At 40.0% G+C, this 72,089-nt stretch overlaps 4 protein-coding genes across 5 annotated transcripts; 2 read left to right on the top strand and 2 right to left on the bottom strand.

Annotated features, from left to right (window-relative positions):
- Positions 1–16,462: 16,462 nt before the first annotated feature.
- lix1l (limb and CNS expressed 1 like) lies at positions 16,463–24,768 on the top strand. The gene is made up of 6 exons (XM_030766248.1): positions 16,463–17,015; positions 19,569–19,732; positions 20,185–20,325; positions 20,751–20,846; positions 21,804–21,881; positions 22,328–24,768. The coding sequence occupies exons 1-6, from the start codon at positions 16,679–16,681 to the stop codon at positions 22,577–22,579; spliced, it is 1,068 nt and encodes a 355-aa protein (XP_030622108.1). The 5' UTR covers positions 16,463–16,678; the 3' UTR covers positions 22,580–24,768.
- Positions 24,769–27,419: 2,651 nt separating this feature from the next.
- On the bottom strand, positions 27,420–31,907 carry mrpl9 (mitochondrial ribosomal protein L9). The gene is made up of 7 exons (XM_030765679.1): positions 31,643–31,907; positions 30,834–30,993; positions 30,318–30,442; positions 29,999–30,052; positions 29,592–29,693; positions 29,239–29,322; positions 27,420–27,734 (listed from the first exon to the last, which is right to left on the bottom strand). Exons 1-7 carry the CDS (start codon positions 31,745–31,747, stop codon positions 27,558–27,560), a joined length of 807 nt encoding a protein of 268 aa, XP_030621539.1. The 5' UTR covers positions 31,748–31,907; the 3' UTR covers positions 27,420–27,557.
- Positions 31,908–33,826: 1,919 nt separating this feature from the next.
- prcc (proline rich mitotic checkpoint control factor) lies at positions 33,827–39,696 on the bottom strand. The gene is made up of 7 exons (XM_030764875.1): positions 38,679–39,696; positions 38,501–38,548; positions 37,804–38,286; positions 37,327–37,413; positions 36,385–36,531; positions 36,156–36,221; positions 33,827–35,046 (listed from the first exon to the last, which is right to left on the bottom strand). Exons 1-7 carry the CDS (start codon positions 39,048–39,050, stop codon positions 34,960–34,962), a joined length of 1,290 nt encoding a protein of 429 aa, XP_030620735.1. The 5' UTR covers positions 39,051–39,696; the 3' UTR covers positions 33,827–34,959.
- On the top strand, positions 38,839–45,048 carry mrpl24 (mitochondrial ribosomal protein L24). 2 transcript variants are annotated; one of them, XM_030764877.1, is made up of 6 exons: positions 38,839–38,860; positions 41,576–41,762; positions 42,493–42,588; positions 42,742–42,845; positions 43,130–43,260; positions 44,364–45,048. In XM_030764877.1, exons 2-6 carry the CDS (start codon positions 41,580–41,582, stop codon positions 44,498–44,500), a joined length of 651 nt encoding a protein of 216 aa, XP_030620737.1. In that variant the 5' UTR covers positions 38,839–38,860; positions 41,576–41,579; the 3' UTR covers positions 44,501–45,048. The 2 variants fall into 2 exon arrangements, with proteins under 2 accessions (XP_030620737.1, XP_030620736.1); XM_030764876.1 differs by lacking the exon at positions 38,839–38,860 and adding an exon at positions 40,250–40,368.
- The last annotated feature ends 27,041 nt before the right edge of the window (positions 45,049–72,089 follow it).

The following is a 72,089-nucleotide window of genomic DNA, read 5'->3' as shown; positions in this document are numbered from 1 at the left end:
AGGGAGAGAAAAGGGATGAGGATGAAGAAGAGCAGGCCTAGCCACGTTCAGGTATGAGAGACCGGAGTTACCGAGGTTGGCAGAGGGAGACCATGAACGAGACTTCGTGTTGGTGCCGGGAAGGTCTTTTATGTCTCTTTTCCACTACGACGGTGCTGGTGCCCGTGCCCGTGCCGGTGCGGAGCCAGTGCTGCCTTGGTGCCTTTTGAGAACCGGCCCGCATTTCCACTGGTTTGGGAACTGAACGCTACATAGCGAAAGTTTGGGTAATTTCCGTGGGGAAAAAATAATGTCGGACAGAACGCATTGCTTGCTCTTTATAAATTTACTTTTACGCTAGGCTTCCACACAGCGAAACACCTCATGAATTTTGTCCCAGAACTTTTCGCTCTGGGGGCAAAATTCATGAAAATAGTAAGTCACCTAGCTCAAAAGTTAAAACGAGTGTTTAAATGAAGGTCTGCATGAAGCGGTTTAATTGCACCAGCCAGAGCCGAGAGAGAGAGTGTCTTTTTCTACCACTCTGGGTCCGACTACATTCATGTAACATGTAAACAACAGCCCGTATTGATGTAGACACAAATTGTTACTCATGCATCTTTTAATCATATACATATTTTCATGCTAGAAATATCCTTTAGCCTACCGCTACTTGGTCAGACGTTTTTTGTTACTCCCGCCTCTCTAAAGAACGTCACGTATCAAACGCTAAACTGATTGGTTCTCGCGTGGTTTTTATTTGCATAGCCTCTGACGTCAGCGGTTCCAACTTTTGGGACCAGCAATTCTGTGGTGCCGTGCCGGTGCCAGCTTTTCGGCTCCGGCACCAGTATTTTGTCAGTGGAAAAGCGCGGGTGCCGGTGCTCGATCGGGCACCGGCACCAGGACCGCGGCAGTGGAAAAGGGGTATTAGCGTCGCGGATCTTCCATAGCGGTGAGCCTGGGCCGATTCTTCGTGGAGGCGAGCAGGACAGAACGGACGGACTTACATTACGGCTGATACAACCGGAGCTCAACTGGAGCTGAATCTTAGTGCAGCTGAACTGAGCTGTAGGATAGCAGAGAGTCTGGCATTTTATCTGACTTGCAGACGAGGGGTGCTGCTATCCTTTTGGGGGTGTCTCTGCCTGAAAGGAGGAGACACTCCTTGGAATTTGGGAAGTATTAATTTGAGCTCGGTTGAAATAATTTTACATAACTTTTTCCCATTAAAGAATAGTAAAATTACGTCCGTGTACTCGAATCTACCGCATTTTATGCTCCCGAACAAGACCAAATATGGTTTCTTTACCATTAAAAACAGCACAGTTACACCGATGGTCATACAATTAACTGCTCATGACTTGGCTCCTGGCTATTTTTAAGTTTTACCGCGCATTTATGACTATACGAACAGTTATGACTCGATATGCGTATTTAACTGATAGTATCGTATGGTTAGTTTCATTTTTCTTTTGTTCTACATAGTTTGTACCCGAATGGAGCAATGCAGATGGGGCCTGTGACATGGTCTGAATTCCATTTTCACAGGGAAACTAACCTCCCGAGGTGATCTAGTCTCCCTCGCAATTAAACGTTATCAGCATTTGACCAAATGGTCTGGGGATTGCTGCGCTAAAACATCAAACCTGGCGTCTGTTAGGTGTTACCGCGAGTGGTTTTTGCTTTGGTATGCATTGGTCCTACACGCAGGGAGGCCTGGGCCATAAAAGAGAGAACTGGGATCAAAGGGGATAGGGATAGAGAGGCAGAGTGAGGGTGATAGAAATAGATAAAGAAGGGTGAAAAAGAGGAAGAGAGTTTACACAACTGCAACTTTAATTACTAAGGAACACTTAAGGTTAACAAATGTCCTTTTCCTTCTGAAAGCTGCACAGTGTCTGCCCGACAGTACTCATCTCCAGGAAGAACTGGCCCAGACTCACCGCTATGGGAGATCCGCGATGATTAAAGACTTTCACACTGTCTCCTACTGTCAACCTTAATAACTCCGGTTTCTCCTACCTGAACGTGGCTGGGCCTGCTCTTCTCCTTCCCCCTTTCTCTCCTTCCCTCACTACCCATTTGTGTGTACTTGACTCCACTAGAACATCATTCAGATAGCTCTTTTGGTTAAGCGTGCCTCTTTGTGAGTAATGCCTCATACTTCTGTAGTTGTTCATTCATACATACTTTAGGTAACGAGGATATTGTTATTGTCTACTGTTAGTTGTTTGTCTTCTAGAAAGTAGATGCTGTTCTATGTGTGTGTATAGCAGATGTGCCTTAATTCCAGCTGAATTGCGTTTTAGTCAACATTAGATTCATTCTGTGCCGTTTGTATTTGATCGTTGTAATAAACGTATATGTTCCTATTCTTACTCTTTGAGTACGTGATAAGTTATTTTCAAGTTACTGAATGTGGTGATCCAGGAACAGTTAGCTAGAGGTATGGAATTCGAAGAGGAACATTGTACTTGCTACTTTAATGCTGTTACTTATTATATGTACGGCTAATGAAGAGTTATTCTGAATAATTTCTAGGTTCAGTGTTCAGAGCGCTGAGCTATAAATATATTTTTTCAGAATATCTGTAATTTCACTGGGTTCAGGTTTCGAAATAAGGTTATGGTCACAGCTATATAAGTTATATTAGTATTAAGTCTAATATTCGCAGAGGACAGTTAACCAGAATTTCCATAGACCATTGGCACGACAGGTGTAATGTGTTCAGCTGTAGCTGTCTGAGAGCTTTTTTCAGTAGCCCTGACAAAAGACCATTACAGTAATCTAACCTACTAGAGATAAAGGCATGGATGAGCTTTTCTAAGTCTTGTTTAGGCATGAATCCTCTGATTCTTGCTATATTTTTAAGATGGTAATGAGCTGTTATTAAGTTAATGTGGCTTTTAAAATTTAGATCTGAGTCCATAATTACACCTAGATTTCTAGCCTGGTTTTTAGTGTGCAGAGTGAGATTCAAAGTGAACACTAACTTTCGGCCTTTCTTTATGAGCACCAAAGACAATTATGTCAGTTTTGTCTTTATTTACTTGAAGGAAATTCAAGCACATCCAATCACTGATTTGTTTAATGCACTGAAGCAGCAAATCTACGGGACCATAGTCACTCAGTGAAAGAGCTACGTAAATTTGGGTGTCGTCTGCATAATTATGGTAAGCAGTTTTGTTATTCTGCATAATTTTGATTAACGACAGCATGTAAAAGTTAGATAAGAGAGGCCCAAGGATTGAACCTTGGGGGAACTCCAGACGTCATGTTGATTCGCTCTGATACATAGTAGGCACTGATACACATAGTTGCTTGTGGAAACAAAATAGTCCCTGTCCTGCAGATAGGACTTGAACCAAATAAGGGCCAACCCAGTTTTCCAGTCTGTCTAACAGCATTGTATGGTCTATGGCATTGTTTCTCAATTCTGCTCCTAGGGGACCCTGATCTGCATATCTTCTATCTATCCTTGCTCCAAACACACCTGATTAGGGTGATTAACATGCTCTTGATAAAATCAGGAGTGCTCAGCCAATCAAAAATGCCACTGATGAGTTTAGCCATGTAGGCAGAGCAGGGAAAGATGGAAAACATGCAGAACAGGGGTTCCCCAAGAGCAAGACTGAGAAACACTATGGTCTGTGGTGTCAAAAGCTATACAAAGATAACACTAAAAATGAGATTTTCTCAGAATCTATGTTTAGACAAATGTCATTTAGAACCCTGATAAGAGCAGTCCCAGTGCTGTGATGGAGCCGAAATCCTGATTGGAAGTTGTCAAAGGAGCCATTTAAGGTTAAAAAGTTGCTAAGTTGCTGGTAGACAGTTTTTTGATGATTTTACTTATGAAGAGTAGGTTTGATATAGGTCTGTAATTGCTAATTACAGAATCATCTAGGCTGCTTTTTTTTAAATAGAGGCTTAATCACTGCAGTTTTCAAAGACTTTGGAGAATTGTCTGATAGGAGAGGACAATTAACTTATTGCAGTAAATCTGTTACCAGACAATTACATACATTTTTAAAAAAAAGTTTTAAGATGTAATAGGGCAATTTTAAGGACGGCTTAAGATGTAATACAATTTCTGCAAGAATTTTGCAGTCAATGGCTTTGAACTCTGCCATGTTTACCAAGATACTTTGTAGTGGTGGTACAATTGTTTTGTTTGACATGGAAGTATGGATGGCTTGTCTAATGCCCTCAATTTCATTACTAAAGAAGGTAGCAAACTCATTGCATTTAGAACTGGAAAGGAGTTCAGGTGCAATTGATGGTGGGTAATTAGTAATTAGTAGCAAATAGAATGCATGTATTATCAATATTACCGTTAATGATGTTTTAAAAATAGGATTGTCTAGCACTTCCCAATTTTGAATTGTAATTAGGAAGTCTGTCTTTATAGATGTCACAATGTATCTGGAGTTTTGTTTTTCGCCTTTTGCGCTCAGACACTCCCTAACCCTAACCCTAACAGTTGAAATACTGAGACCTTTAGTGACAATCAAGTCCAAAGTATGCCCCCCTGAGACAGTCCAAAGGTGTCCAATATGTCAAAAAGATCTTTGGTACTCTTGTTGTTGGAGGTATCGATATGAACATTAAAGTCACCAGTCACGGTCTGTGGAAATAATGGAAATCAGTTCAACAAATTCTTCAAAGAAGTTAGCAGAGTATTTTGGTGGCCTGTAAATAATCAGCAGTAGAACTCAAGGGGAACATTTCAGTATAGCAGAAAGGTATTAAAAGGATAAAAAGCCCCCAGGTGATGTCTGCTCGCACTGAAATACATCATTATATAAAGCAGCTACTCCTTTCTTACCAGCTCTAAAAACATCCATAAAACTTAAGTTAGGGGGGCTGACCCAATGAGAATTGTTGCACTGCCATTTTTTTTTTCTAACCAGGTTTTAGTTAAAAACATAAAGTCAAATTTATAACTGAAGATAAAATTATTGATTAAAAATAGGCCTTTTCGCACCACCATATTGGAAAGCAACAGGGGCTAAAGTTACTTCTAGTCAACAATGGCTACCATTGGCAAAGATGTGTGTGTCTCTCTGATGTTCTCCAGATCTTTGGGAAATCTACCAAAATTGTTGCTGAAACTTGTGGATATATATTTAAAAACAAAACAATTCAAACTGGATCGTGGATATAAACTGTTCCATGAACAGTTTATCTTTAATTATGATAGTAATGCCAGCTAGCTATGGAGAGATGGCTAATGTTAGATCAAGCCACCTAGCAGCTTGTAAATGTACTTTAATAAAGCTGTGTAATGAAATTATCCAGTCGTTCATTGTCATAACATATGCCATGATAGTTTAATATGCATTCACATTTGTTACACGCATGTTCTTTTTGGTACAGTCCAATTTAGTAGATGTTAGAGTCGTAACATGAGCACGGTGCTGCAGGTCATTTAAAAAGAATGAGGAACCATACAAACTGGTGGTGTAGTGAAGCTAACATTAAATCTGTTAAGGGCAAAATGAACAAGAGCACACAATAAATTATTGTTTGCATCAGTCTGTTGAAGGAGATGCTTTGGCTAAAATAATATTGAAAGGACATGCAACAAATGGCTATGGTTTATCAACAAAATTATGTTGTCCTGAGTATGCACCAATAATTGACAAACCAATGAACCGTTTGTTTAGTGCCAAACATCACTGATTTCATGCAGTACTGGATTATTGATATATGACATCTTCCTAGTAACAGTAACGATCTCTGTATGATCTGGATGATTTTTTGTGCATTCTTCAGTGTAAATGACAAACGCATCTTCCTATGTGGACTAAACACAGCCTTTGTCATTAATACATTAAAGCAGCCGTGAGGAGTCTTAACCTAATGAGCTAGCAATGTAAAAGGCAAGAGGCAAATTTCCCCCCAGATAGCAAGACGACATTGAAAAACATTGATTTTCGATCTGAATCATCATTATAGTTGAGATTGAAATCTCAATGCAAAATAAATGTTGGATCACCATTACAATACCGATGAAACCGACAGTATAGTAATGTTGATGACAGTGATGTTGGAATAACATTGATTTATAGTTGTCCTGATTATAAATGATGGAGCATCGATTTGCAGTTGACAGGTAATGACAATGATTTTGAAAAGCCATCGATTTATGGTTGACCAATATGATCGAGCAGTCATCGAATTATAGTTGACCAGGAGACCATCGTGTGGAAGACCAATTGCACCTCACACATCTCATTTGTGAATCCATATCAGGTAAGCATGCATTCATTTATCTAATGTCTGAATGTTGACTGAATATTTGTAAACGTTTATAGTTTATTTACATTGTCTAACATTATATGCCATCATACATTCGTGCCTGTCACAATAGTCATTATTATAATTTAGACACCTTTAAATGTCATTGAAACATTAGCATCTGTAGTCAGATTTAGACATCATAGACTAAGTTCACTCTACAGCTTTACAAACACCTACACTAAGTTAATTTAATCAGCTAGCTAACCTTAGTTTACTGTAGGGTTTTTTTTATATTCATGGTAGCTATAAATTGCATTAAATATTTTGGATGTTTTACTGTCAAAATGTCAAGACTGAGAGATGCAGATTGCTGGAGAAATATTACGCTCCCTTAAGATAACCATTGTAGCAACCATGATAAACAATGTAACAATAATGTATTCATTATTATAGGGGTGAATCAATGTAATTATTTATATTGACAGTTATAACTATACAATATTTTGTATTGCAAGAAATATCAAGTTCTCTATGTTCAAAAAGAGGAGGCCTGTGAGGCCCTTTAGGGGGCTGTGTGTGAGATAAGGAAGGCGCCTCTGCCAGAGTGTGTTGGTCAGTAATAATGTATGTAGAGGGTGAAACGTTCAAGGTTTCATGATATCTTACTCCACTAATGAGCAGGGCAGTAAATATTGGTGACAACGTATGCTAGATGTAAAGGAAATAAGCAATAATGATGTAACGTAAATCAGAGATGAGAGGGGATCTGTGAAGATGGGCCGGCAGAGGTGCCCCACATACAAAGAGATGAGGTAATGTGTATCTTTTTTTGGAGAAAACATGTATAAAAATCGGTGCTTTGTGAGAATGTGTCAGTCACTCCCGGGACCTGACTCAGTTTGTTGTATGCCTTTTGAACTATACAATAAACTTAAACTGCATCTGACTCAATATTAGACTCCTATTGTTTTGTCTCAGAACAGGTACCGTGTGGTGTTGGGACTCAGTCCCATTTGGCCCAAGCTGAGAATTTCACCCACAAGTTAAATTAGCTCACTATCGCCACTGATAACTTTAAAGTTAGCATTAGATGACAGGATAAGGTTAGCTAGGATCTGTTAAGAGGAAGACAGAGACATGCATATGTTTTGTAGTCAACCCAGAATCCAAAATAAGATAAAATACATGCTATTTTCATAAATTACACTCCTCAATGCAGGATTATTTCTCCCGAAGACAAAGTTTGCATTCTGCTCTAATGATAGTGAAATTAAGTTACTGATGGAGCTCAGATATTCTGCTATAAAGTTAATATAAAATGGTATCGAACGCTTCTATTATCAACACTATTGTATTATTTTGGCAGTTGCATACTTTGTACAGTAACTGAAACTGATAACTTTATTTTTTTGTTTCTCTGTTTTCTGTTTTAGACACCCTGACTCCAGACCGGGTGGGTAGGGCTGGACGCCAGACAGTGCAGAAGGGAATTCAGAATGAGAATGAAATTAAAATAAACTTGCTTTTAATACACTTGGGTTTTTTTGGTTTTTTTTAACTGATGTAAAGTTGTCCATTGTCATTTACATATAGATAAAACCTAATGTTTAATAATACAGAGCTATAGATATATTTAATAACATCCTGTCTGTAGATAAAGCAGGACATATTTTTTCACAATATTTTAAAGTAGTAATAATAATTTGCTACGGTTTAATATCGGTTGAAATACCATTGAAGTCCCGATGATCTTTAGTTATAATTTCAACATTGTTTCAATGTTAACCGAGGGTGCAAAAGTGGTGAAGAATCAACATCGGAGTTCAACATTGATTCAGTGAACTTGACGTTGACAGCGGAATGTTGATTTAACATCATTTCAATGATTGTTTGCTATCTGGGCAAGAATGCATTTCACCCGAATTTGACAAAATAATGGCAATGGCGGCAGGCGAGCTACCACATAACTGTAAGTTTCGTATTATGACTGTTGTTCTGTCATCAAATGTAGTTTTTACGATTTTTCAGGTGAGAAATTAATATTTCAGAATTTGACTATGGGTCGATAGTGCCTCCTTGAAAGTCCTAAATGTTCGGAGATGTGACATTGACTAGCCGACCCAGCTAGCTTGCTCCAGAGCCTCTAGCCAGCAAGAATGCTGCTGTTTCAAATGCAGTTTGAGCATACTGCATCCTCCTGTGTCATCGGGAGACCAGACTCCCGAGTTGAACTTGCGAGTCCGAACTCCCAAGAACGATAGTACGTTCTTGGTGTACGTCGTATTGAGAAACGGCTGTCACCTCCTGATGCATCCTTGATAAAAGCCACGAATTGAGAACACATCTGGGTATTTGATCTGTTCTTGGCTAGATGTGGAACAGTACTTTGGCTGTGACTGATGACGTTTCACAAGTCCACGAGAACGCAAGTGCAGAGAAGAACACATATTGAGAAACGGCTATACTTAGAAAAGCAATAGGGAAGATGGCCAACCGGAATTAAAGATACCTCCACTTGCCGCAGACCGGAAAGACCGCCATCATTACGTGAAAAAGGCCTATGACTTGTTTGCTAGAGATCTAACATTAAACAAGGCTAGATTTAGATTATTCATGAGAGGCCCTGAGACAGGTTGTCTCCAGTTGTCAGACTGAGTACCGTTTGTCCTAGCAAAATTCTTTATAGAACTTTTGGTCAGGCTCTTCTGTAGATGATGTGTACCAAATTTGGTGGTGATAGGATCAACGGTCTAGGACTAGTTTGCAAAAGTAGGTTTTATGAAAAGTTCAAAATGACGGAAAATGAAATATTGATTTTTGATAAACTGAGTCCATTTTACTCAACATGAGGCAAAAATGTACTCTGAAATTTGACCTGTTGGTGGTGCTAGAGGGAATGATGGAATGACACCAAATTTGGTGTCTGGATACCTTGAGCCTCTATGGGCTCCCATTGAAAACAATTGAAATTTGTTAAAAGCAAGATGTCCGACAAACAAAACGGCCGACAGCTAGGGTTCATAATATTCCTGTTAGCGCTTGATACTGTGATGATGCACAATAAGTTTCATTGAAATATCTGCTTTTGTGTTGGAGTTATGGGTATTTGAATACATTTTGTGTTTTTCTGGTATAGCGCCACCATGTGGCCAAAATTCATGAAACCTGGTAGAGACCCAGTATGCATCCTGTCAATGAATTGTACCAAGTTTTGCATCAGTCCATCCAAGCATAGCTGAGCATTGCTCACTTCCTGTCTTGGCGGCTTCGCCATCGAAATTCTTCGAAAAACAGCGTCCATCACTGTGTGAAAAGAGGTGTATCCGGACTGGAATACTCCTGTATATTCCCGGATACTCCACAGATAATCGGCTGTTTCCGGGAGTTTGCAGCTCTGTTACGCGGCATGGAATACTCCTGAATATGTACCAGGTTTGGGGGTCTGCCTAGAGCCCTTAGTTGCCATGGTGAATAATCCCTTGGGGGTGCTTGCAAGGAGACATTTGCACTTCACACCTTGGGCCACCAGGTATCCTGCAATTGGTCAAAAGTCTTACTTTGGATTGGTGGAGCAATGTCTTGCCCCTCCTCTAAAACCCTTCCCCATTGGTCCATTGTGTGTCCTCAGACATGATTTCATATGGTTTATATTATTAATATTATTATTGTTATTATTATTATTATTATTATTATTATTATTATTGGTGGTGGTGGGTTTTATGTTCATAGGTAGATTGTATAGACAGTCTGGCAAACAAAAATGAATTACACAAATTTTGTTATAAATAAAGAAAATACAGTAAAATATAAATTATAAGGCATATAAATTGACAATTTTATATATATATATATATATATATATATATATATATATATATATATATATCTCAATGTACAACATCTAACAGAATAGAATACATTAGAACAGAATATACTGTAATATCATAGTATATAATATAAATGCTTTTTGGGAGCATAAATGAAACTCTAAATGTTGAGCATTCCCAAGAACCCAGCTTCCGTGGTCTCCATTGTGAATCTATCCGCAACAGCTCATGCATGGTGATTCACAACATATTTCTGGTCTTTGTCCAGTCTATTCTGTAGCACCCCACACAGTGCACAACTCTGTGCTAGGCGGGAGGACCCACGCTGGCCTTCCATCCAAGATGGCATCCTCCTCTTCAGAAATTATATCTACTGATGCGGTCCTCCATATGGCAGCCTCTTTGTAAAGGGCGGGCCAAGAGAAGGGCACAGAGACAGGAGTGGCAGTGCAGAATTTTGCAGTTTATTGGATGAAGCATCAGTTCATTGTGGAAAAAAAAGAAATTAAACTTTGCAAACCGAAAGTGAAACAAAATAAAGTCAAAACAAAATGATTTTATACAACTAAACAAAGTCTGCTCTGGCCTCCGGTGACAGAGGTCTAAAACCAGCAGAGATCAGTTTAGCCTTTTAGGAAAAATGAATAACTCATGCTCTGGTACACCTGGACAACAGGCAGGGACCAAAATACAGGGAGCTCCCACACATATATATAGTTTGGTGACCAGCACCAAACAACAGACAGAGGGGGTGACAAACAACAGAGCATGGCTAATATATAAATATATAAGGTTATAGTTAAACAAATGTATCCACTGAAATTTACATAACCATACACTGGTTACTTAACCAATAATCTTATTACAGAAAACAAAACAAACACATTAAAAACAATTGGGAAACACTGGGTGATGTCTGGTCCCCTCAGGTAATTAAAGATGGTATTTCCCTCCGCCTTGCCTCTTGGAACTCAACAAATAGCCCGTGTTTCCACACGTACCCCTTTTCATGATGGACCAATCTGGAAAGATGACTCAGGCAGGTAACAATGGATAAAGGTGAATAACAGAATCCTTCAGCAACTATGTTTGTGCACTTAACTCAGAAACTGAAAGTAAATAAAAGGTTGTGGAAGACAAATGGTAGTTTGTGTTATTATATATTGCAGATTTTATGTGTATGTGATAAATGAGGTGGAAACTAAACTGATGTAGTGGCATATATGTGCAGCCATCACACACAGCCGTCACACTCTTCCTCAGTTTAAAGAACACTAGCTCTGGCCTTGTGCTGCTGCAAAACACAGTGAAAACAAAAATTAGATCACTGAAAATAGCAAATGGAGAAAAAGTCTAGGAACTACTGGGGAAATGATGTTTTGACTTACTCTTCTCCTCCTTTGCCTCGTTCGAGTGGCGATCCTGCTCCCCTCTTTGTTCTCTAGATTCCCTTCTTGGTTCATCCTGTAACTATTTCGAATAGTCTCAATAGGTCTTGCAGGATGCTAGAGAGAGAAAAAAAGTGGAGTAGAAAGGAAGATTGATTAAAAGTTTGTTTAGAATTCCAGGTGTACTGCTATGAAACAATCATGATGATATAGCCTACCAACAAAACACGTCGTCTTACCTCGTCTGTGGATCATATCTGTGCGTGTTGTTTTCAGCATTATGCATTCTCCGCAAAATTAGTACAAGAGGTAAATTCAACCACATTAAGGGATAAAGCAGATAAAGAAATGCGAACGTATCAGAATGTGCGGCAGTCAAAGACAAAAGCCAGAAGGCTACAGAAATAAACTTACCGAAACAGAGTTATTTCCCGCTCGTCTTCTTTTTTTGGGCAGATTCCTCTTGCGCCTCTTTGATGGGACTCCATCCTATCCAACCGCCGAATAACATTCTCCATGAACGTTTACTGCTGTTCAGACATCTTCTTAAAATGCATTTAACGGGGACACCAGTTGTTTTCGTTCGGACTTGGCGTTGGAAAAACTGGATATTCTCGGCGCACGAGTAGCCTCTCCACTCCGCTGTCCATCCGAAAACTCAAGTGTTCTTTTGCAAGTCATCTTCAAAATGCAGAATACGGAGTACAACTTCTGTAATCCTTCAGTGACTTGCTTCTCCTACGTACAGGTAACCCCTTCCCCAAAGCAAATTTTGTGCTGCAGTTGCACACAATGCTATTGGTTACTGTCACTCTACGCCATGCATGCACAGAAAATGATTGGACAGGACTCGACCTTAGATTCTGAGTGGGTGGTTTGAAAATGGGACGTGTCCTCGTACTGAGGAGAAACATTCCAAACAAACAAGCGAGGAACAACAACAACAACAACAACAAAAACTCCTGTGCCCTGTAAACTTTAAAAAAAACGTCCTGTATCCTTTGTCCCGCATCCCTCATACTGAGATAATGTCCTGCATTTTCACTGGTCGTTTGGTTTTTAACTGTCAGAAATAAAAAAATATATGGATCCATTCATTTACCCATCCGGCACATGAGCCGCTTATGCCGTTGCGGCATAGTTTCTAATCTATTTAATAGTGCTATGTCAAAAGCAGTAGAAATGCAACATAGTCGAGTTTTTTTTAAAGCCTTGCTTTTACCCAATGGCTGAGAGGAGAGCATTGAGGGTGGTCAGCTGTGGCGGCCGTAAATCAAACTGTGCAGCTGTGGGGCCGACAAATTTATTTGCTACATCACAAGAACCAAACTTAGTAAAACTTTACAGATATGACGGTAAATGCTGTCAGCCGACATCATGGTCAAAAAGAAAGGAAAAAGATCTTTTATCCCTTCTGAACATGCTACTCATCCAATAGAGATTTTGGCTTGATATAAAGATTTGCATTCAGTTAGACTGACATTATATCTAAGTTTTACGTTATCTCTCAGCATTGGTAACATGTCCCACATTGTCCCACACAAACTTACTACTTGTCCCCCATTTGGTCTGTTTGCATCTGGCCACTATACCTATACCTTTGACCCCAAGTAAAGGACAGTTGCATAACCATCAAATATGTAATTAATGCTCCTCTCATTTAGACTCTTCTTTTTAAATGATGTTTTCAGTGTGTTTTTGTATGCTCCATTTGAAGAGTCCATCATAATTTAGCTGCACAACAGTGCAATGACATTAAAGGCTATATGGGCCTACCACTGCTGTATTATACACCATGCAACACCAAATCAAAATATTATCAAAATATAGCCTAAATATTACATATAGGCTAACTCTTAGAAAGTTACAGCGAGGAAGGGGGGCAGGCTTCTGTACCCAGTCCCACCTAGATCACTGACTGTTATTAGCATTTGAAAGGCCAAGCCATCAGCTAACGACTGTGGTCACGCGGATACCCGAAAACCTCCGTCTAACAGCTGTATTCGGGCATCCGAATACCTCCGGCAAACAGCAGGTTTGGCGGAAGTATACTTTGTCCGGATATTTCTGAATACACCACTTTTCACGCAGTGCGAGCTAAACGATGTGTTCGTCATGGTTTTCAGCTGGGTCCTAGTGTCGCTCAGGTGCATTAAAAATGGGGTAAAATACTATTAAAAATGGCAATTAAAAAAAAAAACAACTAGTGGACCGATCAATTAACTGTATACAAGCTCACTACTAGGCATTAGGACGGACCTGTTACTGGTTGAATGGAATCAATATCATGAACACTGCGGGAGGAGAAGCGGCGCCAAAATTGAGCATAATAATAATAATATAATTGCTCACACAATCACATGATAAAAATAATAAAACTTAAGAACATGTGACGTAATCACATAGTAAATGTTGGATGACCATTACAGTACCAATGAAACTGACAGTATAGTAATGTTGATGACAGTGATGTTCCATGGAATAACATTGATTTATAGTTGTTCTGATTATAAATGATTCAGCATCGATTTGTAGTTGACCACGTAACGACAATGATGTTGAAAAGTAATCAATTTATAGCTGACCGGGAAATGATGATGCGACATTGAAAAGCTTTCTGGTTGACCAATATGATCGAGAAGTCATCGAATTATAGTCGACCGGGAGACCATTGTGTGGAACACCAACGTCACCTCACACATCTCATTTATGAATCCATATCAGGTAAGCATGCATTTATTTATCTAATGTTTGATTGAATTGTACCAAATTGAATATTCGTAAACATTTATAGCTTATTACATTGTCTAACATTATATTCCGTCATACATTCGTGCCTGTCACAATAGTCATTATTATAATTTAGACATAATTTACACTAATTTAGACATAATTTACACTAAGTTAATTTAGTCAGTTAGCTAACCTTGGTTTACTGCAGGTTTTTCCTGGTAGTGTGGGAGAGACTCCCAGGTCTGGGCCAGATAAGACCGAGTCCCTTCTCCACACTAAATGCTGTACTTCTTATGCTGAGTTCTTCTTCTTTTAAAAATAAAGTCTACGTTTCAAAAAGCAGTCAAAGTCTTCAGGAGTCCGATGCAGTGTAAGTTTATTGCATTCAGCAGTGAGCAAAATACAACAAACTGAGTCAGGTCCCAGGGAGTGACTGAATATAATACAGAAAATCATGCCCTTGTATCTAAAATTTTATCTGCATGCTAAACCTATGTAACCAATAAACGGTTGTATGGTAACACCCCTTACATCATCGGTGTTTTGCATTGTCCAACCCATTTGCTTCCAGAAATTTCCCCAGATTTACCCAGAATTCATTATTCCATACGCCATTATTTCCGGAGTGTCCTTATTTGGTTGAATAAAAAATCATTTTCAACCGTGTCCTCAGTTTAGCTCGAATACCCAACCATGTCCCCAATTTCACCCCAGACACTTTACCCTTAATGCAGATGTTAATTATCAAGCGTTGGGCTAGCCCATGCAAAACGGATGCTGAAGCAGCTGCATCCCGACCATTGCTTATGTTTTCTTATCACTATCCTAGATTTTACCCTTTTTATTTTGCGTTCATGTTTTTGCTATCCCTGCATATTCCCTTTTTTTGTACGCCGAGGCCTTCTTTTGTTGACTTTCAACTTACAGAGGCCTTCTCTCATCTTAGAGGCCTTCTCTCATTTCTCCAACAGTAGCTATAAATTAAATAAAATATTTTGGATGTTTTACTGTCAAAATGTCAAGACAGAGATGCAGATGCGTTAAATTAGCTCGCTAACGCAACTGATAACTTAGCATTTCATGTTAGCATTAGATGACAGGATAGCGTTGGCTAGGACGAGCTGAGGGGAAGAGAGAGGCATGCATATATTTCGGAGACAACTCAAAATCTGATCAAAGATAAAATACACGCTATTTTCATGAATTACAGTCCTCAGTGCAGGATTCTTTCTTCCGACGACAAAGTTAGCATTTTGCTTTTATGCTAGCGAAATTATCCTACTAAGTTACTGATGGAGCTCGGATATTGTGCTATGAAGTCATTATGAAATGGTATCGATCACATATTATTGACACTGTTGTCAATAATATCCTCTGTTTTCTGTGTTAGATACCCTGACTTCAGACGGGGGGGGGGATGGACGACCGACAGCGCAGAAGTGAAGACGCAAAGAATTAAATTAAAATAAACTTGCTTTTAATAAACTTGTTATTTAACTGATATAAAGTTGTCCATTGTCATTTACATATAGATAAAACCTAATGTTTAGTGATATAAGGCTATAAATATATTTAATAACATCCTGGCTGTAGATAAAGCAGGACATATTTCTTTCTCAATATTTTTAAGTAGTAATAGTAATTTGCTATGGTTTAATTTCGGTTGAAATACCATTGAAGTCCCGATGATCTTTAGTTATAATTTCAACATTGTCTCAATATAAACCGAGGGTGCAAAAGTGATGAAGAATCAACATCAGAGTTCGACATTGATTCAATGAACTTAACGTTGACAGCGGAATGTTGATTTAACATCATTTCAGTGATTGTTTGCTATCTGGGGAGGCGTCATGATTAGCTAACCTCCAATACCCCTCAGCATATCTGAAAACAGTTTCACCAAGTCTCGGTCTCAAGCACTGCACAAACGCATTCTCTGTATTCGTTCGACATTGTCAGCGCTGTTCTATTGTCGACACTGACTGCCTCATAATTTGTTTTTTGAATTGTATTCTTCATTTGTATTCGCGGAATTCTTTTGGTTTGTAAATTTCAAATGTCTCCGTGTTTGTCTTTCGCCGTTGTGTTTTCTCAGCTTTAGATTTGATTTTCGTTATTTCGAAATTTGCCTTTCTGTTTAAAAGGTCCTGGTCATCAAATATTTTAGCATGGTTGAAGTGCCTTATTTTTTGCTTTTTGTGTTTGTTTGGTGCCTTTGACACCAACCTGGCAACCCTGAAATCCAGTTTATCGCTGTTATGACGTTTTCTCCGCCCCTCCAGCAGACAGGAGAGCTTTATTATATGGACGAATTCTAACGGAATGTACTGTTTGTTGAACTGACCCTAGGCGAAGCAAACACAATAGTAATTTGTTACCGCATTACAGGGCATATTCAGCATGAGTAAACATCTGCTCACACTATAATCGGCGACTGAATCACGGCAATTCGTGTTTTATTCCTTCGCGTTTTCCTTCGCGTTTGAGTTAGTTCTGAAGACAATGGAATCACTACGCCCTCAACGTCTTCAGCCAGGAATCGGATATGGAGCCACCCCAACAGGCACTCTTCGGTCTTCCTTGAGGCCTGGGGTTACCGGTCACGCTACCACGTCTCAAATTGCGCAAATGAGTGTTTCTGTCTCTCCGGGGCCACCTCCACCCCCGCCGCCACTTCAGCTCCATAGCCTCGGGGTTGGCATCATGGGGAATCCTGGCACTGGGGCAACAGCAATGGCGAGTCAGGGATCAAATAATCCTACAAACCCTGCAGTGTTGAGAGAGGCTGTTGATGCAGTTGTGAGGAGTTTTGCAAAGCACACGCAAGGTTATGGTAGAGGTATGTTGGAGAAATAAAACTGATCAGTTTATAGTTGGCTTTTTTTTTTTTTTTTTACTCCTGACTCACATTTAAATGCAAGCACAAAAATGTCTCGAATTAGAGCACTGATTTGTAATTAGCATAATGGTTAAACATTTCAGCTAGTTTATCCCCGCTTTTTCTCTGAGTAGATCAAAGCCATGCATTTACTTCAACTTTAGTTCACATTTTGTGAGCCTGCACTTATGTTCCTGGTAACTAAACTAAAAGTAATTTGAGTTCAACTTCAGGCATCAGACACGCCGGCTAGGATGTCGGCCTCAAACAGTGTATCCGATTGCCCGTAATTTCTTGTTTCACCGCTTTTTAACAGAGATTTTTTAACAACTTGTTTCGCGTCTCCACAAGATCCTTAAATCCCACTGTCCAGCAAGGGCTACTGGGCTTCCGTTTTAGTTTGTTATATTTAAAACTGGCCGCAGGGTTTTATTAGAGAAATGCAATCGCAGTTTTTTAGTCGTCTGTGAATTCTTCTTTCAAGAGCAGTGAACTGCAAAAACGTTACTGGGAGGAACGAAGATTACATCCTGTGCCTAGTACATCTAGATAAAAGCATGGCATCACTGCTTGTTTACAATTTTGTCGAATGTAAATCAGTGACAGTTCGTACTTGATTCACATAGGAATCGTGGGATGTTTTGGAGACTGTCAGGGGTTTACAAAACTGTGGATTCCCATCCTGTTTTAGGACTGTGAATCAGTCATCTTTATTAAGATTAGAGGTTATACAAAAGTTGTACAAAAGTACAATGTCTTTTTTTTACATGTCAGGAGAAGGGAAAACTTGGTTGTACAATATCTAAAACATATTACAACTAAGAAGAAGGGAAAGCAAAAGTGAATGGCACATTCCAGTTTTCATGCCCATCACGTGATCCGGAATGATCAGTAATTTGTAGTACCCAGTGGTCTGCAGTGTCTCCTAGTCTGTCATGGTCGGCCAAATCAAAGGCTGCACTGAGCTGAGAAAAAAAAGATTAAAGAGAGTTTTTTTTTTTTTTAATTAAAATCATTCACTACTTTGACAACTGTTGGTGTTCAGTACTGTAATGCAAAATTAGTCTAATGAGGCAAGAGTTGTCAAACATCAATTTAGTTTAACACAGTGTGACCCCACCCACCTCCCCACCTCAGCAAGCTGTGGCCCCTAACCCTGTTGGAATATCAGACACCCAGTGTATTTATTTAATATTTTTACTTATACTTCTGAATATTTATCAGGCTGTAAACTGTAGTATCGTTACAGTCATAGACATGTCTTATAAGCATGGTGCATGTATGATTTTGCCATGACAAATTAAAAAAAAGGCATATTGGTTTCCAATCATGATTAACAAAAAAATTATCTGTGAAAGCTGAAGTAAAGAAAAAGTTCACAGTTTATTGCACATTTACCATGAACTGAAAGACCCATGGTTTTTGGTTTCCATTCAAAACATTACACCCCTGATTTATAATTAATATTATTTTCATTATTATGTTATTTATTTGGGTTTACTTTCATTTTTTTCTGCACTGTGTTCTGTATTCTCACAGCAGCCATTGAGGGATTGTGCCTGTAGACAGGTCCTCTGTTATTGCTAATGGTTTCTCTGACAGACAGTTATAAAAGCTAGCAAGGATAGAACCTAGATAACAAGTGTAGGATTATGGCCGTGATAAAACCTTTCTCGTCATTTCTGAGTCCTCCAAAGTACAACAGCATGTCCTTAAACCCCTTGGCTTTAGTTGACAGTTGAAATCTTGTCCCTTAAGTAGGCTTAAAAATGGACTTAATTTGTTTTCTTTTTTTTCTTTTTGTTTTTTTGAGAAAAACATGGCAAAGGATAGATGTAGAAGGCTTAATTAGACAGTTAACAGAGAAAGGCACTCTTTGATTGTTTTTATTGTTATTTATTGTTAATGAATTGAGAAAGGTGAGTGGATATTGCAGTAGACATTTATTTTTTTCCTCAGCTGTGTTTAGTGTGAGGTAAAAATGAGTCTGAATGTGAAATCACACCCCTCCTCTCCAGGTCATTTACCAACATTTTAAATGACATTAATCAGTCAGGATGATGCTCACAGCACTTGGCAGTCAGTGAACTCACCTGTATGGTTTCAGTTCGTTTGATGGTCCTGCTGGCGTTAGTCTTCTCATCCGGAGTGTTTTGTGCAAACGCACTTCTCTCTACCTTATCATCCAACACTCTGAGCCTCACACTGTGAGTCACCTTGCTCATATCTGATCTCCCACAGGAAATCACCAGATACGCACATTGCTCATGATGGTGTTCAAATGCAAATCACTCAAAACTTTGTCTTTATCCTGACAGCATGACCCTGAGTGGGACTCCTTAGACAATGCATTTTGAGTTTATATGTCTGTTATGCAGTAGTGGACTGATTCAGTGGGCTTTTGTGGCTCATTCTGTCATTCAGTAGAGTCCAGAGGACATTTTGGCTGTGAAGCATGGGAACTGATTGAAGAGGTTTGGAGGTATGATGACATGATGTGCTCTTGTCTGACAGTGAATGTGGTGGAGGCTTTGCAGGAGTTCTGGCAAATGAAACAATCTCGTGGTGCTGACCTAAGGAACGGGGCATTGGTTGTGTATGAGATGGTCCCATCCAACAGCGCGCCCTATGTTTGCTACGTTTGTCTTCCAGGTGGCAGCTGTTTTGGAAGTTTTCAGGTGAGCAGGGTACATTTAAGATGTGTACATTTGTCAGTTTGCCATATAACACATTTGCCTCTTCTCACTTGACAAAGTTTTGCAGTGTGGTTTAGAAAACAATGTAGATGCCTTCCAGAGGAGCACAAAATGCCACAGTGCACAGTATGACACAAACTGATACAGGTAAATGACATTGGAGTAAATGTTACCCATACTTTCTGCAGCTGTCACACACATCATTTACCAGCAGAGGCTGTGGTGGTTGTAAAAGAACCCTTAAAAGACAAAACTTCCACTACTGTTAAAAATATACCAAACGCATACATTACAAAACAACATAAAATATGTATTTGTCTTTACAAAGGATCGTGTTAAGAGATGTGGTGAAATTTTTGCTTCTGCCAGTTTAGAACTTCTGTTTAATAAATTATTTTTACATTTTAATAATGCAATATTTCTGACCTTACCAGTTCTGTCCAACAAAAGCTGAAGCCAGACGAAGTGCAGCAAAGATTGCTTTGATGAATTCAGTGTTCAATGAGCATCCCTCCCGGCGTATCACAGAGGAGTTTATAGAGAAGAGTGTGTGTGAAGCACTGGCTTCCTTCAATGTGAGTACAGCACATCACTTCCAGCTTATGCTTAAATGAGAACATGTTTGTAGGTTTTCCATTACATTTCTAATTACGGTGTTTTTATTGCTTGGATCTTCACATGAGTTACTTTTATCACAGATGTCACTGATAAACATTACTGTTTTGTTTGTTTACTGACTTAATTTTTGGAAGACATTGTTAAAGTGTGCCATGATTTTCAATGTGTGATAAAGTTTCTTTGTGTTTTTAAGACATGTTCGCTGTGTCATTTTCTTGCCTACAGTCTGTAAATGTAAATGTTACATACAGCTGAAATAACAGTTTGGCTCATTTGGGTTGAATTTATCATTACTCATGTCCTTCAGGTGACTGTATACATAGAGGTCCTCAGTGATATCATTCAGAACAATCTTTGATTTTCGTGTTTTTTTAAATGGCAGGGAAACAGAGAGGAAGCAGATAATCCCAACACTGGCATTGGGGCATTCCGCTTCATGCTCGAATCAAACAAGGGGAAGTCCATGCTTGAATTCCAGGTTCGTCCACCAACATATGATTCCACTAACATGTGATTCCAGTAAAATATCTAACATCATGTATGAGTCCAGTATCAATTGCAGAATGGTGTGTAAACAACTCAGATTAGCTCCATCATCGAGTCCATGATTTCTGACTTATGCAAACTGATTATCTGAGGCATTTTTCACGTAACAGATGAAATAGCAACATAGTTAAAAACTTCATCAATGTGATCTTCTGCTTGAGCCAAAAGATTTCTATTAAATATGGAATTCCAATATTATCTAGTCTGCAGTTACAATGTAGGATGGACAGTGTAGTTTTGATTTGTTTGTTGACACATCCTCTCTCACAGTGCCCTGGTTGAAAATCAGAGAGGTGAGTGGATATTGCAGTAGACATTTATTTTTTTCCTCTCTCCAGAAAGGGGTGAACTTGATTAGTTCCAGTCATATATTTGCAGGTATTCTAATGTACTTAAAGGTAGATTATGACTATTATGATTATGACTAACACAGTTGTTTCAAGACAATTCAAAAACAAATTCAAGCACTAGCACAGATGGAGGATTGGAGAGGAAATGATGGCTTTGAATATGCTTGGAGCACCACTAACAGGATTTTTTAGAAGTGGAGAACGGCATTGTGCCGCGGAGAGTGTCTAGATCAGGTTGCCCTTCCAAACCTGTTGACTCAGCAAAACAGCCACAGAGAGACAATCATTTACGGACAGTTATTACAGAGACTGGACAGACTGTGTCTGTATGGTGTGAAGGGAAGAAGCCTTCACAAATTCTCCCAGGATCCTCTAGCCATGTGGCAAAATACTGTGGTCTGACAAAAATGAAATGAGATCTTTGGAACTGAAGGTGTGAAGTTTCATATTTGCACATGTTTCCCCCGTCGTTGCTGGATCGAGGCTGTGTCCGTCTGTCCGCAGGTACATTTCTCTCATTAATGTGGACTGTGTTTTAGGAACTGATGACCGTTTTCCAGCTGCTGCACTGGAATGGAAGCCTTAAGGCCATGAGAGAGCGACAGTGCTCCCGTCAGGTCAGACAACTCACTGTCTCACTCTCTTAGAAATGACCCCCAGTTCACCAGGGTTACAGCTGATTCACTAGATTGTGACATATTTATCCTTTCACTCTCAATGAGCATGATACATGTTTGATCATATAACATGATCCCCTTTAAAACTGTTTTCATACATTTTGACTAGAAATAAGTAAACAAATTTACTAAAATCTTAATTAAATATGTTTAAATATGCAGTTGACTATGGAGAATCTGTTCATTTTGGGCAGTGATACACATGCAGCTTTCACCCCCCTAATCTCAGTGGGACACACAACTCTACTGCTTCAGTCATTTTGAGTAAAACTGACAAACAAAGATCAGTTAAAATCCAAGCAGATATCTTGCCTTCAGGAGTTGTTGTGTCCCTTGCAATGTTCACATGTTAATGTCAGAAATTTGTGTTTTGTTTTTTTAAACAGGAAGTGCTGGCCCATTACTCCCACCGGGCACTAGATGATGACATGCGGACGCAGATGGCTGCAGACTGGGCCAACCGAGAGCAGAGTGTGGCGGGAACCATCGGCCGAGAGCTGGCAGCCACAGAGCGGGAGCTGGAGGAGGCACGGCTGGCTGGACGGGAGTTACGTTTCTACAAGGAAAAGAAGGACATTCTGATGCTGGCAGTGGGACAGCTGGGTGCTGCAAACACAGCAACTCTGCCCTGTGTCTGATGAAAAAGCACTATCTAGGGTCAGACAGAGAATTCACGAATGTGATTGTAAAAACTGGCTCACAGCTAGTGAAAACCATAATAAGAATGAATGTTTTATATCAGATACCCAAACCCTCTATTCTCCTCTTTGTTGGTCAAACACAAATGTCCCCAAATCTCAATTTGTCGTCAGACTCTCACATTAGGTTGTTCATAGGCACATGACATAAAAAGTAGATAGTGTCACTCATGTTGGAGAAATGACTATGTAAAACTTCAGTATGCAATTACTTAAAGGAAAGGTTTGAAATATGCATTAAGCTTTTTTGGCACTCTTTAGGAGCTTAACTTAACCTGTTCCAAATAAAGAGATGTTCAGCATTTTCACAATGTAGAACTGAACATCCTCCTCATCTTTATTTGAGTCATTTCAGATTGAGGCGGCTACACATTCCCCAAAAGACTTGAACTGTGTCAAGCTCAGTCTGTGCAAGCTTGTTACTTTTTAACTTATATGGTAACAATCAGAGTACTTGAGTCATTATAAGATTATGTGCCTGTTTGGCTGGAGTATGCATTTTCTCTTAAAAAAAGTAAGAATATCAGTTAATTGCATGTCCCTCAAAAATCACACCAACGGAAATTCAACATTGCTTTCAAGAATTAGGATGTCAGCTTATGATGAAACACTCATAAATTAAAGCGTTTTTACTTTCATAAAAACGCAAAGACCTGCTATAAAGTATGATGTTTTGAAAGTAATGTTTACTTTGTCAAGATCTGACCTGTTCTGTGCTTTTAGTGTCACTTCATACATATTACCACAGAATCAAGCTGTGACCTCAAATCAAACATGTTAAAATGACCTCAGCTGGCACTATCCATGTCGTATATTTCACTGTAGCAAAGGATTTAGTGGTACAACTCAACACACTTGCACAACACAATACCACAACACACTTTTGCTGGCCATGAATGTATACACCAGACTGTGCCACTTTGGGAACTCGGCCCAATGTGATTTATTCTTTTCTTTTTTAAGGGCTTTTTTATATTTTAGTTTCATCTAAATGTCCTAAATATTTCTTAAATAGGAAGAAATATGTGAGAGCTTCATAAATTGTACGATTTGTAAGGAACACTATATGTCAGATAGCAGCCAGGGATCATATTTTTCATAATTTCATTTCACTGTATTCCACTGTTCCAAGTGTAGTACTAAGTCCTGGAAATATAGCGAATGAATTTACTAAACTTGCATATACATAGAACACTTTAATCTCTCATATAAGTGATTTTTATGGGAATTTGCTCTGAATGTTTGATCAAATGAAGAGCGACAGATTTGATCAGTGCACAGTATCGTAGCTCGTTGGTCATCACATACAACGGAATATGGCCACTGAATCATGACCACTTTCACCTCACATCCAAAGCTTATTTACAGAGTGGTTTTGTTGTCAGTTAGCCGAGCACATACAGACAGTGTCAATCTGAAGTGTGCTTGATGTCGTTTTGCTTCAGTTCGGTAAAAAAAGAAAAAATGACTTAGCCAAGGACTTTTACTGGGAAACTCAAGTTACTGTTGTAATCTAAACCAAAAAGCAATCCATACTAATGATTATACCACTCTGTCTTAAGGTTTCAGTTCATCAAATGACGCAAATTCAAAAGCTCTTTTTGGTTTTTTTTTACTGTTTATTGCTTTTGAACTGTGTGTCATTCCAAACCCAGTGTCTAAATGATATGTGTAACGCTTCGTTAAACTGTTTCATTTATTAGGACTACATCAGTTTATACAATGTAATCTAGTTTTGGTGTTTGTTTGTTTTTTGTTTGCCAGGAATTACACAGAGGTCTAGATTTACTCATAGGATATTTGAGAGGATTTAGTGTGTGGGAAAACCAATAACAAAGTCCATGACTGGCTGAAAAACACACTGAGCAGTCTCTGGCTGTGTTATTGGCTGTGTTATTAGCTTTGTTTGAGCTAATGCCTTTTGCAGGGTCCTAAGCCCAAGGACAGTCAGGCCCAGGGTTTCACCATTTGTTATCTGAGGCAGGGCATGGCCATGACCTTTATAATTCCCTTTTTACCATTGTTTATTTTTCAGAAAGACTTCACACGGTGCATGGTAAACATTTTTATAAAGCAGCTATCTGTTGATTTTATACAAATATATTTGCATAGCCATTTTAAGTATTTTACAAAACAATTTTATATGAGCAACTTTTCATTCAGTGTTAAATATTGTGTATGTAGATTGATGTACATGAAGTAATAAAGAACCTTTACGATTCTAAAGGGCATCATTTGTCTTGATTTCACTGGTTTAGAGGGAAGTGAACTGAACTATGATGTTTGGTTCATTGCCATTCATTTGTCAATACTGTGGTCTTATGACCCTGGCTTAGTGGATGTTATGTGGAAGAGACATGGGAAATGTTTAAGGGGAGAATGCACTATTTTATTTAACTTGCTATAGGAGACACTAGGGGGAAAAAAACAACTTTCTGATGATGTCAAAACAAACTGCTCTCATCCTGAAGAGAACAAATAAAATAAAAGTCCCAATCAGTCTAAAGTAAGTCCACTCAAGGGAGTGGGGACCTGCGGAGCAGGCTGTGGGGGGGTTGGTTCGTCAGGCGTGGACAGGATGCAGCAGAGAGCAGAGCGGGTGAGGGGCAGTGTTTTTCAAATTCAGCACTGGTGACACCGTGGCCAGCACATTTTCAATAAAGCCCATGCTAATAAAGGTCTCAGGCTAATTTCAGGTGAAGTTTGCACTCACTACATATGAGCCTATTGTGATAACTGCCTTCTTGGAATGAAAAATCATTAGAACATTTTCCTTTAGTATATACCACTGTTTTCAGTTGTTAACATTTAGTATTGAGAGTCAAATGGCTGAAAAAGTGAAAAATCTTTTTTGGGGGGGAGTGGGAGTGGGGGGGGGGGGGGGGGGGGGGGCGCTTAAAAACCAAAAGTAAAAGATACAACTTTGTCATGCCATCCATGGTCAGTAAGATAATCAATCACAAAGATAAAACATGTGACACAAATAGCAGCACCTGCAAGTCCAAGTCTCACAGAAAAAGCCCTGAGGGCACTGATAAACACTGGTGTAAAGAGTTTCATGAACCCACATGTGAAAAGGCATACATTTCATATGGTGCTTGATGTTGATGAACTGCTAAATTATAACTGGTGTGTTAGTGCTGAGGTAGAGCAAAGAACTTCTGTGCTGTTGATCCCAGCATTGCTTTTGGAAATAACTTGGCTAGAGTATTAACCACTCACCTCTCCGTCCGAGCTTTTTCTAGAACCCTGCCTCAAAATTATAGGGGTGCTGTTTGCTTACCTGTTCAGGTGTGTTTTTCAACTGAGCTATACTGAGACATGCATTACCCAGCCAATAACCATGTATGACAGACATTTGTAACTTAGCAAATGTAATCTACTCCCATTTGGACATCTGTGGCACCAAGTATGGGTACAGTGTAGAACCAAAGGAACAAAGTTGAATATGGGAACACTTTCTGCTGAAATGAGCGGTCAGTCTCGATATGGACAATCATTAGTGTGGGTCAATCTGGGTGTGTGTGTGTGTCATTGTATGTGTGAATATGGGCGTGCCCATGCATGGCAGCGTCGGTGCGACAGTCAGTGTGTGAAGTGCTGACCCCTCTGTGATCTGTTTTTTTAGTTATTCTGTCACAATCTGATCTGCCACACTCTCATTATTGAGCTTCTTACCTGACCTTTACTAAAGCTTCCAGGTTACTCCTCCTCTGATACCCTTTTGGTGATGGTCTGACCCAGATGCTCCTGTACCATGCCTAAATCCAATGACCACACTCAATCCAGTCAGACCTGACCCCATGTGATCACTGAACTGAACTTTGAGCTGAGCCTCTGATATTTTTAACACTTCACAATAAAGCCATATGCTACCAAAATAGGTGCTGCGGAGATGACAAATGCAAGTTATTTGCAAAAGCGAAGGGGTCTGTTCTCTTTTTTTTGGACTCCAGTGATACAATTAAAATTAAAATGAACACTTTTATTCATTTTAACCAGAGCAACCATCACCACCATCACCAAAAAGTACCGATACTATTTATGTTAATTGAAGTGCTTTTTTGAAAACACTGACAGGGTATGTAACAATGAGAAAAGGGGTGTCAGTGAAGAGAGAGTTGTAGCTGGAGATGCTGATGTGTGTCTTGTTTTAAATCTGCAGTAGATGGAGAGTGACACAGAGGCCCTAACTTTACTGGCACAGCCATTCCAACACAAGGAACTGGGGGGAGTCCAGTTCTTGAGAGGCGAGATCCAGGAACATGAAGTGACAGAGGCAGCTGTCACCTGGATACAACAGAGTGGCCATGATGAGACCACCACCTGGAACTGAGCAGACACTGCTGCCTTAAGAGAGCTCTCAGGTACAAAAAGAGTGAATTCTACAAATGTTATACAGACTGTTCATCTAGAAGAGAACGGTCGCTGAGATATGAGGTGAGGGGTCAGTAAGGCGGTCAGTGGTGTTGTTACTGTGAGGAGTTCTATCTTGTCAACGCAGAGAAGAAAAGAGCACGGTGATTGGACATCCAGGAGCAACAATCTACCTACTACTGCTACAAACTATCACAAGGACAAAAGGTTTAGTCAATGTCAGTGATTAAAGCAGACAATAAGTTCAACTGAAGTAAAAACAAAATGGCCACGTTTTTAGATTTAGTCACAATGCCACCAGTTACCAGTGGGGATTCTGAGTTACTGAGAAGTTTTTGTGAACATCTCAATAACCTACAGATGGATTTGAGAACTATACTGTAGAAATGTGGACGCAGACAACTGGCAATTCAGAGGACTTTTACTCTTCTCCAAATGAACATTAGGAAGACAACTGTGAGAAATCACAAAGACACATGACCCAAGAAAAACGTTCATCCCTCAGAAATCCCAAGACATGGGCCTTCTCCTGTTGGCTTTGTTATGTGTTATCAGATTTCAGCTGCTCTTCCTCTGGTACAGAAACACCTTCCTCCTGCTCTAGAGACATAGTTTCTTCCTGCTGTTGTTTGTGGAGGTCTTTATGCTTTCCTTGAAGCCTCGGATGCTTAAATGGGACCACGGACACAGGAATCTTCACGGTGTCCAACCCATTCACCTACAAGAATAAAGGAAATGTTGATTATTAATGTTCGTTTACAGTTACAACATGATCCCTACATCAACACAAATCAAATATGCCTCCACTGTTCTGAGTCACAGTAGAATCACATCTGTTTGGGACCAGCAAACTGTGTCAGAATAAAGGCTGATTTATACTTCTATGTAAGTGGCCTACGCTGTTGTGAGCATTTATACTCGTACACTGGTGTGTCTGCGTTGATCTGCAATTACACGACTAAAATGCTATGCCACTGTGTTGAGTTTCTTCATGTACTTCAAACAATGGTGACTGAAACTGAGCGGATCATGTTGCAGTTGGAGCCAATAAATGTTGAACAACAGTTACTTTTCCTGAAATTACTGAAACGCAGCAACTCTTTTTCGGAGGTAAACATACTTGTCCCTCAAGTTCTTCCATGTCTTTGTACATTCTGTGACATCCAAACTGATGTTTGTAAAAATCTGAATCCATGAATTTGCTGCCACCTGGCAGTATTTGTAATGTGGCGAAGAAGAGTTGTACAAATGTACATATTTACAGACTCCCTCAGTTAACCTCTCCTTGATTTGGTCCATTCACAGTTGCTGCAGTCTGCGTCGCCGTGACATGTAGTTACATTTCTGGGGAGGTGAACGTCAGGCTACGGTGTAGGGTACATGGCTACGCAGAACCTACACCATACTTACGACGTAGATTCAACACAGAAGTATAAATTGACCTTGATAATGCTATGCCTGGTGGAGCTGGCTCAGGCTACATTGTCCACATCCCATACATGGCTCCACTGCAGAACAAGCACTCAGAACATGGGCAGGAAGTGACGTGGAAAAGCTATCATTCATAAAAAAAAATCCTCAACTGTCAATGGCTGAAACAGTCTTCGGAAGAGAAGAAATAATTTTCTAAATTTTCTTTGCTAATTTTATCCAGTGACCCCACTGCAGGTATCCAGTGCCTCTTTGTTGATTTTATCCAGCGACCCCAGTGTGGGTAACAGCACCAGAAGTCAGGAGACCTTCTCTACCTAACCAAATGACTGCAAGGAACCAACAAATATAAGAACCAACACCAATTCTTATGTATTCTTTCATTCTTAACTCTTAGAAACAATGCATCCATTGCTGTCCTGCCAAAAGGTAGACTTTCCCAATCTGGATTTATGCCTTTACATAACCCATTACAGACATTACTCATTTAGTTGTTGTTGTTATTTATTTTTCATTTTTTTTACATTTTCCTACTGGAAGGACAACAGAAACCTGAATTTGAACCCATGACAGCTAGTGTCTTTTCTGCTGCGCCATTCAAGCGCCCTCATTAAATCATTTCAACCCAGTATGTACTCTTAGTGCAAATCATATGTACACCAGCAAGCTTCCGTAAAACAGATCAAGCACATCTACCACTACAAACTCTTTCTTTTTTTGTTGGTACTTCATACTAAACAGACTGTGGCAAATAAATGTGTAACTCTTTTGGTCACAAAGCTGACACTTACTGTAACGTCACACCAATAGTCACCCAGTCCTGTGACTGGTTCCTCAGGTAGTGTTAAGGCATGCATTGGCACAACCACACCCAGCTGAAAAAACACAAAAAACAAACCCAAATGTCACTTAAAGGAGCCACTGTGGTCGGCCAGTTACAATATATAATTCTTTTTAAAACAAGGTTGCAAGGTTTCACAACAGACAGAATTCTACATTTTCATGTCACAGTCCTTCATGAAATCATAACTGTGTATCAGTCCAGTGATCTAATCAAAGAGTGTCAAACTCTTATTACTCATAAGTGTGATAACATGGGGAACTTCTGTCACTGAATTATTCTAATAATACGTGAATGCATTACCTTGCGGAGGAACTGTCGACAAACAATCTCTTTTGTGATTTCATACTGAAATGAGGTATGCATCTCGACTTCAAGATGTGCACACTTCAGGAAATCCACAGTCTGCAAAACACACATGTGTTTACAGTGAAATGAGCTCTCTTTTCATTTCAGAAAAACACACACGTTTTTGGTTTTTTAAAAATCACCTGCTCTTGAGTAGAATAAGAGAACTTGGGTAATCAAAGGCATGAAGTGGTTAAATTCCAACAGCACTGAGATTATAGCTTGACACATAGCTTAAGAGTTTTACTATTAGACGCCCTGAAGTAGAGAATTTTCACGTCTAACTTTTTTTGCACCAACTTTTCTGCTTATATGGAACAAACATTAATGCACAAATTAAAACTTTCAATATGTATATTCACCAGCTGTCCAGTGCGCGTCTGTATTCTGTCCTCTTTCTTCCCTTCCCGTAGTATCTGTGGAAATATAAGAGACAATCCAATCCCTAAATGCCCTGTCACTGATTTAATCAAACCCTTCATAAACAAAAAACACATACAGGCAAATGTTACCCTGCAAAATAAACTTCAGAGCTACACAGATGTACAGTACTCCTATTTTCTATAAAAGGAGAATTTGCAGTTTTTCAGAAAGCATTACACAAATGACTGTTACCAGTCACATCATTTGGTATTCAAATACTAAACTAATCCTGATCCAGAAGATCCAGAGGAAACAAACCCTTCTCTCCTCAGCAAACATCTCTTTGTTTTCTGGAGAGGGATAAACTGCCAGGCCTTGAGGAAGTAGCTTGTTGCGACCCAAAGATTTCTTCACAAAAACTGTGTCTCCTCGTCCTCCGAGCTCTGTTTAATCAAAACACCACAGTCCAGTGGAACACAGCTATATGCCTTCAGTAAACATGGTCTAACATGGACCCGAAGGGCTATATGTGTCAATCTTTTGTGTACATGCAATGTTAAACTTTTCTATATTATAAATTTGCTATATTTCACTTAATCAACTCTTTCATTCAGCTGTCAGTAAAACTACTACTTCCTTTAAGATACTGCAGAAACTCAAGCTGTTGGATGGTCTTGTAAAATCTAAACCATGTAACCTGCCTAACAAACAGCCCGAGTGAATAAATGTATCACTGACAGTCAACTACTGTAATCAAAAACATGTCTCCCTGTAAAGGCCAAAATCACTATAAAACCACTTGTTTTTCAGTCCATTGGTATGCCGTATACTTACTGGACACTGTCTGTGTAAGGATGAGCTCCATTTTTTCCTTGGGGGCGTGTTTAGTATCTTCCACCAATTTGTAGACCCGATGCCGTCGAGGGTGGAGTCTTGGAGGACTACCTTCTTTTGCCAGAGGGACCTGCCACCAACGCTCCACAATGGCAGTGTTCTGAGCAGAACAGAGGACAGAATCATTCATCTGACACTCAACTGTAGAAGGGAATAAAGTTGCCTCAGTGCAATGAAGGAAAACTGTAGGTTTAGAGTTAGAGGTTTGTCAGGGGGACTTTGTGGGGGTGGGGTCGGGGGGGGGGGGGGGGGGGGGGGGGGGTCGGGGGTCTCAATAAACTGATTTAATTTTTAACAATAAAATTCTCCAAACAGTCTTAGGAAATAAAAGCTTCATTAGTAATAGTAATCTGGGTTGACCGCTTAAAGAATAAATGAGTAGCTCACCCACCAGTTCCCAAAGTGCGGAAATGAAACACAACATGTGCAACAAATTCAGGGACCGTTCACTATGAAATTACAAGATAACACTGCAGCAAGAATTAGCGCCTTTTAAGATTACATTCATAAATCTAATCTGAAAGCGATTCCCCGTTGCTGCAAGTGGATGTCACCCACCACACGAGTGGATTACATGGTCTTCCTTGTCTCCGAGACGTAGAACACAAAAGATGTCAAAAAGTTGTGCCTCCTAACAGCGGGTCGTCACTGTCAAAACTATTTTGGTGTTGAAAACCCCTGCGGGCTAGCAAACACTGTGCAATATCGGCACGTTAAAAATGACACGCTGCACTTCCGAGTATGTTTACCTTGGATGATGACTGTGAAAAGCTCTGTCGCAAAGAAACAGCAGGGCTAGTTGTAATCCGAACCGTGTAGCGAAGGACAATGCTGCCAAGACGAGAAGTCCACATGATTGACTCTTCCGACAGAAGGTATTTACGTGTGAATGTACGTTTCGTTGGTTAACGTGTTTGTTACAGAAATGTGGGCTAACTGATGTAATTCGTCATGGTAGTTACAACTGCTCGCAGCTAACAAACGTGATTCAATGTCTTTCATGTATAATCTACACGCCAGGACTTTCTCTTCTTCTTCTACTACTTCGTTTTAACACCACTGTATCTGGATTCCCAATACTTGCGCATTACTGCCACCAATTGATTGGAGTAAGGAACAGAGACTTGATGACGCACTACACGTTGCTCCTAGGCACCAGCCTGAAGTCCCCTGAGTGATCAGGTCTCAGCGGACATCGATTTTGCACATGTGTGAAATACGAGATAAGTTCCACGGAGCATACGATGCTGTGAATTGGGCAGCTTTTTACAGTAAGTGTGGAGAATCACTTTTTCCTGCCTCATGTCACCATGCTGGCTCTGATTGGATGGTTATCGCATACACTTTACAAAACTAAATAAGTAATTACATGAACTGCTTTGTTTTAGGTGAAATCAGTCATACTCAGATGTCTGGATAAACACACGCCAACTTCTCTCAGCCTTGTGGTCTAAATCTTAGTCTAATTCTCCTGGATTTAACATTTTTGGCCAGTGTATTGGACATATGGGAGAATTCATTCTCTTGTTCTAGATGAATGCTACTAGACAAAATTTTTAAAGCTACACTATACCTACCAAGGACAGCTGAGGCAGATTCTCTGCTCTTTGTGCATCTGCTACAGCCTAGGGTTCATGTGTTGGTTTGGTGAATCATTTTCTTGGGTACATCTTAGTCCATACAAAGTACATAATGCGTAGCACCGTAGTACAGCATGCCCTGTTGAAGAGGTGAACCCTATTGGGAGCTGAGTAGAAAAGTGTATGCTTTGGAAGGAACAAGTAACTAAAAGCTAGTATTAAGATCACAGCGTATTGAGACTGGAGGAGCAGGTATCAGTATGTCTTTAGTTCTCCTGAGGGAAGATGCTGAGGCCATTGACACAGACAAGCATAAGCCAAAGATAAAAAGGCGAGCACAGCTTCAAATGCTGGCTACATGTAATACTTTGACTTTGAGTGGCTGTAATTTGACAGCTTTACTGACCTGCACTAAAACATTGACCACAGTGATTTACTTACTGGAGAAAAGTAATAAAAAGCTGAGGTGTTGACGAATTAATGATTATCTCAAACCCATGTCCTAGACTCCTGACCTTACTCTGTGCCATCTTTTCCATTTTCATCTCCCTCTTACACTGGCCAAGATGCCTGTCCACAATTATGTAACTATATAAATGTATCGTTTGAGTTTGGTTCTGTGTGCTCAATTTAATTGTGGGTATAAGGGTTCAATTCTGTACGTAGGTGCAGTGTTCCTTACTTCTCAGGTCTTGGATGGCCACTCCTCTTGTATATGTCACTCCTTAATGACGTCTACACACATGCCAGTTTAGTCAGACAGCCTTACTTGCGGTTATAAAAAAAAAACCTTTAAGAATATTAGTCTCTCTGTTACCTCCAGGACAGTCCATTAAAGACTAGGTTTATGGTCTTTGGCAGTTCCCTCTGACCACAGACAGGTTGTTGTGAGATATGTAATGCTACTAGAAGCCCCTGTAAATAACCCAGACAGTGAGAGTTTGGGCTGCGTGCTTCTGCCATCACTCTGGACAAGCCCCTGGGCAGGATGATACCCGTGAACAAACGGTCTGTCTTTCACATAACAATTGTTTTCACTTTCACTGTATCCAAGGCATTTCATCCATCTCCTTGGCCCAAAACTTTGTTAAAAATCACTTCAAACGACAGCTCCTGGGGTGTCTCTTCACGAGTCTTTGATCTGACACCATAAGATTTGCAGTGGACACAGTTCTAAGACAACAGTCCTCATTAATCCTCCAGGAGGTCTATGGAACTGCATAAGACCTCAGTGTCATTTCAGACACAGCTTTCAGACCAGCTTTCAAACATGCTGGTAAACTTACCCCGTTTTTCTGAAAAATTTAAAATGTTTCCGTAGCTGAACACAAAGAACGATATTAGAAGGAAATGAGTTCATAACCAGTTTGCTGTCATTTATTTCAAATATACAAACATTTATAATGAAGTATAATCTGACACGGTTAATCTTGTGATGTGTGTGCTGTTCATGTAGAGGCCAAATCACAATGATATGCTGTAATTAACAAAACTTCCTGCGGTGGTCTGTACATTTTAACCACCCCTACAGATGCACTTCAACTGTATTTGTCTATTCATGTAACCATAGACTTTTCTGTCAGCACATAAGATCTGTACATAAAACTCTGCCAACACAAATATTTGTGTATGCTCTAGAATCATACTGACAAAATTCTCTGCCAACATAAACGTCTGTTTATGTGCTAGTCATACTTATAAAAATTTAGGAGAATAAGAGTGGAAAACCATAACACTTAAAAAATGAGATGATTATGTGATCTGGACATACTATAGAGATTAAATTCAAACTCCAAATAAAACACAGAGACTGGATAACATGATTTAGTTCTGCTTGCATTGCCCCAACGAGAACACAGCCAAAAAACATTTAACATTCAGTTCTCAGCTCGATTTATTTCTCACAGGAGAAATTACTTTAATGTCATCAGTCACTACCCCCATCCTAACATCTTAATGCCCAAAATACAACTGTGTTTGAACTAACGCTTAAACATTAAAAGGAGTCCTCAAAAATACAGAATTAACTAATTGTTGCATAATATTATTCAGTACTGTTCAAAGTTAGGCTTAGGGTAAACGTTTGGATTAACTAGGTAGACAGAACAGCATTCAAAAACACTGAGAAGGGGGAAAAAAAAAAAACAGTACCCAGCTCAAACTAACATGACCTCCTGGTTCTCAGTCTCACTCACCCCCATTCACTCATACACCCAAATGAATCAGATTTTGTGTCTAAACTTCACGTGGAATTATCAACAACACCTAAGGCCATGTAAAAATCATGGAAAATTGTGAGTCTGTGGACTCTCTTCTGGACTTTGTTTTTTTAGATAAACCAGTGTGGTTGGAGACAGAATGGTAATGACAGTCACATACAGCAATAACGAGAAATGAACTGATGCTCCGCAGACATGGGTACAGGCTCTAACATAATGTGCCCATTAAATAATGGTGAACTTCTTCCATGTGCCAACGGTGATCCATCAGAATCCGTACTTGGCCTGTGTTTGCCGACGAGTCAGTTTGTTTTCAGCCCAGGTGTTCTTCAGCTCCAGCTCTCGCTCCTTGGCCTGTATTCAACACAAGAGTTTCCTCAACAAAACTGTCCATAACAGCAACGTCACACTGCAGATGTTACTTTAAAACACCATGGAAATTTCACACTTCGTACCATGTTAATTTGATTAGTGTATTTCATGCCAAATCCTACTAAAAAGGCATCTGTCTGATCTAGAGATTCACCTGCTCTGCAGTTTATACCAACAGTAAGCTTGACAGGTAAGAAACTACCCTAAAGTACACTTTTATAATGTCTTACAAAACAAAACTCTCATTGTTAACACTGCCTTATGACGTATATCAGTCATGTGAATGTGGTGTAACTCTATCTCTAACTTCCTTAGGATGCTCTTTGGTCTTTGTCTTCATGCCCTTCCTTCAGAACCACTGCCCAACAAATGACCCCAGCATAGGCCTGGGTTCTTATCCAATAAATGAGTTCAGTTTCCTCACCAATGCCAAAGCACATGTCAATGGTAAAGCAATTATATCCCCATTAGGGTTATTTTCTTTCACTTGCACACTGTGAGCCACCAGAGAACAGGGAGTGGATATTTATGTAACCAACCTATTTCAGTCTGAGCCTTTGTTTATGATATCTGCTAACAAATGACTCACTTGGGCTTCATATATATGACTGTGTAATAAAAATATTAAAAATTGTCATTTGTAATCCACTAACATTTGAAAACATGTCTAAAAGTATCTAAATACTTTTGCAAGTCATTGCACATTAGCACAGATAGGTCTATCCCCACCTGCGTTTGATCTGATTTCCCTCCAGCCTACTCAGAGGTTAATGAGTTAGTATTCTGACATATATATATATATATATATTTACAGAAATTCCTTTCACTTTTGGCCTCACAATGCACACCTTACATTGTGTGTTAAACTAAACTGTCCATACAGTGCTCTACAATTCCAAACAGAACAAAAACTGATAGACTGTAACCAGCTGTCTAAAACTAAAGAGGTGTCAAAAGTCACAATTATTTGTCTTGATCAGGACACAAGTCTGCTAACAACACTCTGAGGTCACTACTGAACTGACAGATCAGTGATCTGCTGACAAATGAGAATCCAGGCAGAGAATCTTTAAACAGAGAGCAGCACTCACCTGATGGATCAGATATGTGATCTGGTGCTTGCGTCTCTGCTGGCCCGTTGGTTGATCTCCTTTTTTCTAGAAACATTGAGAGCAACGAAAAAGTCACCAATTTACAATGAGCAGTCACTTCCCTGCCCTGTGAATCATGCCACACAGTCTACACAATTTGGTCTCTGTTTTCAGTTGAAAAATCTGGTATTTGGCAACATAACTGGTTTTTAATCTTGTCCGCCCTCACCTTACTAAAAGACTTGTGCTGCTCCTTCTCCTTGGTGATGTTCTTGGTCAACCACTGCTGACTCCCAGACAGCTGATCATCTCCTTTAATCTCCAAGAACTTCACTTCCTCTTTACCCCGGTTCTGCTTTCCTTGCAGTCTTCGGAACTGGTGGATTATACCCAACAGGCTTTCAGCCAACAGTACTCTCACTCACTGGAGAGCACTGTTTAGGATACTCATTACAGTTCTGCAACTGTGAGTTGCAAAATACCTTTGCTCTGACAGTAAGAAAATTCAAGAAATTTGCAATTTGCTAATCTACTGAAAAAAAAGGGCATTGTTTTTTTAAGACAAAAGATCTGGAGTTTGGTATTGCTCAAGGGCACCTAGTGTTCTAAAAAGGAGTTCTGAAATTCACAGAAAGCAACCTTCACTACAGATGATTATTATTCCTACTCCAGTCCAACAGTGTCTGAGACCACAGACTGTCAGACCACAGGCACAGGATGGTAAACAGTGTCATCAGATATCTTAACTTTAACCTGGTTTGGACTGTCCAATTCCCTGCAGGAACCATAATCCCTTGCCATGGCATGAGCCCTGGGCCAACAACAGGAAAGTGAAGACTAGGGTATACAGCAGCTGATACATGCACAGCCTGCCACCACTAATATGCACCTGTCAGGCTGCAGGGTTCTGCCCAGACAAGTGTGAGGACCCACACTGTTATCCCAGATTCCCCTGCAGTTCTATAGATACTTCACAGACACAAGGAGTCTCTACTGACAAAGGAAAGTAACCTCTCTTACTAATCATTCCAGAACCCCGTGACCCAATCTAGTCACAAGTAATACTCCACCTGGTGCCCAGGACCAGAGTAATGAATGGAATACAGTGTAATTTAAGGTGCCTCCACCAAGGCAGCCCAGAACACAACCCTGGGAGAAACACCAGCCTTACCGCCTCATTGTCAAATAGGGATCCTTGGTCATCTGGTTTGAGGAGCTCAGGGTCTTGGCCTTGGTAATATTCCGCACTGTAATAATCCTACATCAATGACAAAACACACAGTATTTAAGAATAATTTGTGGATGTGTGCTTACTACACTAGGACTGTGCGTTCAGCTTTTCTCTTTTAAAAGAAGTGCATTTCTGAGTCCACAGAGAGACAAATTCAGTGCCTTCTCATTGACTCAAATTTAGTGAAAGATCTGCACAACACAATATCTGTCTAAGGCCTACTTTACCACTATTTCATAACTACTTTACTGCATGTCCACAGTCTGTGTTATTTCACTTTACCTCTCAGAAACATTCTCTATGTAAGACCACATCCAAAAAAAGCACATTCAGGACATTTAGGCAGTGGACCAGGAGCAGACTGAGGTAATGAATGCTTCTGGACTGGGAGCAGACTGTGGTAATTAATGCCAGTACCTGAGTGGAGGGTTGTGGTAGCACACCAGTGGAAGGGGTCTGGTACAAAGGCGCGTAGCTCGACCTCTGATAACTGTCCCAAGCATAACTCTCAATGTGAGAGCAAAAGTCGAGTGGGGCGTTTTCCATGCCAGATGGAGTGAGAAGGACAGTCGGAGCAGAGCTCTGGGGATCTGGGCTAGGCTGTGAAAAGTCTTGTGAGTTTTCCTCCAGGGAAAAGTAATTGTCGGTCGTGAGCTCCTCGTCGCTACCTTCTTCTGCTGCCATCTGTCGGGCGAGTTGCAGAGCAGCTGACTTGGCTGCAGCCTTGATGGCAGACGGGGATGCGCTTGAGGCAGACAGTCCCTGGGACGCTGCCTCGCTCCCATGGGCCTGGGTGTTAGACCCAGGGCGTTTAGAGAGAGAAAGAGGCACCAGAGCACGCTGACTCTCCTTCACCACCAGGTTTTTAGGCTGAGGCAGCAAAGAGGATAGACCACTGCCCTGAGAGAGAGAAAATCAATTAGACAGCTAAGAATGAAGACATAATTCTTGATGCTATAAACTTCCTGAATAAACCCTGAATCCAATTATACAATAATACAATTATACAATAGTGAATGACATTACAGTAATACAATACTAAACAGGATGGAGTATAAACAATGGATTTAGACAATCAAATAATTTACAGCATTAACAGTCAAAGTGCTCATACCTGGGGTACACCCCTCTTTCTCACTGGTTCATCATCATCCGAGTCAGACTGGACACACAGGAAAAATTACAAATAATATGAGAACAGCATGGCATAAATTCCAGACTTCAATAGTACTAACAGGCTGTGATTTATTACTTGCAACTGATCGATGTTGTAGAGAACTAGTAGTACTCACATCAACTGCTTTAATTGCAGGGATTGTGATTTTCACCGGCTCTATGCGTTTCTTTGGCTTTGGCAAGTCAAAAGGCGAACCTTTAATGTCCAAACTCTCTGCACTACTTTTGACATTCAGCAGCTGTGGATCTGCTTCACTCATTTTTTCCGGATTCGTCGGGGGTTCAACACCTGAAAATGGTGAGTGAGTTACAGTCTGTGTTTGATCAGAGTGTGATACACTTGGTTTGTCATGCTGATTCTTCGTCAGAGCATTCCTCGGCTGCGGCAGAGACGCAAATAATCCACCCTGCTTCCCCTCAGATCCTACAGAACTCGGCGTGTCCTCAGACTCACTCTCGTCACTACTACCGTATGCTACCAAAGACATGGCTAACGAAGACGTTGTAATGTAGTCATGCAACGCTGACGTAAACTAACGACTACTGACTAAAGTCAGCACGATAACTGTAAAGGATCCTAGTTTACAACACTGAATTTTTTTTTTACCAAATATGAGGCTTTTCGTGGCCCAATCGCTAAAATAATCTTACTGTCCACGGTTCTTCATGAATTCACTCAGCACTTTGCTTAAATTGCTTTGTATGTTCGTAAAGCTATTTTATACTAACCGATCTACCATAGCTATCGTAAATGCTAACTGAGTGGTTAGCTAGTACATATGTGCATTTTTAACGTATGTGCAGCGCATGAAGGTCGCATTAAAGAACTACAGCACTTGAACCGATGTTTACCGCAATGTAAAATTTGACCAGTTTATCGGTATAGTTAACTTAGTTATTTTATGTCGTCAGGGTAGCTAATAGACGATGACTGCTAACTTGCTAATTTTCTTGGTGTTTCTGCAAGATCCTCACTGTTCAGCTGCTTGTATTGCTTCTAGTTTGTGTATAATTAACAGACAATTATTTTGAGCGATAATTTAGTAATATAAACAAAAGTTATAGCTAGATATGAGGTGTTTACGGGATATAAGTCCAATTTAATTGGATATACTACTGCGCAGTATATCCTGTCCCATGCCTCGGAAATGGCCTCCAACATAACGATTGCCTCTACGCTGTATCAAAATAAAAGTCCAATGAAAAACAAGGTCACCTTGACTCATGACTTTTTTTATGTGTTAACTAAAATCCTCCAGTTTACTTATTAATATAACTAGCATTTATTATTTTGTCAGGTTATATATTTTCACAAGAAAGACCCCCCCTCGCCGTGTAGATTAGTGAATTGCTAATTTCTGTAACTATAACTATATGACAGTTTACACAGAAAAAATATTGATAGGCTTATATGGTTTCTGGATCCCTGCACATAAACGCGTGAATAGTAATGAATACAATAAGAACACACTATTTAGTTTTCTGTCAGATAGGATAGGAATGTTTCGATTTGAATTTATTCATTCATTTATTCGTTTGTTTGTTTGTTACCTGGTGGTTATTTTTGTTCTGCTTAGCATCAAGATGAATTAGATTCATATCACTTCTGGTACTATAGGTGGCGGTATGCACTGTTACGCGAACGGGCTTTAAACATGTAGAGGAAGAAGAGATTCTTTTGTCAATGTCGAAGCGTACGTGAATGTGAATGCTCTAAAAAATAGCCATTTTTCGATTGTGTATTTATTTCTTTGTAAGTGAAATTAAAAGCAGTTATTTCGAGGAGGAAACATCGCAGATATTTTGGTAAGCCGAAAAAAAACATGTTTTTCACAGATGCCTGCTTTCATTTCGTGGTGCTGGTGGCTAGTGGTAGCTAGCCAGTTCACATCTTGTAAACGTGAAAGTGTAACTGAACAGACAAAAATCTGACAGAGATACAAACATTGCAACGCCAGTTTAGTCGAAAATTACAAAATTATCGCTCATCTGATTTAAGATTTCAGCAATTATCGCCAGGTGTCCAAGCACGCTTAGAGAGTGTGATATTCGCTGCTGACATGATGCTTCTAATACAATTTCAAACTGAGGCATGAGCCTCTCACAGACCCAAAGTATATTATCACCCTGACTTTAAATTGCATCATCTTAAACCCTTCAAATGAACGGCAAGGTTAGAGTGTGTAATCTTTAAAAGTTCAGAGGAGCTCAACTGGCCTAAGTGTGAATAAGTTCCCCTCAGTGCACCACACCGCCTCAGATTGTCGATATGGTGCACCTACATAAATATTTCACCCTGTATACCGTGTAGTTTATATTACAGCTTATATGTGCTATCGAACAATAAATGGGTAATTAACCAAATAAAGGGGATACTGAATGATCGGGAATCTGTGAAGTATACGGTGTGTGACTTAAAGTTGTTTACTTTCATTTACTTTACATAGGCTCTTATCCAAAGCCGCTTTCAGTGTCGTCTGCATTACAAGTCAGTAGCCTCTGATAGTAACCTTAGGTTTAGGACTTTGCTGTATTGCACATCAGCGGAGAACCACCATGTCAGGTGTATTACCCATATTCATCTGTTAGTGGGCTGGTTCATTCGCTACCAACCCATGAAAGTAAGGTCACTGAGCTTCTTAAAAGCAGACAGAATGGTGCAGTACTGTCAGTACGACACAGGTGGACATATATGTGACCATGACAGGGTGTCACTATAGCTATCACTATATTCACAGCCTCCCAGCTCTCCTCTGCTCCAAACAACTGTACTGCAGGAAAGAGAGAGTGCTTATAAGAATCTCTTTAAACTTACAACACCATTGCCTGACATTTGTCATTTGAGTAAACTTTCTAAATGACTGCAGTCTGAGCTATGTTTAGGGACTAGAACTGTTCATGTGATCAGAAGTTAAATTAACATGTTAAAATTGACAGCTGGTATTAATAAGGAATCAAGCTGTCAATCAGGTGTCATGCAATAATCTTCAGTTTTCCATGTCCTCATATACAGAGATATGCGGTTAACATTGTTGGTCTCTATGGCGGCGAAGGCTGCTTTTCCATGCAACTACCGGTATGGAATGAATCGTCCTTGGACAGTAGCAGCCCAAAGACTCAATCCTCCTGGTAAGATGAGAAGGAAGGTTTCCGTCGAGCCCGTCCCAGAGAAAGACTGGTCTGTGTTCCGAGGAGATATGGTAAGAAACAGTGCATACTTGTTTTTACTGTTGAATATGCACCACAGAAAGATTTGCACATGAGAGTGTAATGAGAGAGCGCTGCTGATCCTGCTGTCAAAGGAGATGATTCTTGGTTTGGACTGTCTGTTAGTGTGGAATCTTTAGTACAACTTACTCCTCACACCCCAGCCACTTGTGAGAAAAGTAATGAATGAACACTGTACATTTTTACATTTACGTGTAGTCATTCGGCGGATGTTTTGTCCAAAGCAGCTTAGAAAAGAGTATGTTTGTAACTTTATTGTTCAATACGGCAGTAAACAGATCAAATCATTTCAGGAAAAAAAAAAACATTGAAAGAGGACTTTAACTGTTAAAAAAAATTGCCTTGACACAACCCTAGTTGGATTGAGTGAGCTGTTAATTGAACTGTTTGTCTCGTGCTTTGACAATATGGTGAAGGTGTAACGGATAGGAGTAAATAATCAGAGTGCATGTGGAGAAAGGGAAAAGAAGCAAAATGGATCCGTGTGATCTGTGGCCTGCTGGATCCGCTAGTTTCAAGGTTAAATATCAAACCCTGAGCCCCACACCACATACACCAGAACTATCCACCAGCCAGCTGCAGATCTTGCTAACTTTTGTCATTTATTAACAAGTGAAACGTGGTGAAAACATATGGGTATTATACTGATGTAATGAGTGAAATGTGATATCTATATTTAGAGGGTTTTGTAACTTCGTCTAGATGGAAGTTTTGTCTGGGAAGGACAAAGGAAAACAGGGCAGAGTTGTTCAAGTGTTCAGGCGGCGAAACTGGGTCATACTTGAAGGCCTTAACACAGTAAGAATCATTCTTTCACCATCTCTCACATCTACACAGCTCATCCACTGATACTGTGTTGTCCTTTATCTAAATGCATAAAAACAGCACTAAGGTTAAAGAGGAAGTTGCATTGTTGAGAAGTGGAGTTGATTGGTTTGTGGTTCCCCTCAGCATTACAGATACATTGGCAGGTCTGGAGATTATAGGGGGACATACATAGCCAGTGAAGCCCCCCTGCTGCTCAGAAATGTGTCCCTCATCGATCCATCAGACAGGTGAGTGAGAAATTACCACTGACACACCATTTTAAACCAGAGCCACCAGGACATCCATGTTTCAGTGACTGCTCCTCAAAACATTAAGTATCAGTGTACCACTCCACGTACCTCCTGACCGTTTTAAAGTCCAGTAAGCAAGCTCATTTGTGTTTATTGTCAACCTGAGGTTATCTCCTCTGGGATGGGACTGTAGATGTGTAGCTTAAAGCAGACTGGTGGAATAGGACTGTTGCCATGCCTGTTTCTGTCCTGGCCGTTAAACGTTGTTTCCCCCCATTTAGGAAGCCCACAGAGGTAACATGGAAATACACAGAGGAGGGGGAAAAAGTCCGCGTTTCTGTCCGAACAGGGCGCATCATTCCTAAACCAGTCTTCCAGAGGAAGGATGGCATCATTCCACAACAGTGGAAAGGTAAGGTCCTTAGAGTACAGCAGGAGATGGAGTGGTAAGGTCCTTAGAGTGCAGAGGGAGATGGAAAGGTAAGGTCCTTAGTCGCTGACTGACATTTCAGATAAATCAGTAGAAAGAGAATTTCTGCTGAGACAATAATAAAAAATTGTGTGAGGGAGGGATGGATGCTTGTGGTTATTTATTAATCCATTAACACATCATTCTCTTGCTAAGCCCTTTTATCTCCAGAGTCGTCAGGTAAAGATTATTAGTGTGTCTGTGTGCAGGGTCATCAGGTAAAGATTTGAATGGCAGAATTAGTGTGTTATGTGGTTCCAGCCAACAGGACGGTAGGATGACTAACTGTCCAGACCTGGTTCTTTTCTGGTATGCTGTCCAGACCTGGTTCTTTTCTGGTATGCTATCCTGGCTCTGCTGTTAAATTAACACAAACCACACAGTCAGCTTGCTCCTCTCACTTCCCATCTCTGTGTCAGTAGCATCTGGTACAGTCACCTAGAAATATCTACAGTGTAGGAAGGGTCTAGTGCAGGGGTGGGCAAATCCGGTCCTGGAGGGCCATGGTCCTGCTGTTTTTCTTGTTGACCAACTAAATACAATCTGTGATTGGCTGAAGAGCGTGCACACCTGTTTTCAAGGTGAAAATCAACAGGTAGCTAAGAGGTGAAAACAAAAACCGGCAGGACATCGGCCCTCCAGGACTGGATTTGCCCAACCCTGGTCTAGTGCATTAACTAACTCTCTACTCCTGACTGTGTTCACAACAAAGATACAAGGAGGTGCAAAAAAGGTCTTCACCTCTGATTTACAGTGTCAGATTCATGTTTCATGCATTTTGATGGTCACCAATCCATTTTAAGCATCAGTTTTAGTCATGCACTTATGCTGGGACAATACCAGCACATGCTTTGGTGATTGGTTTATTTTTGCTGCAGTATGAGCACTGGTATTAGACAGAAATACTATCTGTCTCTGCAGTATGTGCACTGGTATTGGACAGAAGCACTGTCTGTCTCTCAGGGCCTGGAGGAGGACACAGTCAGACAGCAAAGGGGTATATTTGTGTCACTTTTTTCACTTTCCACTTTTTTCCACCTTTTCAGATGGGCCTAAAGATACAACTCCAGAAGACTGCCTCGAAAAGACATACACACTGTCGCTGAAGACCTTGGAGGAAGAGATCATGGAGAAGATGAACATTGAGGAACCTAGGCGAGCGCGTAAATCCTACTGGTACTGAGCAGTGTCCATGCAGCTGTGGCTGGAGTGACATCAGTGTTGCAAGAATATCCGTTAGTACCACTGTGTATCGAACATTTATGGTGAAATACATATGTCTAGTCCAAAATGAAAAGGTGAATAGATAAAGTGGAAAATTGTTCTCCACACTCTTTCATAAATGGTTTGCAGCTGAAATCTTTGTCATGTGTTACAATGGAAGCATTCATGCTGAGACCTCATATAAAACTCCATAATCGAGTTTTCAGTCTAGCTTTAGCACAGGGCTTGTAGACTTTGTACATTATTAGTAATTTTTTTTAAGGAGCAGTTGATAAAGTCTCCTTGCCCTTCTTCAGAGGTTGTGTGGCACTTTTAAAACGCACATTTGAAGTTGTGATGGTTCTTCTGTTTTTCCTAGTGCAATCACACTTTCACATAAACATCAAAGAAACAAGGCATATTTGAATTGATTGTGTTCATGTGCTCACTGTTATTTCCACTGACAGTTTTTTTTTTAGAATATATCATTACTGCCTGAACCTAAACTCTGAATAAATGTGATAAGAGCTGGTGTGAAGTGCCATCGTGACACATGATGGCTAATGTGGTGCAGTCATTTATATTCTGTGCAGAGGGACTGAGGGAGGAGTGTGGGTCACACATAATTATCATTGTAATGTAATGTGCAAAAGTTTGACTGACTGACCAATGAGAAAGAAAACATCCTTATTTGAGAGAATCATTTGAGTTTATTTATTTGTTTTGAATCCTGCTGTTTCCCATATTTTTATTTTTTCTGTATCCACCTGATGTATTCTGTAAACTCCTGGATTAACTAGCAGCACCAAACATAAACCAACAGCACAACCAGAGCCATCCAATTACCATCTGAATACATGTTCAGAATCTTGTGATCTACACATGACCAAACGGAGACCCTGTCCTGGTCAAAACGCCAGTTGCTCAAGGGGGATTCCCCACCCCCCAAGCACAATATCAGATTTTTTCTGGAAGAAATTTAAATTTGATTTTTTATTTTAAATTTAAAAAATGGTATTGTGGTATGTGGCTGGTCTGTGTTAAATAATAAGCTTAGCCACAGAACAGTGTTAAATAGTCTGCCTAGTTACAGAGCAGTCCAGCTGAAGTTTCAAGTTTATTTAGAGCCCAATATCACTGTTTACAGTCTCAAAGGGCTTTACAACAAACAAAACAAGACCCCCTGACTTAATCCTCATGGCGGGCAAGGAAAAACTCAGCAAAAATCCAGTTGTAAAAGGAATAACAGGGGGAAAAAAATGGGAGAAATCTTGAGAAGGACCACAGAGAGAGGAGACCCCTTCTTGGCCAGACAGGTGTACAGTAGGTGCCGACCCAGTGGACAGTTACAATTTCAAGTAAAGGATGGATCAGTCCGGAGAGCAGGAGTCAGGATCATGGTATCTCAGGAGTAGCATGTGTGGCTCGACAGGTATGGATACTTGTGTAAAAAAAGACTGGTAAAAGTAGAAGTACTGATTCAACTTCTTTACTCAAGTAAAAGTAAAAAAGTACAGGATCTGAAATGTACTCAAATTATAAAAGTAAATAGTAGAAGTTGAAGGACATTTCTACCGGCTGTCGTAGTGCAAAGCTAACTAAACCTCACGTCATTTCTCTTAAATAAAGCCATGGATGGGGAATGTGTACTATCGGCCAAGGTTGATGCCATGGAGTCAATGTAGAGGGGGGGGGGGGGGCAAATCTGCCAGGGGGCCCCCCCCTTCCGAAACAATTCAAAACAAAACAACTACACAGTACCCTAGACCAGGGGTGGGCAAATCCAGTCCTAGAGGGTCCTCCAGGACCGGATTTGCCCACCTCTGCCCTAGACTAAACTGCAACACCCAGTCTCACCCTAGTCTCCCTCCCTCACCCTGTGTGTGACATAACAAATTAGACTTTCAGACTAAAATAGTGCTCCATGGTCATAAGCAAACTCGTAGCATTGATTTTTAACTGGAACACTTAAGTTTTATTGTAGTATCACTTTATCAATATTTGCTCCTTTTCTCACTCACCTCAATGTAACTTGCTCTACCTGCCCTGTCAGCATCATCATGCTCTCTCTCTCTCTCTCTCTCTCTCTACTCTTAATGAGTTAACATGAAAGAAATAGTGCAAGTAAACAAGCAATGCTTCTTGCTATGATGTTCATGAATGGATTACTAACCATTTCTGATCTGAATGGCAATGATTATTATATCAAGAAACATTGACTCATCTCTTGTAGTACTGTATTCTTCTATTCTCTGACTAGTACTCATTATCTCACTGCTCTTAACTTACTCTTTTCTCTGAGGCTGCCCAAAAAAACTGACAAATGTGACTGCCACCCTTCCTCTTGCTCATGATGACACTAACTGTGAATGAAAGCTGACTGTGATAAAACTGCTTGCGCTTTAATCAAACAAACACTAATAATGCTATTTATCAGAAGCATGCACAGCTATACAGACGCAATAAATGAAAGCTACTACTGTCAACATAAATTACACATGCAGTGCAACATAAATGACTGACACTTTACTCAGACTTCACGTGGGCTTTCTGACAAGTAAAACGTAATAAGCACATTAACGTTAGTTGAATACGCCCTTGAGCACCATTGTTGGTCGTTGGGTTAATGTGTGGCTAATTATCTTTCCAGGTAACTTAGCTATGATAGCCACCGTTAGTTATTGTTGATCTATTAGCACTCGCAAATCGGCCCTTTTTCACCAAAAACGTTTGTTTCCAATCCATGCAATTAGGCCTACTGACACTTTTTAGCAAAATATTTTTTTTTTCCCACAGTTACAGTTCCAGTGCAAAATGATGTATGGACGTTAATGTTACCTTCTCATGCATTTTTTTTTTAAAAAATGATCAATTAACAAAAGAACATAACATAGATTCAGTGTACAAGAGGATAGTATACAACTTGAACAGTAACAGAAGAGCCAGGGGTATATCACACTAGACAAAAATATTATCAAACATACAGATATTAAATGTTTTGATAGCCTTTTTGTTAGTCAAATTAGAAAGTAGTTTCACCTATTGCTCAACATCTTTCAGGAAAAAAAGGGTTTTTATTGCTAAACTTACACTTATGAATGAAAACTTTTGCCAATATCATTGTCAGGTTTACCATAAAAAATGTTTGTCTTCTTTTCTTGGGGGATTGAAGAAACCAAACACCACATTTTGCCATAACAATATAAAGTCTTTAAATATATGGTCAATGACTAATCTGCAAAGGTCTTGCCAGAATTTTCTGGTGTGAGAACAATGCCAAAATAGGTGTAAAACTGTTTCTGGATGCTCATCACAGAAAGAGCAGTTCGTGTTTATGTCTCTTTTAATTTTCTGCAGGTAGTGATTGGCAGGGTAGTATTTGTGAATAATTTTGACACCTCCTTAACCTTATTTACGATTAGGTATTTATGAGGAAGCATCCAGACTTTCTTCTAGTATATATCATTTACAAACCAATTTCAATATGCCATGACATATAGAATAGAGACAACATCTCTTTGAAAAAGGGCACGTATGGCTCTATTATCATTTTGGGGATGTATTGAGAAACAAATTTTCTCTACTGAGGAGTCAACCGGGTTGAGAAAAGATATGTATCTAGGTGCAGACCTAGTTACATCCTTAAAAAGCATTAGGATGCCTGTTGGAATGGCATCAAAAACTACAGCAAATTCCTTAGGGGTAACTGGGAAATTGTATGTAGATAAGAATTCTCTATAAGTGAACAATAGCCCTTCCCCACTGAACAACTGACTCGCCCGCAGAATCTGATTCTGAAACCATCTCTCAAATTTTGTTTTTAAACAAAATGTCTCTCTTATTCCAATTAGGATATCTGTGTGGTGAGAGGTTGTGCTTATATATCAAAGACCAGGCTAGGAGGACCTGTTTATGGAATACAGATACATTCTACATCATAATTACAACTTAAAATAAGGCTAAGGCCGCCAGAATGTGAGAAAATGTGATGGGGAATAAAATTCCAGATTGAAATATTTTTTTTAGAAAATGCTTGGCCCATTTTATTTTAAAGGTATTGTTTAGGGTGGTAAAGTCCAGGAAATTAAGTCCTCCAGATTCATAATTATTCATAACACTTTTTTTGATATAATGTATATGATTTTTCCAGATAAAGTTAAAGAGTAACTGATCAATAGCTTTACCAATATTACTGTCGAGATGTAAAGAAAGTATGTGAGCTGAAATATTCCTTCAGCCTTGGTAATTAAGACTCTACCTTTCAGGGACAAATCCCTTTGCAACCTTTGCACTATCCTTAACAGCTAACAGTTCACATTTATATTCAGGCATAGACCGGAAGCCTGCCGGAAGTACGAAAGCCCGGAAGTCTAGACTGCAATATGCATATGCAGTATATGAAGCCTGCGCACACTGTATGATGTGATCCAGCAGTGCCAGATCTGTACTGCTCGTGCGTAAACATTTTATGGCACACAGAACGCGTATTGTTTTCATTGAGAGATGGAGTGTTAGCCTAGACTGATAATATTATTGAAGTACTGTTTTTTTTTGTTTTTGTTTTTCAAAGATTCTCTATAGGCTCAGCATATTAGCATATTTCAGCTTAGTTTAGCATCACATAGTTTATTGTCTGTAGGCTTAGCATATTAGCATAAACAATAGCATAATTATGAAATTTGACATAATAAAATATTGTAAATCAGGAAGGGGACACAGAAATATGATGTAATGTCATAAAACGCCATGCAAATTGGGTAGTGTCCTAAACTATTTTCGCGTGTTGCAGACCAGACTTCCTGATTTCGTAATTCTTCATAATTTCCTCCCCCGGGGAAAACTTTCTTAATTCTGGCAACTAAATGCAGCATTTTCCTGTAGTTGGAGACAGAAATAGAAAGCCTAAAGGCAGGGGCGTTACCAGAATATCATAGAGTATGCTACATTGCAATTTCATGACCTTTAATTTGATGCAATCAAAACTGTCAAAACACACACACTGGAGCTGAAGAGCTGGAGCCTTATGAAAGCTCTCGCAAACCACATTATCATTCTAGAGAAGTAAAGAATCAAATGCAACGAGGGTTTGGATACTCTGCTGTATGCTAATTTAGAGATCACTAGGTTTAGCGCTGTTGCCTTACAGCAAGAAAGGCTCGGGTTCGATTCCAGGGTCCTTTCTGTGTGGAGTTTGCATGGTCTGAGTGGGTTACTTCCCACAGTCCAAAGACATGCAGGTTAGGTGAATTGGAGACACTAAATTGCCCCAAGGTATGAATGTGTATATGGACTGGCGATCTGTCCAGGGTGTTTCCCTGCCTTTCGCCCCATGAGTGCTGGGATAGGCTCCAGCACCCCCTGCAACGCTAATCAGGATAAGTGGCTTAGATAATGACTGAGAGTGAGTGAGAGGTTTGGCTTTTTTTTCAGACAAAGGAGACTGCATCATATGTAGCCTGTGTCTGAACACAAAGGTAATGCTAACTTGTCGAGTTTAGCAAACAGAGTGATGGGGTAGGTACGTTTGTATAGATAAACAAATGTTACAGAATAAATGCAGACATAGGTTATGACAAGTCTTGAGTGCCCCCCCGCTTCCAGTGCCCCGGCTGTCGCGGACATCACATTAAATAAACAAATTTTCTCTGCGGTGGAGTCTCTCTTGCTTGTCTGTTTCATCTTGTTACGTCTTCTACGTTGTTTTTGTCTTATTACGTCTGTCATGCATGTCATGCACCGATGAATTCAACAAGGGAGCATCTTTTCTATGTGGTATTGTCCCATCCATTTCGGTTGAAATCGGTGTTAATTTGGGATGACGCGCAATGATACAAATGAAAAATAATCGATAATTCCCTTCGAATGTATTAAAATGTGTTAAATGTGTTAAAACTAAAGTAACGAGTCTGTTTTGAAAATGTAAGGAGTAGAAAGTAGAGATATTTGTGTTAAAATGTAGGGGGTAAAGTAAAAAGTTGTCAGAGAAATAAACCACTCAAGTAAAGTACAGATACCAGCAAACTCCTACTTAAGTACAGCACTCTGCCGTCGACAAACCTGAGTGAACGTGTAAGAGTGGGGGGACCAACAGCATCCAAACATTCCAGTTCACCAACACTCTATGCCCAAGAGCCCTCCACATCAGCTCCTTTACCTTGTAAACAGCTGTTAGCAAAGGCTTGACTAAACAGATAAGTTTTCAGCCTTTACTTAAACATTGAGACTGTGTCGAGCAATAATTGGGAGGCAGTTCCATAACTGTAGGCTCTGTAGGAGAAGGCTCTACCCCCTGCTGTAGCCTTCATAATTCAAGGTACCAACAATTTAAAATGTACAATTTACAATTTGGTATTTAGCAGACGCTTTTAGCCAAAGCGACTTACAATAAGTGCATCAGTCAGATCCTATTACCTCATAAACAGAGATCACAATAAGGCTGTGCATTAATTTACCCTTTGTATTATGCTCCTGGAATTCTTTGACAGTGAATGACAAACACAAACACAAGACAAGGTTATTATATATATATATATATATATATATATATATATATATATCCATATGTGTGTGTGTGTGTGCGTGTGTATGTATGTATATGTATGTATAAAGAAAGGGAGGTTAGGCAGTGGGGGACAGGTGGGCTCTGAAAAGGTGGGTTTTCAGTTTCCTGCGGAAGATGGCAAGAGATTCCGCAGTCCTAAACGAGTGAGGGAGGTCATTCCACCACCGCGGAGCAATGGCGGAGAAGAGGCATGGTCAGGAAGAACAGCTGCCAGGTTCCCGAAGTGAGGGGATTGTCAGTTGACCAGAGGTGGTAGAGCGGAGGGTTCTAGCAGGGGTATAAGGAGTTATCAGGGACTGACAAATGGCCAGCACCTTTTGATCTATCTAGACGTGGCGGATCATAAAAGACCAGGAGTTCACTCAGATACTGTGGCGCAAGACCATTCAATGCTTTATAGGTTAATAGTACAATTTTATAATCAATGTGAGATTTGATTGGGAGCCAGTGCAGTGTGGTAAGATAGGGATGATGTGGTCATATCTTTTGATTCTAGTAAGAACCCTGGCTGCTGCATTCTGGACTAACTACAGCTTATTTATACACCTTCTAGAACATCCAGACAGTAGGGCATTACAAATGTGTAACCTACAGGTAATAAAAGCATGAAGTAGTTTTTCAGCATCGTGAAATGACAATGCATTTCTTATCCTGTTAATATTTCTAAGATGAAAGAAGGCTATCCTGGTAATGTTATCTACAGGAGCTTCAAATGAAAGACTGGAGTCAATAATTACACCAAGATCTTATTGCTGCACATGATGAAACAGAAAGGCCATCCTGAGTAACTACGTAATCAGAAAGCTTACTCCTAGCTACATGTGGTCCTAGTGCAAGTACTATCTTTTCAGAGTTAAATAAGAGGAAGTTAGTAAGCATCCAGTGTCTAATATCCTTTACACAATCCTTAATTTTGTTAAGCTGGTGTCTCTCGTCTGGCTTCGCTGAGACATACAACTGTGTGTCATCAGCATAGCAGTGGAAGATAATACCGTGTTTACAAATAATATTACCTAGAGGTAGCATATATAAAGAAAAAAGCAGTGGGCCTAAAACAGAACCTTGCGGAACACCAAACTTTACCTCAGTATGTGTAGAGAAGTTGGCATTTACATCAACAAACTTCAGTCAAGTAGGACCTAAGCCATAAGACGGTTGTTTCCTTAACTCCAACAACATTTTCTAGTCTAACAAGGAGAATGGTATGATCGATGCTGTCAAAGGCTGCAGTAAGGTCAAGCAACACAAGCAAAGAGACACAACCCTGATCAGAGGCCAGTAGTAGGTCATTTACAACTTTAACCAGTGCTGTCCCTATGCTATGATGCGGCCTAAATCCTGACTGATACAATTAATGAATATTATTCCTATGTAGGTAGTGGCGGTGGTGGATGTGGCTTGGTTGTCAGGACTAACAGGTGAAGTGGTTGTGAATGTGGCTGGGCTGGCAGGGCCAACAGGTGGACAGACATGCCGGGCCATTATGGCTCTTAAAGCAGTGGACTCCGAGCAGGACTGTCACACTGCCTCTGTGTGTGAGATGGAGAGACACACAAAGAGCTTTGTCCTACCAAAACTACAAACCAACATCACCACAGTGGTTCAGATGATATGAGCTTATTTCAAGAAGGGAATATTTACAGATGTTTGTTGCTTATATTTTTAATACAGGAGGTAGCCGTAGTGCAACACCTCTTATGCAGATATGGTGTGTGCTTGTGCTAGTTGCAGGTAATTAAATGACAGCTGGCATGCTAAGGAAAGGTTTTTATTACTTGGCTCTCTCAGTGTGTCGATTCACAGCTGAAAATGTCTGATGAGGAGAGATAGGGGTTTTTTTTTTTTGGAAATGGAACTGTGGCCTACTGTGTCATGTCGTAACCACAGACAGTTCACTGAAGATATCAACAGACACTGAAGATATCAGCATCCGGTGTCTGTACTGACGCAAGTGGATCCTGAGTGTAGACGGATAGTTGACATGTTATTTTTACATATCCAGAGTTTCATACATAGATAAAAAGTGCTAAGTGGAATTTCAATCAGCGCTCAAATGTTTCTATCTAGAATTTTGAACTGAGCATTGAAACACACATAAAATGTAACAATCCAGGACCTGTTTTCCTTTGTTCACACTTGAGTAACATGAAAAAAAAAATAATGCCTGCATTTTAAATTTAGTATACAGAAACATTTCAGCAGCACTAAAAATTTTGAAGTCCACTAGGGGTTATTTCTGGATGAATAGATCATGTCTGAGAAACAGGCACATGGTATGACACACTGTTTTTAAGGCTAACTTTTGAAGTTTTTGTTTGGACACTCTGCAACAGACTGGCGACCTTTCCAGGGTGTTTCCCCGCCTTTCACCCAATGAGTGCTGGGATAGACTCCAGCATTCCCTGCATCCCAAATTAGTATAAGCGGCTTAGATAATGAGTGAGTGAGTGAGTGAGTGAGTGAGTGAGTGTTTGGACACTGATGTGGAAAAAGGCTCCTTCCTCTGGCAGACCCCTGAGAACACCCCTGAGGTACATCAGAAGGTCAAGGGGGGAGTCATTACTTGTGACTGGCACTTTTTCAAAACTCCAAGTTCATGGTAATTTGTGTGTGTGTTAGGGACAACCCATACCGATTATTAGTAATCAAGGAGACCAATAACCAGAGGTGGACAAAGTAAACAACTCCATTACTTGAGTCAAAGTATAGATACTCCTGGTCAAATATTACTCCACTACAAGTAAAAGTTGTTCAGTTCAATTTTTACTTGAGTTAAAGTACTGGAGTACTTGCTTTCAAAAATACTTAAGTATTCAAAAGTACATTTTCTTTTTAATGTCATTGCATTGTTGTATTGTTGCTACAATGCATTTACAGAGTCTAATGACTCTGAAACAACCTACTGAATGCACTGATTTGCCTGTAGGACCTGTAGAATAAAAAGCTTGTGGAATATGCTACAAAGCCTATAAAAAACACAGTTGAACCAAATGCTTCCTCTATAAAAGACAGTGTATAGCTTCAGTTAAACAGGCACTAAGTTAACTCAGATTGGCCTTAAAAGGATAAACACATCATAATGTTGTAGGCTAGGTTAATTTTACTTCTACTACATAGCATTGTCTGAAATGTGAAACAGCTGGATGACCATCGTCACTGCTTGATTCCCGCCCCCCTTGTCTTATTGGGACCGGGTCCTACGTGAATCCGCTGACCTTACAAATATTACTGTGTTTACCTGACAAGATTAAAACATATATTTCTGAGAGGATTTTTGTCAGTAACCTTAACTCGGTATTATGATTGTAAGTGTTAGGCGAACACAGTGCAGGAACGCATACGGGAAGCAATTAGCTTGGAAATTAGTTGATTTAAAAAATCTCAGACATGGACTTCAGATATGGCCATGGCTGCTCTGGTGAGGAACCTTTATCTTTATCATCTTTATCTTCCATTGTAGAAGCCATCAGTAAAACTGCCAAGTTCAGTTGTTAAAAAAAATGCAGCACACACTTGACTGACAGCATTGGAGTAGTTTACTGTGATTGGTTTTTCCCCTGTGATGAACACAATATGGCCTATCGCATTTTAGAAAAGAAAATTCGTCTGCTGACTTCAAAGCTATGTGTTAAAGTAACGAGTAACGAGAACCTTCATAGAAATGTAGTGGAGTGAAAAGTACAATATTTGTTTTTCAAATGTAGTGGAGTAAAAGTCATAAGTTTCCAAAAAAATAACACTCAACACACAAGTACAGATACTCGAAAAATGTACTTAAGTACAGCACTCAAGTAAATGTACTTTGTTACCGTCCACCCCTGCCAATAACCAGTATACATCCATACAATGTATACAACCAGTATACATTTGCTGTAAAAATGAAAATCACTCACTCATTATCTAAGCCTGGAAAGGTCACAAGTCCATCGGAGGGCAGACACACAGACAAACACACATTCATACCCAGGGGCAATTTAGTGTCTCCAATTCACCTAACCTGCATGTCTTGGACTGTGGGAGGAAACTGGAGCTCCCAGAGGAAACCCAAGCAGACACGGGGAGAACATGCAAACTGCACACATAAAGGACCCTGGCCACCTGGCCGGGGAAACAGACCCAAGACTTTCTTGCTGTGAGGCGACAGCGCTACCCACTGTGCAACCGTGCTGCCCAAAATGAATATCTTGGTGTAGAATAACACGAACTCCTAGACAAAACTTTGTTGAAATGCCTTAAGCATATGTGTAATTAAAAGAGAACCTTTCAACATTATCTTAAAACAAAAAGTGCAAGGAGCCCCCAGCAGCATTCCTTATAAAGCTAAATGAAAGGTTTAATAAATAAATAAACAAAATAGCATCTCCTAAGTTAAAGTAAATAAGTAAAAATGAATAAAACTAGTAAAACTTAAATTTGTACTGAAATTCGAGTCTCAATCAGTCGTCCCAATTCAACAGCACCCGATTGTAGTACAGAAAGCAGAGTTGCTCAGCGTGCTGTCCAGTGAGAAGGCTTCTGTTACTCTGATAAATTGCAGAGATTTCACATGCATTACACGTGCACAAATAGATATACTTAATGGAACGCCTGGTGTTAGTAGAGTAACCACTGGACATTAATATGTGATACTTTTCTGTCTAGCCAAGAGTATATGCAATACAAGCATATACATTTCTTGTAAATGTTTGTGTGGGTTTTTTCCCACATTTAAAAATTATTTATTTGGAAATTCACATGCAATATTATGGTAGTTTTGAGTATCTTATGGAAATTGACTGCTTTTAGGGGGAAAAAAGTTTCCAACAACAAAAGAGATTTAGTACTGGTATTTTCTTAGGGTGTAAAATACTAAATGAAGTCTTATTTTCACATCTTTTCTCCTTTTCTTTCTTTTTTCTTTCTCTCCGTTTCTAAGTGTGACATGTCTGTCAGTAGAGGTAGCGGTTCTCAATTGTGCCCCTTTTGAAAGTCAAATGAAGACCCTCACTATGCAACTAGCTCCTGCGATTGCAGCCTTCATAAAACTCACAATACTTGTGTGGTTATAGCATCTACCACCAGCCCAGAGCGCAAACATATGCAAATAAGCCGAATAATGCAAACATATCTGTTGATGCAGCTCTATGGAGCTCTTTATGGATGAAGCTAGTAGGATCTTTTCCAGGAAACCACATACCATATGAAATGACTGAGGGTGGACCTCTCATCTGAAGGGCATTCATATCATAATAGGACTGACTCATGACTTAGAGATAACACACAGCCAAAGACCATTGAGATGAGTCTCTAATGTCAGATAATTTGCCTACAGTAAAAATGTAAGATCCAGGAACACAAATGACTTTACTGTGTTTGACTTTATTATTAGCTCCAACACAAATTTAGTGATCAGGACAGAGACATGTAACATCTGATACAACAGGCCTAATGAAAACAGGTCTGGTTTTATATCACTGTGTAATTAAATGGAAATGCAGAATATGGACTCTCAACATTTTTGGTGTTGATGAATGATTCCTCTCACAATTTTACAAAATAATGAGAAAGGGTGGATGAGTGAGAGCTTCCTTAGGCAATATCAAAAGAGTGCATTTTGAAAAAGCATTTTGACACAGTTCAGAGCAGATTAAACAGTGTGATAATAAGACTGGAGGGAGACGGAGAGCTGGAGATGATGAGAGAGTGTGAGACAGAAACACAGAGAGAGAACCAAGGAGGTATGGAGAGGAAAGAATTGGGTAGGCTTGTAGAAACCAGCATTTACCCAAAAAACAGCATATTACTTATTGTATGGTTTAGGGGTCTGTCAAACCCATGTCCATGAGCTATAAAATGAAATTTTCTTACCAGGTGGCAGTGGTGATGCTTTAATGATTGTGATATTTTGTGTACACACGGTTTTAAGTCCATCACAGTGTCATTGATGGCAATGACATTCAATCACAATTGGAAAAATCTCTGCGGCTTCTCAGGAGAATTTATTCAAATTCATTCATTTTCATACAAATTCATTCATATTCTGAGTGATTCAAGTGCAGTTTCGTGCTCAGTGATGGAGAAAACAAGTCTGTCATCTTATACTGAGTATCTATGTAACAGACGTAGCATGTAACAGAGGTCAGCATTAGAGACTGATATTATATATACTGATATTCATCTGAGAGCTGTCTTTGGTTCCTCCTCATGGCATTATGCTGCATGAACTGAACTTCATTTTTGAAATGTACATCTGTAACAGGGGTCATTTTGAAATGTACCTCTGTAACAGGGATCATTTGGTTGGACGCACAAGGAACAAATGACTCACATTTTGATGTGTAATGAAGGGTGCTGGTTACATTTCTTTCTTTCCTTCTTGTTAAATAAATACATTCAACTATGAAAGGAATAAAATGGGTACATAATTATACTAATAGGTATATAACTACTACATGTGCTCTAATGGCGTGTAAGGAAAACTACTGTTGTCAGTATTATTGAAAACAACATTTAAATTTACACAGAGCCATACATGTGGGTACGTAACACACAGAAAGGTTTTAGTCTGGTGACTGCCAATGTTAGATCTGCACATACAGAATAAAGTAATAAATTTTAGTCTTTCAGAAATGCCTGATACACAAAACTCTCTCTCTCTAAAGAGGAAGTTTGTGAAATGACTGGACTGTAATTGATGAAATATACAGACTTTCCAGGCTGGATCCCATATAGCGTTCACAGGAAAGATCTGTAAAATATTTACAACGATCAAAAACATTAAAAAATAACATCACTATGTGTTGCAAGTTTATTGCCTATCAAAACGTACTTTGGGATACAATTTAAGGTGAACTTTCTTTTCATGAAAAAAATTAGGTTTTCAAATTGTCCAAACAGATTTGTGACTGCTCCAATACATTTTCATGAGTGGCCAAATCATTTCTTTTTAGCACTGCATGAAATGTAGACCATTATAAGTTCAAGAGAACTCTTAATTGGCGAAGTCCTGGTGATGCTGAAATATCAACAGCATAAAAATATGATCAGTGCTTTGGTAAGAATACAGGACTTCTTCAAGTGATTTTTTTCTTACAAATCTGGCTCTGAAATTTATCTTGCACTTCAAACAAATGGAACAAGTGGTCTCAGAGAACAAATATCAACAGAATAGAAAGTAAACATTCACTAACATGGCACTGCCCCCCCCCCCCCCCCCCCCCCCAGCTGCTCTCAGATACATGTAACATTAGCCCTGTTTAATTTTTTTTTTTCTGTGCTGCGTCATGTTATAAAATTCAATAAGAATTTGAATATAGAAAAGATGTTCCTCAAAAACTGGTAGTTTTAGATTAGATTAGATTCCACTTTATTGTCATTGTGCAGAGTACAGGTACAAAGCCAATGAAATGCAGTAGCATCTAACCAGAAGTGCAAAGCATAGTATTATTTATAGATAAGTGCAGGTATAGTGAGTACTGCAGTAAGTGATGCTATATCTTACAGTATGTACAGCATTATAGACAGTGGTGAGTAGTATATACAGATATATACATGTATATATATTAATTATGTTATACACAGAGGTGAAGCTGACAGAGTAGGAAGAGGAGTGTATATGTATGGGTTGAATATACATAATAGACAAAACATTTGCAGTATGTTGTATGTACAGTTTAAATAGGGTACTCTGAACAGCACGAGAGGTAAAGCCAGTGCAAAAGAGCAAAAAACAGTGCATATAAGTACAGAGATAGTGCAGTGGAGTGTGAATAAAGCTTAGTGCTGTGGTGTGGAGTTCAGCAGGGTCACAGCCTCATGAAAGAAGCTCTTCCTGAGCTGGCTGGTGTGGGAGCGGAGGCTCTTGTAACACCTGCCAGATGGGAGGAGGGTAAAGAGTCCGTGGTTAGGGTGGGATGCATCCTTGATGATGCTTTTCGCCCGGCCCAGGCAGCGTTTAGTGTAAATGTTCTCAGTGGTGGGCAGTTGGGTGCCGGTGATCCGTTGGGCAGTTTTCAAAACCCGCTGGAGTGCTTTACGGTCTGCTGCGGAGTAATTGCCATACCACACTGAGATGCAGTTGGTGAGTATGCTCTCAATGGTACAGCGGTAAAAGCCCACCAGTATCTTGGAACACAGATGAGCTTTCTTAAGGCTCCACAGGAAGTAAAGCCGCTGTTGTGCCTTTTTGATGAGGATGGAGGAGTTCAGGGACCAGGTGAGATTGTCAGAGATGTGGACCACAAGGAGTTTGAGGCTAGGTACACGCTCCACTACAGCTCCATTGATGTAGATGGGGGCATGTGCCTTGCTTCTAGCACGCCTCAAGTCCACAATGATTTCCTTGGTCTTCTGAGTGTTAAGGGCCAGGTTGTTGTCAGCACACCACGCAGCCAGGTGCTCGACCTCGTCCCTGTAGGCCGTCTCATCATCCTCTCTGAGCAGGCCTACCACCGCGGTGTCGTCTGCGAACTTGATTATGGTGTTGGAACCATGGACAGGGACACAGTCGTAGGTGAAGAGGGAGTACAGGAGAGGGCTCAGCACACAGCCTTGTGGCATGCCGGTGTTCAGGGTGAGAGTGGAGGAGGAGAGGTAATCTAACTTAACAGACTGGGGTCTGTTAGTCAGATAGTCCAGTCCAGTTGCGCAGGGATTTGCTAATACCAAGCTGATTAAGCTTGGAGATCAGCTTGGAGGGAATCACAGTGTTGAATGCTGAGCTGAAGTCAATGGTGGCACGATGGTGGCAGTCTTGAAGCTAGTGGGGACAACTTCCTGGGCCAGGGACAGATTGAAAATGTCCGTGAAGACCCCAGCCAGCTGCCCTGCACAGACTTTGAGCACACGACCAGGTATTCCATTTGGACCAGCTGCTTTCCGTGCATTCACCCTGCTCAGGGTGGCACAGACATCAGAGCTGGAAAGTGAGAGAGGCAGTTCACCAGCGGGGAGATCCGCTTTGAGGGTGACCTCCTTATTTTCCCAGTCAAAGCGAGCGTAGAAGTGGTTGAGCTCATCAGGGTGGGAGGCCGAGCTGGATGGGGGCACAGTACTGGGTGGTTTGTAGTCCATGATGGTCTGTATGCCCTGCCACATGCACAAGGGGTAGTGTTGTCACTCTGTCCACACACTTGTTGATGTAATCCAAGACAGAGTTCGTATATGTGTCAGTGTTGGTCTAAGAGTTTGTGGTGGCATGGGCAGCAAACACACTCCAGTCTGTGTGCTGGAATTGGTTCTGAAGATCAAAGTCAGCACCCTCAGACCAGATCTTGATGGTCCTCGTTGTGGATTTCACACGTTTGATGACCGGGCTATACTTGGGAAGCAGGAACATGAAAGATGATCAGACTGTCCCAGGTGGGGGAGGGGATTGGCTTTGTAGGCGTCAGACACATTTGTGTAGACATGATCCAGGGTTTTATGTCCCCTTGTGATGCCTGAGACATTTTGATGAAATCGTGGAAGCACAGTACGCAGGTTGCAGTGATTGAAGTCCCCAGCAACAATAAAGGCCCTGTCTGGATGCAGTGATTGTAGCTTGCTAATAGTGGCACTGAGGTCTTTCATGGCTACTTTAGCATTAGCATCCGGTGGTACATAAACTGCAGCAGCAATGATGCACAAAAACTCTCGAGGTAGATAAAAAGGTCTGCACTTAATAATCAGGTATTCCAGATCAGCAGAGCAATAAGTGTCAGCAATGGTAGAGTCAGTGCACCATGATTTATACACATAGACGTTTCCCCCGTCTTTGTTTATGGTCTCTACGCCGCCGGCGGACACTTCCGGTCGGGGCGAGTTGTCTGACAGATCGCGGTGTCCTTTCTAACTCCGGTGGTAGTTCGTCGAAGTTGAATGGATAGTCCAAAACTATGATGGTGCACCGATAGTTGATATCCAAACGTGTCTGTTTGCTGTATGTGAAGTTTGTGTAGCTGAATCGGGCGAACACATATGAAACAACCAGATAAATTAACACTATTTTGCTGAATCTGGTAAGACACTGAGCCTCGTGATGTGCATGTGCCGCCATCTTGGTCCAGAGTTCAGTAACTAATAATAGCATGGTAGTGCAGTAACTGTAATTGTAGTATCTTCTTCCTCTTCTTCTTCTTCTTTTTCCTCTTCTTCTTCTTTCCGCTGCTCCCATTAGGGGTCGCCACAGCAAGTCATCCATTTCCGTCTCTTCCTGTCCTCAGCATTTTTCTCTGTCACGCCAACCACCCTCATGTCCTCTTTAACTACATCCATAAACCTCCTCTTTGGCCTTCCTCTTTTCCTCTTGCCTGGCAGCTCCATCATCAGCATCCTTTTCCCAATGTACCCAACATCTTTCCTCCACACATGACCAAACCACCTCAGTCTCGACTCTCTTGCTTTGTCTCCAAACCGTCCGACATGGGCTGTCCCTCTAATGTACTTATTTCTGATCCTGTCCATCCTCGTCACTCCAAACGCGAATCTTAACATCTTCAACTCTGCCACCTTCAGCTCCACCTCCTGTCTTTTCGTCAGTGCCACCGTCTCCAAACCACACAGCATAGCTGGTCTCACTACCACCTTGTAGACCATCCCTTTCAGTCTCGCTGGTACGCCTCTGTCGCAAATCACTCCTGACATTCTTCCTCACCCACTCCACTATGCCTATATTCTCTTCTTCACCTCTCTTCTACACTCCCCGTTACTTTGCACCATTGACAAGTATTTAAACTCATCCACCTTCACCACCTCTGCTCCTTGCATTTTCACTGTTCCGTAGTCCTCCTTCTCATTTGCACGCATGTATTATGTCCATAGTATCGTAGTTTGTAATTATAACATGGTAAAAGTTTAGTAACTGTTATTATAGTAACTCTTTTGAACTAAAAGTGTACTTTTTCTATTACTCTGGTGATAAAGTGTCGAGGATACACAATGCATGGCAGCACGGATACACACACACACACACACACACACACACACACACACACACACACACAAAAAACAAAAAAGCAATGACATCATTAAGCCACATACTATTAGCATCCACATACATTAGCCAGATTTAATCATTGCAACCGACAAAACAAAAACCAAAAACAATAACCAAACAAAAATTTCCCAACACAAACATCATATAGTTATTTGTGTAACCCCTTACTCCAGTCATCAAATGTTCAATGAATATGTTGTGGGTCAAGCAGTCAACCAAATTTTCAAGTTAATGAGTCAAAGAGACCAATTAAAACGAACTGCCAGTGCTAAAATCAGTATTATTACTCAGTGAACACCGGACTTCTGACTACTTCACGTTTTGTTAATGGTTAAGATTGATACAGTATGTTTATAGTACAGTATGTAGTAGTTACAAGGTCCCTCTGTACTTTGACTGGTTCCAGTGTGATATGTGGAACTTACAGGGTTTTTTTTTAATCGCTAACAAGCGTTTACCTATACTTAAGATACTTTTTCTAAACTCTTCACACAGCAACACACCTACATCACACAATTAGCTAAATAGTTAATTTTCTACTCAAAACCACAATTCGTTGATTCGTTGACATGGCAAACCCAACTCAAATCACAAATCATTCTTTCAAAACACTAGCACGTTTTCTATCCAAGAGGAACATATAGTCAATCATAGCACAATGACTTTCAAAATACTAACAGCTGATGGCATTACAGAAACTACATAACTTTTCATGTTTCAGTTCTACAGGTACCTGCATACAACAGACAATATGAAGCCATTGTTTTGTTTTTTTTAATAATTCAGTTTCCATTTATTGTAAACCACTTTACATTTTTTGGTTGAGTGTCAGATTTGTGCATTTTGGCAACATAATATCTAAAAGTGAATGAGTCATCTTTACTTTATAGAATTTACAGTAAAAAAAATAGTAAGTGACAGAATTGCTGCAGTAAAAGCTTTATTAGCAACATGAAACTGATGCCAGTGATCCACAGAACATCCAATATACACAACCTTTGGTCCCAAATGTGTAAAAATCAAATACACAAATACAGCAAAAAAGCCACAGCTACTCCTCTGGCTGGTCCAGCTACTCCTCTCCCTTTGTGGAGATCCCTAACCAAATGTTCACAAACACACAAAAAATTCTAATGCTTAATGTGCAACTACTTTCCCTTTATTAATCATCTCTAGTAAAAGAAACAAATGTACTTCCAGATTCCAGTAAAGAAATCTAATTGGGATTTGGAAACAGTCTTCTTGTCCATTTTTAAACTATAAATTACCAACCAACACAACACAGAACTGCATAATCTGCATCATGAACAGTAACAAATTCAGTTCTCTTAGTAAAAATATAATCTAATATGTAACAATACAAAACCAGCAGAGGGATAACATGTGGATGTAAGATGGGAAAAGATGTATCAGACGAGTGCCCTCAAAGTTAAAAAATAGACCTGTGAAGACAGAGAACAACAATCAGATGCACATATCTGAAAGTTTATTCACAAAAAGTAAATAAACACACACGCACAAACATGTCACGTGTCCAGAGCAATATTAAAGGTAAAGCCAGTGCAATGTGGATGAGAGAGATTTGTGCTCCCACAAGACTTGCCCCTCAGTACCTGATAATAAAGTCAGTCTAGTACTGCAAACTCACCCCACGGCTCCACTAAGTTCAGCAATGCAAAGAGTCACGATAAGTCCTCAGACGGCACTTCTGTCTATAGATGTACGGATGAGAGTGTCACACTGTTTGCATCACTGCCCTCTGAAACACATAGCAGCAATTCCACTGCCTGATCTAGTGCTCTACTCTACTGCTAGCATCCATGTACAGAATGAACAGTAGCTTGGGGTTTGAAGAACCATAATGTGTATATTTATCTCCCTCTGTAGCAGATGGGATTTTAGTTGCAAGCTAGCAGTCTTAATGCATTCTAGAGCAGCATGGAGGTTGGAAAGGGCTGTTGTTAAGTCTGGGGCATGACGTTGACATTGAACTTGGCTTGATCCAAGGAATGCAATGATACCTCATTTTTGGAAATCGGGCACATGGTCTAAAAGTTATGTGTGTAAATGCACCTCCAAATTTGGCCCATTGATGGAGCTGGAGACATGAAACTTGGTGAGGAGAATCAGGGGACTGCAGCTTCACTGCTTGGCCCCCACATCGCTGGTGCGTTTACACCCATAACTTTTAGACCGTGTGCCCGATTTCTAAAAATGAGGTATCATTGCATTCCTTGGATCAAGCCAAGTTCAACGTCAATTTCTGCCAAATTGGATTTTGTGAAAAAGTTTTCACAGGCCACAAATTTTTTCCAATCTTCCCCAAAATTGCCACAAATGATCTTCAGACCAAGCCTCACAAAACTTACCAGATAGATTTTTGATTTTCGAAAGTATTCGTCCATCACAGCCAATCGAAACAGGCGGCGAAGTCCTCAAAACAGAAGTGAACCCCATTTTACTGCTCGGGGGCAATATAAGAAAAACATGTTTTTGATCATTACTTTTAAAATGTTTGGTCTAATTTAATGATCGTTATTTAAAGTCATGCCTTTGTGGATCCTGAGGTCTGGACATGTTGCCATTTCCTGTTCTGCAATCGTATTCGACGGCAAAGTCGCCAAGCAGGAAGTGAGGTCATAACTCAGCAATAGTTTGATGTATCTAAACTTGCTATCAGCGCTTACAGTCATGCTTTTAACATGATCAGATCAAATTGCCATGTTGCCCATGCCCTGCTGGGCTGCTTGGCCCCTACATCGCTGCTTGCAGCGATATTTGGGGGCCAAGCAGTGAAGCTGCGTAGGCATCCATTGTGCTTCTACCTTTTCTCCATCGTCTTCCTCTTCTTCCTCTGGCTAGGGTGTCTATGGCAGCCCCTAGAGCTGTATGGTAAAAAGTTGTGAAATTTGGCACACTCACTGGGGACAGTGCCCTCATTCTTTACACCAAGATTCATGTCTGCACCTCAAGCACTCTAGCGCCACCAATGGGTCAAAGTTGGAGGTGCGTTTACACATGAAACTTTGGAACTATATGCCTGATTTTCAAAAATGACGTACCCTTGGATTCCTTGGGTCAACACAAGTTTAATGCACCCCATGACGACAATTTCTGCCATATTGAGTTTTTAGAATTTTTCACAGGTCACAAATTTTGTTTAATCTTTCCCAAAATTGGCACAGATGATCTTCAGAGTAAGCCTCACAAAAGTTATCCAATGGATTTTTGATTTTCAAAAGCGTTCGTCCGTCACAGCCAATCGAAATCGGTGGCAAAGTCACCAAACAGGAAGTGAGCTCATATTTCAGCCATGCTTTGAAGTATCGACGCCAAACTTGGTGCACTGACTCAAGACTCCATCCAAAGGGAGTCCTGAAAAATTTGCCCAATTTTACCACTTGGGGGCGCTATACTCAAAGAACCATGTTTTTGCTCATTACTCTTCATATCCTTGGTATAAAATCATAACTGTCATTTGAAGTCATGCCTTCGTGGATGCTGAGGTCTGGACATGTTGCCATTTCCTGTTCTGCAATCGTATTCGACGGCAAAGTCGCCAAACAGGAAGTGAGGTCATAACTCAGCCATGGTTTGATGTATCAAAAGCAGACTTGATATATGGACTCAAAACCTCATTCTGAGGAAGCACAAAAAACTCTCCATCATTTGACCACTGGGGGGGGGGGGGTGCTATAATAAGCAAAGATGTGTTTGAGCTGTTAACTGTTGATGTATTCACCTTAAATAACTGATTCATGTGTCTGGTGATACCGTGGGAGGTCCCAAGGCTGAGACGTGGCAATTTATCATGTCGACCTAATTGATGTGGCCCCCTATTGGATTTTATGGAAATATTTAAAAATTTTTTACAGGCGACAAAATTTGCCCAATGTTTATCAAACCTGGCACAGACGATGTTCAGACCAAACAGCACAAAGGTTATTAGATGGATTTTTGATTTTCGACAGCATTTGTCCGTCACTGTCAATCGAACTCATCAGCAAAGTCATCAAACAGGAAGTGAGCCCATATCTCAGCAATGCTTTGATGTATCTACACTAAATTTCGTGGCCTGACTCAAGACCCCACCTAAGGGGAGTCCAGAAAGAAACTGCCCAATTTTACCACTTGGGGGCACTTTAATAAGGAGAAACTTGGTCCCCATGACGTCATTATCCCTCAAATTGGATTTTCTGGCAGGAACTGAGGGCATATCTCATCAGCCCTTTAATGATACATTGACTTGGGACCCTATTCTGACGAAGCGCAAAAATTTCTGTCTCATTTGTCACCACTAAACAAATTCTGCAGTGAAGCTGCCAAACAGGAAGTGAGGGCATATCTCAGCAACGCTTTAATGTGTTGACACCGAACTTGGTATATTGACCCAGGATGCCTTCCTGAGGTTGTGCAAAAAATTTGGTGTCATTTGACTGCTGGGGGGCGCTGCAATAAGAAAAAACAACTTGTTGCCTCATAGGTGTTGATGTGCTTCTCTTACCAAGTGCTTCTTGTGTCAGTTGACATAAATCTTGCTATCAGTGCTCACAGCTATGTTTTTAACATGATCAGATCAAGTTGCCATGGTGACTCTGCCCTGCTGGACTGCTTGGCTCCCTCATTGCTGCCTGCAGCTATATTTAGCAATGATATTGTTGTGTTTTTATAGTAAAATGAATGAAGCACACGGTGAAGCAGTCACCATCAACTAAAGTTTTTACTTAATCTCTTCTTCTCTCCTCCCTCGCATTTGTCATTACTAAGTCATAGCATCACCTACAGTATAGTAAGAAATGCCATGGATATTTTATACAATATTGTAATTAGTGCTGTTTTTTTCAGGTGGTTCATGACTGTTCTTGACTGTTCAGTACTTATCCAGCTGTTCACTTTTGATGAACTCTGAAAAATATTTAGTAGAATTTTGGAAAAATATCAGTTGAAACATGGCCTTTGAGCAGCTATTCAACACATTCATGTTTCTAGAGATGAATTTCTAGTATGATGAATGCCATACACTGAAACCATTTAATCTGATTATTTTTCAGTTTCACAGCACTACAGCGTGTCAACAAGCCGTTTAGGGATTTTTCATTTGCGCCCGGAAACTAGTAACTGGTTTGGACTGAAGCACAAATAGCCAGCCTGCAGAGAAAATTATACTGATATAATCACTATTTACAATGACCATGATAATGCAATAATTACAAATAATCCATAATAATCCATGATAATGCAAAGCAATTTTCACCATTGGCAATGCTTCTGTGGCCTGGATTGGTCTGTATCTCAATATGTCCAGTCTAAATTGGTCCAATGGCGACTGGGATAATTTTACAGAGATCAGGAATGGTTGCGCAGCCATGAAGGTTAATGGACAATGGGAAATACAGCAGTGCAATAACACCGCATCCTTCATGTGCTACAAACAAGGTTAAACTCTTAATCTTGCTAAAAAAAATACCTTTATTTTTTACACACACACATTTCTGCATCTCTAAATCTGTGGCACTTTTTTAGGGCTCAGTGGCACTGATCTAAGTTACTATTTTGTCAATAAGATGCAGACCTGGTTTGAAGCTCAGCGATACTGCAGGAATGGATACACTGATCTGGTCAGTATCACAGATAAGGAGCAAAATGAAGAGGTGCTGGAAGAAGCAAAAAACGGTAAGAGGCCACTCTGGATCGGGTTGCTATCTGATGACTTTGAATGGTCTGGGGGAGGACGATCTGCCTACCGAAAACACTGGCCACTGAAAGGAGGTTGGAAAAGGTGTGATAATCCATTCTGGGCAATGGCTTGTCATAGAGAAAGATAATAACAAAAAAAATATACTGTGCAATAAAGGTAAGATATGGTGCAATATGTGTCTTACAAAGCCAGAGAAGCCTCTACAAATGCTCAGAAAGTAAATAGCTATGCTGTTGACCACACTATATATATATATATATATATATATATATATATATATATGTGTGTGTGTGTGTGTGTGTGTGTGCGTGTGTGTGTATATATATATATACACACACAGACACACACACACACACACACATGTATATATATTATATATATATATATATATATATATATATATATATATATGTATGTATGTATGTATGTATGTATGTATGTATATTTCAATGTAAATGGTTTTGAAAGGATGTTTTTCTACTTTCAAAATCATTTACATTGAAAGGATGTTTTTCTACTTAATAAACATCAGTTTTAATCACATTCAATTATGTTCTTTTATTATATCTGACAATCTTGACTGACTTTGTGGTTCCTAATCAGTAAAAATCAACATGAGTGATGAGACCATGGCCTGGGAGAAAGCTCTGGACTACTGTAGGAACATACAGTGTGACCTGCTGCATATAGAGTCAGAGGAAGACCAGAGAGAGGTGGAACATGAGCTGAGAAGGACGAACGTCTCCAAATCTGTGTGGATGGGGCTAAGACAGAGCCTGCTCTTTGGGTTCTGGTCCCGGTCCAATGGGCAGACAGTAAGCTCATGGTCGAACTGGAAGGGAGGGAACCAGCCTGAACTGCCTCTGTCTCCCCACTGTGGTGCCATAGTAACCATGAAACACGGATTCAAATGGAAGGATGAAGACTGCTCAAATACGTTTCATGCCTTGTGTGAATGTACATGACAGCATTCCTAGTAACGCCCCCTCTCCCAGGGTTTTTTTTTTTTATTATGCAGTTTAAGTTTGAAGTTCTTTATCCAATCTCTTTTGTGAATTACTTGATCTTGTAAAATCTACGTGTACTAAAAAGAAATAAATCTATGGTGTATATGGAATAAAGATTATTCAATGTTTCAACACATTCTATTGTCATAAAGGACAGATCTCATTTTTCTGTATCTGCATTAAAAACCATATCAAGTGAAATACTAAATGAATTCAGATTAGTGAGTGTGATGACATGAGGGTGGTCTGTTTGCGAAAATGACTGTTTAACATTCTGCCCACGGCCACTGGTGTACCTAATAAACAAACCACTGAGTGTATACAAACCCTATGAATTTCACTCATCATTTCTCACTTTATACCTCAGCGATCTTAGTGCTGTACTGATCTCATTACCATAGCGACTGAATTACCGTTGTACTGAGCTGTACTGAGCTCATTACCATAGCGATCTTTTGCTGTACTGATCTCATTACCGTAGCGACTGGAATACTGTTTCATTACCCTGCCTCTCAGCTGGCAGCTGAAGAGCTCGCCCATGCAAATGGCACAGATGCAAAAGTTTGGTTTAATTCAGGAAATAACAATAAGCACTCTTTTTGAAACACTGACCGATTCAGAAGTCTGGAGCAGATATTCATTATTTGTGTGCACATTACGCAAAATAACTTTTAGGTTGTTCTGATCACTGTAGGAGTAATATGATTCAGGCAATAATAACAGAGAAATCCACCACTACCTGCTCTGCAACATCAGACATGCCCTCAGCGACCAAAGGCTTGAAGAACTGCAAAAGACTGTGTTGCAGCTACTGTGATACACAATCATGGCTCATTCACTGCACATTCATTCACAACACAATTCCATGCCGCATTTCTTTCACTGCCATTGTCCTGCAGTTCTGGGTATTTCAAGACTAATGATAATGCAGATAGTATATGAGATTCAGTAGGTGAAGACTGGCTGAGATTAGTGCTTTGATTGACATCTTCATGTCGCTCCCTTGCGGTTCAATGAGCTATCAAAACCTGCTATTTGTCTGCAGTACCACAAGAGGGCGCAGTTTAGTCTACAGACTAAGCAAAAAACAAACAAACAAAACAAAACGACAACAACAAAAAACAAAACAAATAAACAAACAAACAACAACAACAACAACAAAATAGGGATGTCTTTAGAAGTTTCCACATGGGGTGGCTGAAGTGGGGCAATAGGCTTTTAAAGGTAACTGACTACAGTATAAAGGTGACTTTGCACTTACAGTTTTAAAGTAACGAATTCATGTTTGTCTCAAATCATGTGCGAGTTTGCATATAAAAACACACGGATATTAATGCTCAAATCACAGATATTACATCTAGAAAAAAAGGAAAAAAAAAAAATGTATTTACATATTATATAAATAGATGTAATTCTCCAGCTTGTATTCCTGCCAGCAACATACTAACTTATTTCTTAAAGTCTGGAAAAACATCAAAGCTTTGATTCTAAAACGGCAAACAGACTGGGTAATAGCCGTCTGAGCTGCCAGACTGAGCTGTACGTACATGATTGAACAGGGGCGACTGGTGAGTGGAGACAAACTCTTCTCCTTGTGTCAGTAGAGTCCTTCCTCTGCTGGACCCTCTGCTCTCAGCTGCACTGACACAGAGCTGGCACACAGAATTCGGACACTGTAACTGGGCTTCATGTATAACATTTGATTTTATAACTTATCATGAAGTCTGATTACTCTCATTTTTACAGAATGTTCCAGATGCGTCCACACAGCCACTGTTTAGAAGATGACATTTTTTTCACCAGCCCAGTTCAGAATAAATGAAGTTCAACATGTAAACTTTATCTAAATCTCAATTTCTTCCAGTCTAAAGGACACTGAAGATTGTTGAAACAATTTTAGAGAAAATGTTCATTTCATTCAATTTATAACGTTAATAGTTTAGTTTAAGAGACATCAGTTAATAATGGATTTTGTTACTCTAAGATTTTGTTAAAGGCTTGGGCCAACTGCCTGTTTTAGCATTCACTTCACACAATTTGTATTTTTTTAGCAAACATAGTTGCTGGAGTTAGTTTTCACCCGACTCTTGCATACATTTGCGTCTGAAGTGCGTCTGTTCTATGTTTCATCCCTGCTAACAGATATATGCCCAGTTCACATGTCAGGTCAGCAAAAAAGCTTGCTGGTCATTTTGGCTTTGACATCTAATACCTGCTTATTCATCCACTAGTCATTGTAAAAACATGACTGACAGTTACAAAGTCACAGAACTTTTAAAAAAATTTTTTTTTTTTAGAAATCAGGTAAAAGATCTTTAACTACATTTTACAGTAGTAAGAAGTGTCAGGATAAAAGCAAGTATAAATATTTGGGAACATGCCTTAGGCTTCATTTAAGCAATTTATTTTTTGACCAAGTATTCTTATCCTGTACTCATCAGTAACAGTATGAAAATGATTGCTGTGCCAGTCTTGAAGAGTGAGGACTAGCAAACATGTCCTTTGATATAAAGTCTGTACACAGGTGAAGTACACAGGTGTACTTCATTACACCTGCCAGTTCATAAGTGTCTCCATGGGAACAAACACACACTGGAGAAGGCAAACTTGCAAATTTCACTCCCAGCCTTGATGACTATTTCTCTCACGTTCAACATAACTGTCTGGGAAGCCAGGGTTCTTAAACCAAGGTCTGAAATCTACAATGCAAAAAACACACTGTTGATGCTATTGTATATTCTACATCACGAGTCAATTTGCTTACGTTTTTGACTTCTACTACTGAGGTACATCTAAAAACACAGCAGTTTAATACTTTCTCTTTTACATGTATGTGAATTACGATGACTTCTCCTCTACTGAAATACAGAATCAAGCACTTGTTGAACATGATGATGTCTCTCACCACCCATACAAGGTTCACTGATATAGAGTGATTTTAAGACAGACCTGACCCTATGAAAACAGGTTCAGTGATGATATAACAGACCGGACCGTATGAAAACAGGTTCAATGATATTGAGTGATATCATTATGACAGACCTGACCATATGAAAACAGGTTCAGTGATATTATGACAGATCTGACTGCATGAAAGAACACAGGTCAGGAGGGAGCTGCAGGGCCAGTGGGCACAGTATGCACTCGGCATGGCTGGGACAGTTTTTTGGGATGACTATATTATATTATAGATATTATGTAATGATAAACATACTGATTTAGAGCGTTCCATGTTTCACTCAAACATACGAGCACAACTAGAGCATAAAAGTCAGCATATACAACTCAGCTACTGCAGTTCATACTTTAAACTTAGTTTCCAGAGAGTTTGGTGAGAACATTTTGCAT

This window comes from Chanos chanos, chromosome 2 (genome assembly GCF_902362185.1).
Source record: "Chanos chanos chromosome 2, fChaCha1.1, whole genome shotgun sequence".
Classification (NCBI taxonomy): domain Eukaryota; kingdom Metazoa; phylum Chordata; class Actinopteri; order Gonorynchiformes; family Chanidae; genus Chanos; species Chanos chanos.
The sequence above is the reverse complement of the archived record's forward strand: the minus strand, read 5'-3'. Positions and strand labels throughout refer to the sequence as shown.

Bases quoted from the DNA above. Each gene is read 5' to 3' on its own strand.
- prcc (XM_030764875.1), bottom strand. From the start codon at position 39,050: ATGTCTTTGGTAGCATACGGTAGTAGTGACGAGAGTGAGTCTGAGGAC. The intron at 38,549-38,678 runs GTGAGTACTACT...CTGTGTGTCCAG, and splicing joins CTGCAATTAAAGCAGTTGAT to TCTGACTCGGATGATGATGA. The intron at 35,047-36,155 runs GTGAGTGCTGCT...TGTTGAATACAG, and splicing joins TCACATATCTGATCCATCAG to GCCAAGGAGCGAGAGCTGGA.
- mrpl24 (XM_030764877.1), top strand. From the start codon at position 41,580: ATGCGGTTAACATTGTTGGTCTCTATGGCGGCGAAGGCTGCTTTTCCA. The intron at 42,589-42,741 runs GTAAGAATCATT...GGTTCCCCTCAG, and splicing joins TACTTGAAGGCCTTAACACA to CATTACAGATACATTGGCAG. The intron at 42,846-43,129 runs GTGAGTGAGAAA...CCCCCCATTTAG, and splicing joins CTCATCGATCCATCAGACAG to GAAGCCCACAGAGGTAACAT.
- lix1l (XM_030766248.1), top strand. From the start codon at position 16,679: ATGGAATCACTACGCCCTCAACGTCTTCAGCCAGGAATCGGATATGGA. The intron at 20,326-20,750 runs GTGAGTACAGCA...TTTAAATGGCAG, and splicing joins AAGCACTGGCTTCCTTCAAT to GGAAACAGAGAGGAAGCAGA. The intron at 21,882-22,327 runs GTCAGACAACTC...TTTTTTAAACAG, and splicing joins AGCGACAGTGCTCCCGTCAG to GAAGTGCTGGCCCATTACTC.
- mrpl9 (XM_030765679.1), bottom strand. From the start codon at position 31,747: ATGTGGACTTCTCGTCTTGGCAGCATTGTCCTTCGCTACACGGTTCGG. The intron at 30,443-30,833 runs GTAAGTATACGG...TTGATTAAACAG, and splicing joins CCTTACACAGACAGTGTCCA to AGCTCGGAGGACGAGGAGAC. The intron at 27,735-29,238 runs GTAAGTGTCAGC...TTATTCTTGTAG, and splicing joins ACTATTGGTGTGACGTTACA to GTGAATGGGTTGGACACCGT.